Source organism: Anopheles gambiae, chromosome 2 (genome assembly GCF_943734735.2).
Source record: "Anopheles gambiae chromosome 2, idAnoGambNW_F1_1, whole genome shotgun sequence".
Classification (NCBI taxonomy): Eukaryota; Metazoa; Arthropoda; class Insecta; order Diptera; family Culicidae; genus Anopheles; species Anopheles gambiae.
The window spans coordinates 78,179,631-78,236,670 of record NC_064601.1 but is presented as its reverse complement, the minus strand read 5'-3'; the positions used below and the strand labels follow the sequence as shown (position 1 = coordinate 78,236,670).

General features: G+C 38.2%; 2 protein-coding genes across 2 annotated transcripts; one reads left to right on the top strand and one right to left on the bottom strand.

The window, feature by feature from the left end:
• Window positions 1-38,299: 38,299 nt before the first annotated feature.
• Window positions 38,300-39,343, bottom strand: LOC1274749 (carbonic anhydrase 2). Its single transcript, XM_313941.5, has 2 exons — window positions 39,069-39,343; window positions 38,300-38,987 (listed from the first exon to the last, which is right to left on the bottom strand). Exons 1-2 carry the CDS (start codon window positions 39,219-39,221, stop codon window positions 38,367-38,369), a joined length of 774 nt encoding a protein of 257 aa, XP_313941.4. The 5' UTR covers window positions 39,222-39,343; the 3' UTR covers window positions 38,300-38,366.
• Window positions 39,344-54,567: 15,224 nt separating this feature from the next.
• LOC133390987 (uncharacterized) lies at window positions 54,568-56,709 on the top strand. The gene is made up of 3 exons (XM_061640498.1): window positions 54,568-54,571; window positions 55,115-56,063; window positions 56,244-56,709. Exons 1-2 carry the CDS (start codon window positions 54,568-54,570, stop codon window positions 55,978-55,980), a joined length of 870 nt encoding a protein of 289 aa, XP_061496482.1. The 3' UTR covers window positions 55,981-56,063; window positions 56,244-56,709.
• Window positions 56,710-57,040: the final 331 nt, after the last annotated feature.

The window sequence follows — 57,040 nt, the reverse complement described above, 5'->3', positions numbered from 1 at the left end:
CACGAAAAATGTGTGTAAGTTTTCTCTAATTACTCGAAGGGTAAAGCAATGAAAATTACAACGAAAGATAGATGTGCATACCTTGGCGTGGCATGCATTTTGGATTGTATGCAAACATCGATTGCATCCTTTCAGTGCTAAATGAATCAAACGTCAGACCAAGCAATCGTGACGTCCATCCTAAACAATGGCTTTGAACGAGACATGCCAGTACGTGGCATAGCGAAGCTTATTCTTCCGGCACGATTCTTTGAGTGGAAAGATGATCCTACTGGTCAATTAGGTTGCAGAATGTTTGGATGATCAGTGAAACAAGGCGAATGTGAATGTTTATATATTGTAATTATTGCTCTTTTCACAAGCGTTTCTAATTTACTGGAAAATAGCATAAGTCAATATTGTGTCAAATGTATAAAAATTCGATAAATGCACAATATTTTATCGCTGAGTTATTAAAACTATGCACGCGAAACCTACACTATTTTTTTCCAACGATGGTACAAAGAACCGCAGTAAAGATTAGCTATGCTCCATTGCACGAGTGCATCCATTTCATTCTTCATAAAATATGTTCAAACGGGAGATAAATTTGACTGGAATTTGTAGCCCTTTTATCGCCAGCATGGTATGGTGAATTTTGCGGAAAAAAGCACCCAATCGCATGGTTTCGAGAAATACGCTAGTCTAAACAATTTTTCAGCTCATTGCAAAAACACACGCCGGCAGTGAACGCATTTGCAGCACACAGTCCGATAGGAACCAGACGGCCTATTTCCTCACGAATTTCAACTAAATGTGGCACGGCTACGGATCAATGCTTTTCGAACGGAGCGGGGCTGTAGTTTTGCCGACCTGGACCAAAAGAATTCTCCCCTTCACGCACCGTTTCTAAACGGCATAAACTTCTGGCGGGTTGCTACTCCATCCTATGCCCACAACACTGGGATGCATTCTGAATGCCAGGATAGGTAGGAATTTCGGAAATTGGAATTAAAATTCGAACTAATCTCGTCTGGTCGGCCAACGCGAACGACCGAGCGCCGTAACGTGCAAATGGAAATTCAATTTACCAACGAGTCACAAATTGGATCGATAGACACTCTGTCCAACCGGTCTGTACGGAATCGAGTAGATTAGCTGGACGACGAAAACTTGCCACAATTTCTGATTGCTTTTTCACAGACGATTTTATTTGGGAAAGAACACATTAGCTAAAAGTATTAATTGATCGCAACTCTCAGCATTAGTTAAGTGCATTGATTAAGTCTGCATGAGTAGCTGTGTATTGTAGGCTATTTACCTGGATTTCAATTCAACTTTGTACAATTTTTCTTTACATCTGTATGATTTGGGTTTTGGTTTTTGTTTTTTTTTTTGTGCGTAATCTATGGCCAGAAATCATTAGTCCTTGATTCACCAAAGTTAATTAAAAAAAAACAAGAAATACATTGTGTTACATGAACCATCTTTATTAGTTTATCATCTTTTGTTATACACCATAACAATTCTGTACAAGGAATATTTTAGCCATATATTTATACTTTATGCTTTGTTTTCTTTGTTATTAGTTTTTGCAAAAATTAAATAACAAAATCAATTATCTACCTATCCATCGTACTATCTATCATTATTTATCGTACGCTAGAAGCATTTCTCCAAAATAACCCAGTTGATAAAATGAAATGAATCATGTTCAAGTATTTATCTTATTTATTTTATTTAGCAAAATAAAATCTTTGCAGAAAATATATGAAATTAATCATTTTAATTCGTTGCTTGTTGCCAATTTATTGTTAATGTAGTTATTGTTATTGTTTCACCAACACATGATCTATCATCTATCACCAACACATGAATCGATTTCTTTTCAACGCAACGGATTGCCCGATTCCAGCTTGAGTTACGAAGAAAAAGAGTAATAATTTGGTGAGCAATTTCGCTTGAGGTTACTTAAGTTACATCACTTGTAAAGACCCTTTTGTGGTAATGGGTGGTTTACCGTTCCCTTTCAATTCTTTTTTTCAAATATTTTTTTAGATAAATTGCTATAACTACAGTAAATATACTGAATGCAACCAACCAACAAGTCAAGCTGACAGGTTTCGTAGAGATAGGTTAATCACATGTGTATTTGAAATATTATAATTTTGTTACAAACTCACAAAACGTTATTATAAGTTTAAGAGAAGTGAACATCGAGATTAATTCAAAGGTATTTTTCTGTTTCACTTCAAATCTTAACTTCCGTCAAATCCGAGTTCCATACAGCTAGTGTTAATGAAGAAACTGTATTCAGCAATTAAAACCAATAACAATAAGATCCCAATTTAATATGAGCAATCAGCTCATCCATCAAGGGAAAAACAGTAAATATTTACTGCTCAGTGCTTAATGTCAGCGTCATGAAACTCATACCAATATTTGCACAACATTCCATCCAAATATAAACATATCTTGCCACCCAAACTGTCTTCCAGCAACCACATGCTATGGAAACAGGCAAATGACTCCAAAGAACTTGGTAAGACCCTGCCTCACCGTAGTTTCTGGGCCTCAATTAACGCATCTAAAATTGCTGTTCCATGTTTCAAGCTGCAAACAATTTTCGACGCATGTGCATTTCAACCAAATATGGCGTTAATAGTTGCATAGCCTAGAACCAGCCTTTCACAGCACTATGGAAATGTGCATACAACCGACCATTCCGTCCCATACACCATCGTAACAAACCCTACAACATTTATTAGCTGCTTAAAATTTCCCCACTGCGAAGCATTGGGTAAAATGGATCGTCAGAGGAAATATCTTGGACCTTCTTGGTACATCCTGCAAAGTGTGTTGTTCACTTTGTTCAGTAACATCGTTACCGAGGACCAAAACACGGCCAAAGCGAACCGAGCTAGGACGACAGAAGACAGGACGGAGCGAGAAATACATCTTACCGGCGGTGAAGGAACAAACAATAAAGTATTTGCATATAATATTCAAATGAATGTTGGCAAACTCGAACCTTTTGCCATGGATGATGTTGCTGGTGTAGGTACCAGGGGCCTATGGTTTCCAGTACGCCGGTACATGCCTGCCGATGGGTAAATGAAATTCGAATGCATAGGTGAGTACGTGCACTAGAACACGTTCACGTCTTGCCGGTGGTATGTTGATGAAAATGCATTCTGCATTCGACCACGTGCGAACCGCAGTTGAATCTATGCTACACGGACGTTTTAATTTAGCACAACATTCACCTTTTCTTCTCTGCTCGGAAACATGTTTTACCTTGCCGCACACTGCTTGGTGAACTCCGGGAACGATGGCGCGCACCGTACGCCAAAGTAGGACATTTCATATTCCTCGATTTCATTTCCATTCCATCATGTCTTAGGGCAAATTAAAAGAAAGGATTTCTTTTCCAGCTAATTGAACGATTCAGCATGAATAGAAAATAAGTTCTTGAGAAGCTGTATTTTTATCATTGCAACGTATGTTTTCGTATCGCCGTACGACAAACATGACTATATAATCAATTTATTTATTAATTTTGATCATTGTTTATTTAAATTTAAAAGTTAAAAAATAAATACAATACCTACAAGCGATCATAATTGACCTTCAATAACGCATATACTTAACTCCAAGACATTACACAATTTTACAAAATAAATTATTTTCACTTGTGCATGTAAACTGTTCAACTTCTACAACTTCCCTTCCTCCCCAAGCCTTTTAGAAAGTTTTGAAAAACGAATCCAAGCACGACCAGCTAACCAAATACGGAATTTATTGCTGTTTCTGAAAATATGACAGTTTTTTCATCGATGCAACCAACCGATTTAATCCGATAAACCGTCGATATCCATTTGCATTCGTTCGCTTCGCTTCGGCTGTTTTTCGAGCCTACGGCGGGCCCGGTCTAATCTTGTCATCGATGACGATTCACCATGAGCCGGATTTGAGCCGGACTAAAAATTGTGTTAGCTGCAAACGAAGTTCGGACCTCCCCTCACTCTTTTAGAGCTTGTTGTCGTTCCGTACTGATGCGTAAGAAAAGGCACAAGAAATTCAATTTCCGAAAACAATCCTAAGCTGCTCGGTTTTGCGAATAAGCAATAATGGCAAGACACGGCATGGTGACAGCACACGCTCTCGGCCCACCCAGTAAAACAATCCACCCACCGACCGATCCCAAAGCTTACAAGCTTAGAAGCAATGTCATAACGAGAAAACGGAGAACATTCTTACCACCATTGTTCTCCTGTTTCTTTTTTTCCCGTTTCTTCTCCACTTTGGCTGACTAACGACGGCCACACTCTTAACTCTTGGCACTGTTCACCGCTTGTTATGGTGCCAACGGGCTGCAAAAGATCCAACAGTTTCCCAAAACAGAAGAAACAGCACAGATCATTGCGAAACGGGCGGCGCAATGAAGCGGAAAAACGAAGAACATGTTAATTAGATTACCTTCTCTTGATTTGACACATGATGTTTTACATTCTTAGTAACACGCGTACGGGAAATGTTCCGGGTGAGAGGGGTACCCCGGTAGTGCGCTGGAGAGTTTTAATTTATTCCATTCAGGCCTGATCGAAAAGTGTAAGTGCACCGGTGCGCACCGTAATACCACTCTCTGGAGATTGTTAAAAATACATTTGACGCCGAGCAAGCGAACGAACCAAAGCGCTAGGATCAAGTGCGGGTTGTTTAGATATTCTGTTCAAAATTAGGCAACACGTGGCAAATTTGTGGGATTAGTGGTGGGTGAATAGGAGAATATTCTGCCTGATACGGGGATACAAATTTGTTGCGAAAATGTGGAATCCATTCATGAGTATTACTCCTTACTGTATCAGATTCGTGGTGTGATATGCTTTTTATTCTAGCGATTGCTTAAAAATTCTCTGTTATTGTATGTTTTTTACATGGTGTTGTGGCTTCTCACGTTTTTTTTAAAAAAAGAGACAAAAGTTCTGTTGTGTATAATTTGATAATTTGATAGTTTTCAGTTAATTTCGATTCAATCAACTCATCTCAATTGTACAACTTAAATATACAACTTAAACTGTCTTTTTTGCCCTGTCAACAAGTTTAAAACAGTTGATTGCGATTTATTGGAATTTATGTATGCCTATGAGCTCTCTAAGACTGAACAAATGGCTAGGGCAGCCAGTCCTGCTTCTAAGGAAAAAATACAAATGGGAATGTTTGTATTTTTGTACCAAATACCCTTTCATCTCAGACAGATAGTTGCATAAACTAAAAATTATAGAGTAATAATAAAGAAACTACTATGTGTTTAAGTCAAAATGTTGCAAATAATGATTTTTTATTTTTTTATTTATTATTCAGCAGTAATGGTCCGAAAAGGCCGTATTGCTTAAGAGTAGAGAATTGTTATATGTTATTTTATAATCGTTTTTTTTTTAAGAATTGACAATTGGCCTAAAACGACGGGTACTTCCCAAAGTAAAAAATATGACATGAAAGATGCTATTAATTAAAAAAATAACTTGAAAATCAAGTTATTCGTACGTCACACGTAGCGTAAATTCAAGTAAATAACATTTGCATTGTATGGACAAGTGTATACCGTACGTCGAAAAATTATAGGTAAAAGTCTCAATTCCTGTTTACGCAAAAGTTCACGCTTCGTTTAACATCCGTTTAAAGCATGAAGGCAATATCAATAATATTTAATGATAAGTCTGTCTTACGGCTAATAGGTACACCCAATGTTATAATGTGGCAATAAAACACAAGATGATCACACACATGATATTCAGCTGAAGATGAAACACATGATGTTCAGCTTGAAACGATATAGCCATACTGATTTTGGCTAATTCTTGACGCTTCATGGCGCTAAATTGTAACAGAATATCTAAACGCTCGGTTTTGGGGAAGGAACTTTCATCTACCGATTAATAAAACTGACCCATTCCTAATTTTTCGTCTTCTTTGACACAACAACCGTTGTCGGTAAAGGCTTGCCTGTACCCACTAGTGAGAAGTGAGCTTGACTTTCAGTGACTTATTGTTACCATAGCAGGATAGTCAGTCCTACGTATGGGGACGCGGTCTATTCGGGACTTGAACCCATGACGGGCATGTTGTTACCGTCGTACGAGTTGACGACTGTACCACCAGACCGGCCCAAAATGTTTGTGATACACGACAGAAAACTAAATAGATATGCTAATAGAATAGAACTATGCTAATTCCCATAACTGGTAAAGTATCCATACGAATCAATTTACTTTACATTTACTATGAAACGTGTATAGTCAATTGAATGAGCTTCAACATGATTCACAGGTTAACGTGCTTCTGCCAACTCTCTGGGAAAATTTGAATATCCCATCCGTATGGCATGGTATGGTATGGCATGGTATGGTAAACCATCCGTATGGCACCGTAAGAACAACTCAATTGGAAACTCTCACCAGCGCTTCTCCAGCAGATACATCAACCAATAGTTTACATTACTACCTTTCCGGGCGATTCACGCCAGCTGCAACAAAATTACTGATGGAGTAATCGTCGTGCAATGAACTGCATCACCGGAGGCTGATTGACTTTTAACACAATGCAAGAGCATACACAACAAACCCAAACCTTCTTGAAGAAGTTAAGGATCCAATATGGGGAACGGCACTGACAGAAGCTCTCGCTTGTAGTCGTACGATACTCGATGCTGGCGCTGGCTTAGCAAGAGTAAAACAAGTAACTGTATTAAAGAGTAAATTTACCATACTATGGTTCAATCTGTTCTATAGGCAATGTATCATCTTTGATGTTTTTCACGTGGAAGAAGGTATGCAAACTTTCCAAAGGAAAATGCAACAATTTAGTTGATAGAGTAGCTTCTATTGTACGAATCTACAAGACAGTTGATGGCGAGGTTATAACCAAATATAAAATAAAGAAAAGAAGACAATTAACTGTAAATAACGGTTAGCGGACTACCATATGTAAGAAAATTAACGAATGTAATGATTTATGTAATGATATTTATGATTTACATATCAGCACCGCTATGTATAAAAACTAAATTTGATACATGGATCACACGGATGGAGTAATTTAACAATAATAAACATGTATAAAAATGTAATTCATATAGATAAAATAGAATAATAAATAAAGAATTAATTAAAATATATTTTGTCAATCCTACTTTTCGGTAAAGCGTGTTATTGGTAAATGTGTTCCTCAAACTATAAAATTTATTTTGAAGCAATGCGCATAAAGACTGCATTCGGAGTTCTTTTGGCAATGCCAAAGGCTTGTTCAACTCAAAGCGTTTTAAAGTTTAGCTATATTATTGGCCATACATCTAACGCCACATGCTAGCGTACTCGCTTGCTTGCTTACTTAGGTCAGTTACACTGTTTTCACTTTTTGGCTAGTACTCCTTGTTCGCCCATCCCCGATGATCTTCATTATCCTTCGTCCTCGTCAATGTCTCACACACAAAACGGTAAACAGCGTACGTCTGGGCACATTGACATGTTCAACCTTGAGCTGGCACCCTCTGTGTATGTGTGTCTGTACCTTTTTATGGGCGGTCGGATTTGGATTTGGGTTCGAAGGCTCCCGACACGCTCATTTGTTTGCACGAGCTGTCAACATCTCCACAGCCAAAGCACTTGCTTTTTCTTCATCGTCTTTGTGATCAAAATCCAAGCCATACATAAAATATGTATAAACAGCTCAAGTATTTTCATCCCTCCCCTCGCCACACGTTGCTTATCTGCCCACAGAGCCCTGTCTGCTTCATTTGCAACCATACGGCACATGACAGACGGGAACGTGAGCTATCAAAAGTCTCAGAACTTCACCGGTGGATCTTCAATGCCTATCGAAAGTAGAACAGTTTATTGGAGTTTTTTTTTTTTTGTTTTTCATTCAGTTAAGGAGAGCATTTTAGATAACAGTGATGCGGTATTTTCTAATTCAAAGATGTTGCTATGTTACAGGTTATGTTGGAAAGATCAACAAGGCTAAAGCTCGCATACTTGTGGAATCTTTGGGTGGCTTCTTCATTGGGCCAACATTATGGAAAATCAATTATTAATAATGTGTCAATCGTGTTTTTTCAGTAATAGAGATTTGCACATAATAACTACTGATATTTTAAACTACTCCCTGTTTCTAGAAACGATTGCGAAGAAACTTATGTTACAGATAAACTAATTTGTACTACATGTATAATCAAACTTGACAATCGAATTCCGCGTAGTTTCTTGTTTCATATCAAACCTCCATTGTTTTTCAATTAAATGGTGTTTTAATGTAATTATACAAGTAAAAATATGCATAGTTGTTGTTGGGTATAGCTGAGCGACTATACAACATGTAATTACTACTAAAAACTGTAAAACGCCGTGTAGATAAGGCTTCATAAACTAATAATGTCATCAGTCTTATTTTTTTTTATTCAGGAGTAAATCATCAGTCTTATAAAAAAGCACGATCCTTTCAGAAAACAGGAAAAAAAAACAAATGACGGGCGGCTATTCTGATATCTTTTATGCAACAAATAGTGTTTTATAAAAAAGACTCACCGTGTTTCTCAAGTCACATCGTAAAACATCAGTTTATATAGGACTTATTAGAAGGATACGTTTATGGTTTTTAGATTGGCTAATCTAAACAAATCTTAACCAACCTTTTTCAGAAAATCTTCCAATAGCTATGAATGTTAATAATTTCGTTGATATTTTTATGAAGCATAATTTACTTTCAATTAGAAGACTTACAATCTTACATCATTATTGACGACAACGGGGAGACAATTCATTTCAACCATTCACTTTAAATCAACAATTCAATTAGCATCTATAAAACAAAGAGGTGAAAGAGAGGACCAAATAAAACATACAAAAAGAACAAAAGCTATAAAACATTACCCACAATCGAAATATAATCTAGCTTCAATCCACCTGATTCAGTTCAAAATCTAGACTATCTCGATGACTAGAGTCTTTGATATGTTCTCACGGTTCTGTGATTCAACAATTAACAGCTGGATAAAGACCTTTTACAATTCACCATAACATTTTTGGGCTGATTTTCGGTTTTGAGGGTTATCAGGGCATTTTTACATAGCTAATCTAATAATCAATATGTCTCCATGCTATTTTATAAACATTTTTTTTAAACATGTTTACAATATTTGTGTCGAGAAAGTCAATGAGGCCATTAGTTCTAAGAAATCTATTAAAGCCGGCTTAACAATAATCAAAAACAGTATTATCAGATACATAGATAAGATATATTATATTAATGTTATAAAGAAACACAATCATTAACAAGATTTGCAAACATGTTCAAAACTCAAAATCTGCATGCATTTTTAGCCCATTTACCAATACACTTTTAATCAATCCAATTTTATCGACAAATCAATTCGGATGCAATACATGTAGGTATAAGCGATTAACAACGATGTCCTCTCCAGCATTTGTGAAGCATTCTCGTGCTAAACAAATAATTGTCATAATTATCTTTCTGAAATAAATTCGATATAAAATATGCTATTGTAAACAGGTGCATACTGAGTATGCGGTAACGTCGCAAGAGTTCTTGCCCATTCAATTATCTCGTACGTGCAATATCAATGTGCTACGTGCCGGAATCTGAAACATGGTGCATTTGCATGTCGCACTGTTTTGCATTACATCAATACACCGTTACATTCGATGTGTGCGATTCCGTATATTTCACACACTGGAAAAATAAAAGAAGAGACAAATAGATTACGTGATCAATGCATCCATAAAAATGTGACATTTCAATAACTGCAACCTGGCACATCTCATTCGTTAAACTAATCAGCAATTACCATGCATCATTCATCTTTCTGTCATTGACTGAATGATGTGTATCGTAAAATATTTTTCATCGTTTATTTTCAGCAACAGGTCCAACAAGAATTATTTTATATTGTACAGTAAGTTTGATAATGGATGCAGTCGTCATGGAGTAATTTTGAACTCACGCTGGCCAGGGTGGCCTTCAAACATCGTTAAGGAAGATCATCGTTTTGAAAAACTGAGGTGAATACTGTTTCGAAGCGGATTTATCGACAGTTGATCGTCCAGACGATCATAGAAACCCTTAAGAGGTATCCGTTACTGAAAACATTGGAGTTTAGAGACTTTACCTTGGGTAGGGGGACATAACTAAACTCTTTGAATGGGAAGTCGATCGATGTACGAAGGGCATAGTCCTATCGGAGTAGATTTTACTTATACTCAAAACAAATTATGGGTTTCGTATATTTGGTTCCGAGTTATATGTTTAATAGTTATTGTTTTCACTTATTTAGTTCTGTTTGTCTCTTGTTGACAAGAACGATAGTTCTTGTCACCAAATTCCTGTATTGGATTTTAATGACTGTATGTACACTATATGGTTATGATGCATTAACTGTTTCAATCTACGCTATGCTTTTGGTGTGTTTGAGAAAAAATGGTTTCCCATTTACATTGCATATTTCGGGTTACTCTTAGTTATAGTATGTATAACCACATTGTATTGAATTAAATTTAAAAAAAATCAAAAATCTCGTTTTAACTCTTCACAACATAGCTCACGGTATCAGTGTTGAAGATTGAGCTACTTTTTAGCATGCATGCATAACCAGGAACGTAATGAAAATATGTTTCACTCGGCTCTATCAATCTATGTCGAAGGTCTAGGTTATAAATTTTGCTCATCCACACGCTAACGAAACTATCTGGTCATAAATTTTAGCTAGTTGTCCTCGTACCAATGGCTGTCGCAAGTGTGTTGAAGCGTGTGAATTAGTTTATCGCCGAACACTTTATGATTTTGACATTGACCCATGGACACTGGGGCTATCAAAAATGTAATATTCTTGTTGTGTGCTTCATAGTCGGCTGAAACACATTTACGGTAGAACGCACTGTAAATGCTTCCATTTTAACGATGTCCTTTAATTTAGTGCGCTGATAATAATACTTCATTTTTTAAAGCATTTAAAAAATCTTATTATTGAATTAGCTAGCTTACTTAATGCAAATTATGTGCAATTGCTTCTACTTCTCAAGTCAAGTATTTGTAATGACACATATTTAATTATAAAAAAGGACTCTACAAATTGAAGATTAAGTTTAGTTTTTTGTATTGCTCCCCAAAATTATTGTATGAAATATAATTAAAAAACCTAAATTCAACCAAGCGTAAGTTTTTTTCAATGTATTTTTTTTCCAAACCTTGCTTTTAGTTACGTTCTTAAATGTTTCTTTTCATTCTTGTTCATGCCAAAAAATATCATTAATCCTATTTTATATACGTATATTAGAAACGTACCAGCGAAGAAACAATCGATTTCCAGCGAACCGTGATATGTCGTCTTACAAATCAATTAGAGTGTAAGTCAACCGTGAAACGACACATTTCATCCCCCCCAAAAAAAAAACCTTGCACTATTGAACCCATCGACCCTTTTCGTGCGTCACATTGCAGTGTCAACACCCATGTCATGTGTTGATTAAAACCAGGGTGCGACCGTAGGTTTAACATAGTTGTTGAAAGCGACACGTGCATAATTTCACACGCCATCACGGGGGTCACGTGTAACGAGGATCTCATGATGGGAAGGATATTAAATGTGAAAACAATAATTTGCTTTTTAAAAAGCTTACATTGCAAGCGTTAACAAAGACCATATTGAGCCTTTCATTTTTACGTGATCTTTATATGACTGTAAAAAAGTTTTCGAAGCTTTCGTCATTCAAAGCAGGACATTTATTTTAGAAATAGTTAATGTAATATACAGCTTTTAAAACATAACCACGCAACAAATAGATTTTCCATTGCGTTGGTCACCAACTTTAAGACTTTTCTACTTTCATTTCCGATGCAAAGTTTGGCTTTAATGAAACCAAAGCTTAGACGGCTTCCGTTCCACGTAAAAAGCAAAGCTCAATTCTAAGAAATAAATTCATGTCAGCTGATGCCACTCAGGGAGCATCAAACGCAACAGCACTAAAGACAAATGTGCTCCAATCCTCAAGCGCTGAAGTTCGAGAACTGTGCGCTTTCTGCTGCCTGGCTGGGAAACAAAATGGTGGAGAGAAAAAATCTTCTTTCAAACCACTTGTGTAACAGCCCCGGATGAGACTCATTTACAACCAGCGTTCACAAATTTTCACCTTTCTCCTGCACTCGCCCCGCATTTGGATGAGCTGGAACTGTAGCCGATTTCACTACAGTTGTTTAACTCCAACCGTCTTACGGTACACCAGCGTAGTGCAGGGTCGTCTTTCGTAACAACGTAGTTATGAGGGCAGCAGTCGGACTGGTGAAACACGTGCGAAAGAGTGTGCATACATTTGCCTGGCGTACTGTGAGTTATTGAAAGGTAGCGCCAAAGATAAATTATTCAGCACAACTAGTGGCACTTTCACTGACGCAGCTTGATTCGGGCGCCCATCTGCCGGTGGCACTTTGTTCTCGAGTAACAAATCCTCACAGGATTTTTCAACCAAACCCAAACACTGCCAAGATGGATGTAAGACCCGCCGAATCCCATACCGACCCCGCCCGTTATGCACTTGAGCGAAACAATTTATTTCAATTTCCAACACGTCACCAGGCCGGGCCGGGTGTCCTGGTTTGTAGATATCGTTGGTGTAAATAAACCAACTCCAAGTAAAGGGAGAATGATGTCACGGGGCATTTTTTGAAATGTTTGCTTTTATTTGATGACATTTGAATATTAAGGCTAAATTTATTCGCAACTGTTTTGTTTGTCCTTATCGTTGTTGCAATGCATGTATTGTTCAATAATTCATGGTGTCCAGTTTTAATCCTTCTCACATACAAATGCACACAACCTTCACAAAATGATTAGGATCCCTGAAAAGACTCAGCTCAAAGCTGAAGAAACATCAATTTTATCTGGAACATACACCTTACCGAATGCCCTCGCAGCGGGACGAAAACAATTTCGATGGCTGCAAAGTCAGCGTGCAGATAGAGAAACAAAAGTCATTTGTCCCTTGGCTATGCTTGTCCAGGACTTTGATTAATATTTATGATGTGCTAGCATTTCAATTTGTCAATGGTTCATTTTATGCCCGCAAATTGTGACCGATGCTCTCGGGCGTCTAGGACGCCTCCGACTTCACGACGGGCCGGGGTCGTAATCGGATCATAAATTCCAGCCAATACACCCAAAATAATGCCCACCGGCACAGTTTGCATGTTTTCGCCGGTGCTAAAGTCTTTCCGGCGCCGAAAAGGCATGTCCGTTTATCTTTAGAACGCATGTAATAATAGGACTGAAAAGCGGATCATTTTAGAGAAAAACGAAACCTTACCCACCCATCCTCGGTGTGGGTCTATTATTTTCCCAAACAGCCACTTCTGTACCGATGGTCATCGCTATGGCGGTGGTAACAGAAACGCGAGAAGGATGAATCGAATAAAATTAGAACTTTTGCATCTAACAGTGTGTCTTGGTATACGGATCGATTACGCGTTTACTATCTGGATGGTGAATGTGCGACTATCAATATATTCTGGTCACAATCGCCTCGAACGTTAATGTTTGATTGAAATTCAATTTGAATTGATTGTGTCAAAAGTGCTGATTAACCACGTAACAGTTTAATTAAAATGTTTGCAATCGAACTTTTTATTTCACATTTACAGCTCGAAAACTTATCGTGGGGTTTTGAAAACGTTATTTTGTGTAAAATACGTTAATAAAAAAACCGATTGTATTACATTCAATCAAATCAGAAAAACATACTTTAAGTACCTAGAAGTAGCCCAGTTAATCAACTTCTTAATGTATGCCAGTACATGGCAGATTATTACCCAGAATGAGCTAATTTATAACAAAAGAAGCGCTCATATGGCGTTCTCCAAAATTAATTAACTCTATTGAATGTACAACAGCATCGCCAACCATCATCGCATGCACGGATTTTACCGACATGTTCTTGATTCTCGTATCAATGATCCACTTGCTAACGTTACACTTCATCGTCAGGCAAGCACTTAGCCTCGGCCCTGTCTGTATGAGATGGCTGCAATGGATTGTAGTGGCCGTGGTAATGATGATGGCGGTAGTGTGGCAACCTCCACCGTGCAATGATGGTATGTCTAAAATTCTTCTTGCCCCTGCCCATATTACAGACCCACTAAGCTGAGCTTAGCAGAAAATTGTACTTAACTTCTGCTAATGTTACGTCGAACATCATCAATGACCATCTTAGTGGTCGTAACGGTGCAGTTAACCGTACATAACATCGCCCTGCCGTTGAAAGGATTATCTAGCCCATTCATGATTATAGCGGATAACGATCAAGGGATACTTGTAAGGGCCTTTCATCAGTGTGTCTTTGTGCCTTACTCAGAGTACCACATACGTTAATCAATGCAAAATTACAACGCTTGTTTAAAGAATTTCTTTTGGTTGTATAGCATGTTTAAAACTAGCGAGATAAAGGACCGGTTAGTCTAATGGTAGACGCACCAACTCCCGTGAAGTCCGAACATCTTCTGCATCCAAAACGGAGCCCCCCAACGTATGAAGAACCTACTCTAGTGAGTACTATGGTGCTATTTATCTTAGTAATTCAGCATAAACCAAGCACAATATCACAGTTTGCTCGTTTCCTTTGTTTAACTGCACGTTTAGACATGCCTTTAATCGTGCCTTGAAGCTAAAACTTATCTAAATGAGAATGTAATTGATGAGAATTCCATTTATAAAAAATCAGTTTTATTGCAAATATGTTCACATCCATCTGATACATTTCGCTTTCATATGTCATACTAAATCTTTCAAAGATGCTTAATGTCGAAAGCTTTCTTATTTATGTATATATTTATGTATATGTTTATTAATTTGTATTATTTTGTTATTGATTTATCTATTGATTGATTTCTCTTTTCATTTATTTATTCATTTATATTTTTATTTTTCATTTATTTATTCATTGATTTGTTTATTTCTTTATTGATTTATTAATTTTTTTTTAGTTATTTATTCATTTATTTTTAATCAATTTTTAACTTATTTATTTATTTATTTTATTTTTAAAAAAACATTACATAAATTAATTTATGTATCTATTTTTTATTTACATACTTATTTACATGTACATTCTTGCCCGCAGAGTACTCAAAAAGAAATAGATACATAATATACAATAATAGCTTAAATGCCAAACTACTGCTTCTATAAATTAGCATAGTCTAAATTATAACCACTAGTCATTGTAGATATTGGTACATTTCTATGTATTGAAATTTTCATCTGTCGGTCTGTATTTTGACATAATAAATCTTGGGTCGAAAAATACAGCGCATTGCATGCATTATTACAGGCCTTTAAACAGAGCAAATAAACTCAAACAGGTTTCAAACAGGAGAGCTACAGTGAAACGTCGGTTGTCTAAGCACCTTCTGTCCAGCTATGTGTTCATCTTTATTTTTCAGATATGATAATTCAATACGAAGATGATATGATCGAGAGCCTTCGAGAAGGCTGTCGAGAAGGCTTTTCAAGGTAGATCATTTAATCCAAATTGCTTGAAGCTGACACGGATGGGTTTTTTTCTTATGAAGATTTCTATTGCTGGCAGGTATTTTAGAACGTTCGGTAGATCTAAATATCTGATTAAGTTTTTTGAAACAATCTCACTAGAAGCTTTTTTAGTTAAATGTTCAATTAAGCTCTTTCAGCTACATATTTCATCCCTGCAGTAAATCAAACTTCCAATAAATGAGAACTTGCACCGAACGCAACCGTCTGCATACCCTGGAATGCACATGGAAGTTTATATTTCCCGTCGCGCATATAAGCCCCATTCTTTCACCCAACCTAAGCGTTGAAAATGCTTTACGGTTCTATTCACCGTACAACTATCCAAGTTTTTACCAATCTCTAGCTAAACTGTCTGTCTACTGGTGTGCCAGTTGGAAAACTTCTCCGGCGTCCCGTAGACTGCGCTGCGCTTCAACATCATCCAGCAGGCGGCGCTTTTCAAAAATAGCGCACGGTTGTTGAACGTAATCGGTGATAACGATGCAGTAAAATAAAAATTGTAACTTTTTCGACCATCTTGACGGGGAGCAAGGATCTTACGATTATCCTTGGCTTGGCCCGGTTCGGCGAGAATCCACCGACCTCGAAACGATAAACATGTCGTAAAGAAAGCAGAACCCAAAACCCTGGAGCGGAAGCAGCCAAGGACCCTGCTACTACGAATTGAAAATCACTTCTCTTTATTCACTCGCCATGATCGTCCCCAGCACTAAAGCTAAACTATCCGTCGGTAGGATGGGCAGAAAAAAGGTATAAACGAAAAGCAGGTACGATAATAAACTGAGCAATTTATTGTGCACCGCACACTTCGGCCACTTCGGTCGGACAGTGTGTACGAAGAAAGCATCTGTTTTAGCGATTTAAAGGCTTGAGACTTTGGGCCTGTGCTCATCGTAGAACGTAGATACGGAAATAGAACGAACGTAAAATGAAAGAATTTACCAACAACATGGTGTAAAATAGAAACCATTTTTAAGCCACACGATGGAATGTTTGCAGGTAATAAAGAGCTTTTGGTCTATCTAGTCTACGCGGTATCATACACTCAAATTTCCTAGAATGGAATTCAAATGTGTGTGAAATCATGTTAAATATCTCGAGCACGAACGAATATTTATGTTTAATGCCAGATACAATACATTCATATTTATTTCAATTCAGTGTCAGGTTTAAGTCATGTAACAAACTTATTTATGAATTTAAAATGTTTATTGATGTGTCACAGCTAATTTTATTCAACATACCACCCTAAACCAAAGCCATAGTGTTCTATCAGCTTTAATCCTTTTTCGACACGCAACCCACTCTACTAGCAAAGTTTTGCGCTACTATCATTCTACGAATCACAATATATAATTGCTTGCGCCTCGCCGAGATATTATTAATAGATAATATAGCAATTTCCGGACGACTAAGTTAAAGCTACACTTTAGACTCTGTTCCCGTGATTGTCAATCTTTCGTAATGGCATGATCGACATGTTCCTGTTGCAGAGAGATTGTGCGTTGAAGCGTGTAGACTAGGTCATGTTGTCATTTTTTACATTTTTATATTCCCCTTTAGTCCCTGACATGTTTTCGGATGTTTTCGGAGCTTCGTTTGCAACACATTAGTTTGGTGAACTTAGTACACTATACTTGGTCATCGGTACAATATACATAAAAGTTTAAATTCAATATTATTTTTTTATACGTTTGCGACAGCAACTTTAATCCTCCCCGCTTTGCTCGTGGCATTCCAAAGTCGTCTATGTGAGAAGCCTTTTTTAATTTTATGATAATTGATATATTTTTGTGAGTGGTCCAATTTTATCGACCAGTACTAAAAATTTTACAATGATCTAACTCAGTAACTTTTTTAACAGCATTTCTTCTCACATCTCTAAGGGAGCCGTATTGGACAGGAAGCATAGCGCCTGTCACATCTTACAAAGCAACATTGGAGACTTACTTTAAAAGTGGCTTCTGGCTTGTAAACCAGAAAATATCACTTCAGCGAAAGCGCATTGCTCGTAAAAAAGTCAACCAAAACAAAAATGTATGACCAAAGTGCCATCCTCCATACGAGTGTACATTTGTAATCGTAAAAATCACTTCCTTCGTGCCCAACGACGACGACAGGCCCGCCCTGCAGTGCTTTCAGCTTTACCACCTGGCAGTCGCAGAATTACTTACTTTGTTGAGGGATGAGCAAGTTTATGCGAGCGTGTGTCTGCGGTTGAGGAGCCTCCCGACAGTAGGAGTAATTTTCCGCTCAACTAAACATGCCACCCGGCCGGTACGGTATTTCCTTGCGGGTTGCGTTCCAGCGGTTTGAATGTGATTCCCGCAGCTGTCGCATCCAGTCAAATCCTAAAACGCAAAGACACCACCATCGGCCTGCCAACGAGCGACGCGCAAAGCGAATAAACAATGGGCGGAAGGTTGGAGGAGGCCGTTGTTAATTATTGACATGGTTGCATCGTAAACATATTTGCACTTCAACGTTTCACTCAACACGATGACAGCATTGCTCCGTTGCTACCACGGCTCATTGGCAAATGATTATTGAACATAGCCGTTTTATTTCACTGTATGCGTGCGTGCTGTAGCCACATCAACACAAAAGATCCGATCGCAATGTACAGCAAATATTGCAGCGACTGCAATGCTGCACAAACATCTGCAATAATCAGTGGTACTGATTGCAGCCATTTCCGCACCATGTTAGCAAACAAACTGGCGACATTTGACTTACAAGACGCTGGATAATGAATGTTAATGACGATGGTTTCCAGATTGCACACATTAGCCGTGCTGAGAGATAGCTAGATTTGTTAAATATTGATGTAGTAGTTTTATAAATTCAGTTAAAGCTGCTTAATATTTTAAAGCAAAAAATATTTTTTAAATGTAATACTAATTTATCTCGAAAATATTCATAAATACTAAAACTTGTACAAATAAAAATCTGGTATGCTAGATGATCTACCAATTATTTTAACTTCTAATACAGTGGTTATTTCTAAATAAAGTACCAGAAAGAAACATGCTACAGGTCTACGATTTCCACTCATACAGCATCGACAAAGTTCAACAGTGCAACAGAGAAGAACTGAGTCGAACAAATCGGTGACGTAAGTTTACAATAGCGTCTCATACCTTCTCTACTACCATAATCCAATGCTTAGCAATTCATAGCGCGATGAATCTGCCACGAGATTTAAGCCGATTTCGATGGCCTGCCATTCGAGCGATGTGCGAGTCCAAACACGTTCAGTGCGGAGTTTTACATCGAATGCTAGATCAACTCCGCTCGAGTGCAGTGGAAAAGGTGTGAAGCAAACTATAATGGATGGTAAAATTCTCTCGCATCGCTTATGTTCAGCAGGGAATCATCACACCGATGATACGGTACGATAGAACGTGATATGATTTTAAATTCTTTATTACTTTCACGCTGCTCAACCCGACAACGAAAATAACATCATCGATGTTCGATTCGTGCAGACATTTTACTCTGCTAATCAAGGTTGAAATCATTCGATCATATGATTTCCTGCTTCACAACGTGGCATGTTCTTTTTTTTTTTAAGTTGATACACAAATTAACAGAAGGTATGGGTTGAGCTTGTCGCAAACAGCAGAAAACGAAAAATGCAGCCTTAAAATTTATTTGAGGTAGCATTTTTATAAACAGACGCCAGGTCCAGGATTTTTTTTACCTCCTGAATATGCCTTGAAAGAGAATTTCATATAAGCGTTTAATTAAATGTAGCTAGTAGTGCCTTTGATGTATCCACATCTTGAAGGGTTAACAACTCAGCTCCTCAGCACCCAAACGTGACAACATCCATTCGGATGCAAATGAGTCCTGACCTAGTTGCTTCATCGACCTTTAACCAAGCGTGTGTATGCGGCAACGAACGCTTTAATACGGCAGAACGTTGACCGCCTCTAGTGCAGCTTCTGCTCACTGCTCTTCCAACCGACTTGGGGTGCCCGTTCGGTCGTCGGTACTCTTCGCTCGACCTTTTCATAGGTTTAATCTCTGCCGGGCATCACTAATAATCCTTGGTCACACTAGACAGCACCAGACTAATTACTCGGCTATTTTTTAGCTCCCCATTTCGTGGACGGTTTTGCACTACTGCGAACTACGGCCACCATTTCTCGACACACGCCGTCTAATGTGGATGGTTGTCGGTCGAGCCGAGGGAAGGATCGCTGCAATCTTCTCCAGGCAAAAAAGCAATAGAACGAAACGAACAGCGAAAGATGAGGAAGATTAAATATGGACTGCATTCGATGAAAGTCCCACGCCGGAGAGTATCCCGTGACGAAGTTCGTGCTAAGAAGTGCTTACGAACGACCCAGTTTAAACAATACTCAAGCTCACTTTTATCCGGTGAGTTATTTCAGCTCGAAGAGTTTTGCTATCGCTTTGGCACGACGTAAGCTTTCCTTCCCTCATTAACCGGCACGATCGAGCGCCATCAAAGTTATTTTTTTACCTCGCTCGCTCCTTGCTCAAGAGCTTACTTTATTAGCTTAAATGATTTTTTCCTTCACACTCTTCCCTGTGAACCGGTTTAGTTTGGCGCCACCGGAAAACATGAGATGGATGTGAGTAATTGATTCAATTACGGATAATTAGACCCGTACCAATTTTTTTTTACCCTGAAGCTTTTAACATTCTATATTACAAGCAGCTATTCCGCTTACTTTGCTTGGTATAGAAATTAATTCATAAGAAATGGATTAAACATTTCGTCCCATTCTATGTTGAAGAAAAGGATCCACTTTTTGTAGAACCCTCGTGGAATTCAGAATAATCGAAACAAATTAAAGAAAATTGCCACGAACTTTTTTTCAGCATAAAGACAGAGGAGTTCGATTGAGCATCAAAAATTTATAAAATTGATTGATATGATACTTCATTACTATTGGCAAAGTACTGCACTCCATTATATAGGAAAATAATATTATTAATCAAGAAGCATATCAAATCGGACTTAATATATTTTATGTGAATACTGTTTTCTCAACATGTTCAAAGAAACTCTTCTCAAACAGCTAGAATTGCTGTTCTCAAATAGCTAGAAACTGCTGAATTGCTCATCGTAAGCTATCGGTACAATATTCTCATTAATCTTCAATGCTTTCAATTACTTATTCTCAACAAACATTCGAAAAGGCAATCAAAATTCTTTTAAAAAAGTACTTAACAGGTCCAAGAACCAAGAACAAAATCTCCCTACGAGTTGTGTTTTATATCAAACCTCTGGCCCACCAATAACAACCATGTTTCAGACGGACTGTCGCTCATCATTCGGTTCTCGGTACGGTTCTTGATACGGTTCGGATAATACGGTACGGAGACAGTTTGGCGCCGGCTTTTGTTTTTATTTATGCTATAGGCTTATCGTGATAATAGCTTTGACTTTCATCTCGCTTCTATGGCGGTGGTCGGATGTCTTGTGTTCGCTGTCGATTATATCTTACAGTAAGCTATAAAACAGTCGAAAGTATGGGACAAAGCGCCAGGAGACGGAAAGAAAACAATGGCCTCTCTTGTAATTAACGAATGTTACATATTTACATAGTGTTTTTTATTGTTGTATAACTACAATTATTGGAGTAACAACGAACTACTACACAAATCTCAATCAGACAGAAATTTACACAAACGACATAGAAAATAACAAACGAAGCTTTAATTAGGACGTTTAACTTTAAGCACTGTTATTTTGTAACACTTTATTTTGTAAGGTGATAAAATTTGGTTTGAGAAATATATTGTTTCAAGATATTTTTAAATCCTTTTCAAAACTATGCTAGCTTTCATTAACGACATAATTTGATCTTTTTGGATTCAACAAATGCTATCAGTTGTTTGAGAAATTTTTCAGTTTCAGTTTCAGAAATTCTTCACGTGCATCATTAATTGTATACGAATGAAGCAACTACAAAGCATAATGTATCTCAGCATCACCTGCTGCAGCGCCGGGAAATCAATTCACTCCCATTACTCTCAATAGCTGCTCGGACAGCACATTGCGGTGAAATGACTGCGCCGGTTATGGGAAAACCGACACGTGGTTTTGAGTGTTTCCTCTTTGAATGCCAGTGCTAGCCACTCTCTAGGAAAAGCACTTCAAACCTACGAACGCGCTCGAGAAATCCTAGCTCGGTGTCCGGTGTTCTAGCGAATGAACTTGAACAACCGTCGTCCTTGATCAACGTTGACCCTCCATTGGCATATAAAGATAAAGGCACAGGCAGCTAGCTCTTCGAGAGGTTAACAACGCAATGAAGCAAATAAATTTCAATGCCTGTCACGTTGCCATGACTCATTTTCTTATTTCATCATTTCCCACAAGGTTCAACCATTGCCACTATGTTTTCATCCCACAGGCTCTCGTAGGCGAACCACAATAGACAGACAGCGCCGAAGAACTTTTCTCGTTCAAACGTACATCAAACTAAGAAGTGTATGTCGTGAGTGTGTAAGCACTAAATCCGCTTTGTTGGTTTGAGTATTGAAAGAACATCATCACAGCTTCCAGCTCTGCATTGGTACGGAGAGGATACGAAAGAATAGTTAAAGTAGTTTTGAAGACAATTGAGTATTTTTCTGAACAACACAAAATAAAGCATCTATGCTGATAAGACCAAGGTATAAAATTATGTGCATTACTACAAGCAAATAAAAATAGTAAAATTAAAACCAAATCATCAGCATCATTATCATGAGAAATTCTTACCACAGACGCAATTAACATGCAACAGTACGATTGAAGCCATAACAATGATTTATTCAAATAGTCCATGACTCGCATATCACAGACATAATTATTCAATATTAATTGTCATTGTGCTTCAAGCCACATTATAATACACATCAATTGTATAGGTGAATACAACATCCAAGACGACATGATAGTTTTTTTACCCAAAACAATCTTAAAACATTTTGAGTCCCGTCAACAGGTTTTCTTCCTCCGAACATGCACTGTGTTTCATGATGGTCTGAATTTAAATGGGAAAAGTTTCAATGCGATAAGTTTGCCGGTATTCTACGCAAGGTCAACGTGACACAGCTTTTCTTTTTTCAGTGACAGCATTCCATTAGCGCCATTAATGATCATAAATTAGGGACATCGATTTAACCTGTCCTGACGGATCGTTAGCGAAATTTGGTCTAAGTTTACCTGAACAGTTAGTTACAGATTTTGGTTTAAATTAGAAAAATAGGCCATAAATTTTCATGAAATGGATACAGTTATTAAATTCTCTCTAAGGCGTCAACTCTAAGGCGTGTTCTATTCTTGGGTCATCTTATTGTCGAGTTGATACATTTGTAGAGATGATGGAAGGAAAGAATCACTTTAGAGCACATTTTCTTGACCAAAATCGATTTACATCAAAATACAGCAAACCTGTTGACTCATTATGGATGAACAGGTTTACAAAACAAATGATAATAATAATAAAGATTACCAATATTAAGTTCGAGTAGAGTAGATGGACATAGACTAAAATGTCTTTATACAGATGGCATGCCCATGTTGCAGTGCCAACAAAAACCCTTCCCAAGATTATTTTACTAATCTGCCAGTTGCAATTGTATAACAGAGAATCAGCTTTTAGTAAATCATTGCGATGTCTATTGAGTGTCAAATCTTGTTTAGACCTTTTTTCACAAATTTACAATTTTAATGAATGTCACATGATTTATCGATGGCTAAACTAAACGAGGCAGAACATAAACTCCCCCTTCGCACTTCCTGTTTTAAATACATTCATCCACTTTCACCAGCTGAAACCGTTGCAAAACGTTGAAAAACGGTTCGACCACATGGAAGAGACTCCTAGTCCTGCGGCTTAAAAATATGCGAGTCATGGACTTAAATCTTGTATGGAGTAATCTTTCCCAATATTAGAGTTGATTTTATCCTGCTATTAATGCACCAATTTGTCAAATCCGTCATTTTTTTTAATAGAAATTTCTATTAAAATGATAATCACCTTATTGTCCACGCTGCTTGTTTTCATCTACCACAAAAATTATTTCTATCAACTTACATCAATTACAAACAAACATGAACATCATACAACATTCATACCTTAAAATGAATGTCATTCAATGGCATCACTCGCTTGAATGTGATTTATGTTTATTGATATTGTTATCACTTTTTATATCACAAAAAATCTATAAACATAGTGGCATATCAATAAAGTTATTAAGCTTCATAAATCTATTATTATGCTAACAGAGGTTCAACATGGTTTGGTAGTTTTGTCTAGGTGCTTGTTGAACGCTGGTCGACTGCTGATCCTTCCGAGAAGCGTAAAAATAGTTACTACCACAGCTCCTATAAAACATGAAGCTCTGTTTTGGGAGCAACATTGCAAGTAATCCCTAGCAACAAAACCGATATCATAGCTCATCTAAGTTCGATTTTATTTCTACACCTTACCTCCGCTATCATCTACCCCAGTTTATGACTACATACCATTTAGAATCGCCCTTCCATTTGAAGAATCATACTTGTTTTTATCCTTTTATGGCGTAACCATCATGTACCCAAAAACTTGAACTTTGCTGAAACAACAGAACCTTCCTGAATGGTTTCTTCTTATTTCTAACCAAACATGGATCTTGTGTTTACAACTGTTGAATATTTTCCTTTTAGTGAGCACAGAGACGCAGAAGCCTTTCAAGCAAAAGGCTCCATTCCTGTTATTTTAAATAACATACAACAAATGAAGTTAGTCATGATCCTGTTGTTACACTTAAGCTAAAAACAATATTCTTTGTATGTTTTGGGTTCTTTATATTATATTGTTTAAAAATTCATGGTTGTTCATAGCTCTATCTCGGTTTTTAGCTCTTGCTACTACAAAAGTTCTTTAACCATCACGCCTAAACCAACGTTTTCACGTTCTTTCTGAAACATCCATTTCCTCTTTGCTCCTTTTTCCGAATCAACCCCCATGCACAGAGCTCAGCATATTTATGATCGCTTTTATTGCTGCGCTTCTTTGGCTGCAAGTAACCCCTACTAAAAACCATTACCAAAATCTACGATCAAGGGCTACACAAATCTTTTACAGCACTAACACATTTTGTTTTATCCCTTCCATAATCAGCCTTGCGCGTTGCGTTCGCTAAAACTACCATTTTGGTTCTTTTTGCTAACCGCTAGCACATCTCTAGAGACATTCGTAAATAAAATGATTTTAAAAAAACTTTATTAACACTATAGTACCAAAAGGAGGGAGAATCCGTTGAATTGTGCTCGGGTAAGCATTTTCGTTTTGCTGTATTATGAACAGTCGTTCTAACTTTTTTTTGCTCTCCTATTCATTTGACTGAAAAGTTTAAACTTGTCTAAAAATTGGCCAAGCCAATCTGCATTTCTTCAGTTCCATTCGCATAAATGAATAGAAATGGACAACTGAAAGTAAAAAAATAGGCAGTTTTTGAAATCTTTTACTCAATTTGCAATACTACTGCAATGAATTCTCTTGTGATATGATGTACAACATTGACCGAAGTGATTTCAGATGCAGCGCGCGCTAGAAGTATAAAACTATTTCCGATGGTAGAAATAAAGGAAGTTTTCGCATTTTTCAACTCTTTTGGAGTATTATTTGATCTTCTTCTTCTTCTTCTATTTGGCGTAACGTCCTACGCGGACATGCCGGCCTATACAGGCTTTCGTCAATCCTTGCTACGGGGGGATGGTCCATTCTAGGCTTTAACCCATGACGGGAATGTTATTGAGTCGTTCGAGTTGACGACTGTACCACGGGACCCCCCTATTAATGTATCTATACATTGTATTATCGAACTTTTTTGCACTGGAAGTCACATTGAAGCCATGTAATTGTCTTTAAAACATTTTAAATATATGGTAGTTTTTATTCTTGTTTTAATTAATGTCACTTTTTCGGCACCTTATAGCGATTTTTTTTTTCAACCATTATAAGGTATTTTTTGCCATCGGTCAAATACAGTTTCAAAAAACGGCCGATCCTCCGTCATGGTTAATCTGTCATCTGATTAAGCACAATGAGTATTCAGGATCCAATAACGCCCTCTCACCTTCTCCATTCATACTGCTTACTCCGGTTAATTGGTGGTTTGGTGGAAATGCGATTGACAAACCATTTTGGACACGGACCTTTTTTTTTGTTTGCTACCAACAACTTAATTGTGTCTACTGCTTGCTACATTCCTTACTTCAATTTCATTCTACAAACGGAGTGCCGTCCGTCAGCCCAAATGTCGTTGTGGCGGAAGAGCAAAAACACCAGACCAGCAGAAAAGAATAACATCGCACCTTTTCGATGGAGCGCTACCTAACAATTACGTCAAACGGTCAAGCAGCCGGTAGCGAAAGAATGGAACGATTTGTTATGCAAATTGAAGCATGTTTGCATTCAATAGAATAAAAGTCTTGAATTGATTGAATTCTCTAAATGTGGCAAGGAAACCGGAACAAAGAAAGGAGAAAAAAAAACATACCAACTCATCTCAATCTTAAAAAGATTCTTGCCATTTCAAGCATTTAAAATCATTATCGAAAGGCAATCAAACTGGCCCTTCTCAAAGCAGCTTGATTTATTGAATGATTCTCAACACTAGGGAAATGGGTTTCAAAGGCAAGTGCCTACAAAGTTAAGCATGCAATCAATTGAGGATAGCGAAATATATAATTATATAAAGCTCAATAAGAATTTTTTTTTTTGCTTCCTGTTGAACTATACCCACTCCAGAAGAATGTTTATTTTCCGTCCAAGTGTTTCCTTATCAATAGCCCTGACAGAGCACACCCACGAGTGGCTCACTATCTAATCTATCAATTTGCAGACACTTGGAAATTCTCAAAACTAAAAGCTTTTCCCGTTTTACGCAGTTACGCCTGAGAGCTCTGCCAGTATTATTATAGTTCTACCTGGCCAGTATTGAAACGATTAAAGTGGATTTGAAGTGAAATCTCTAATCAATGAAAATAGGTTGTCATTGAGAGTTATGAGAATTAGACGAAATGTGTATGACATACCCAGGATAACGAGAAAAGGAAAATAGAGAAGGGGTTATTCAAAGCGAGAGTAAGCTAGGGTATCTGAAGTGGAAACAACAGAAAATGATTGAAGGATTAAAGTATTGACATGACTGAACCGGCTCTTTGTCTCGAGTGGTATAGTAACGAGCCAGCCATCTGTATCGTTTCCGTCAAATTGAAACAGCATCCGAAAAGTTGATCAAAATCTTTTGAAATAACGTCGTCGAAGTAAGACAATCAGCGAATGTTTTCACAATCCACAATTCACAATGTTTGACACAACCCTATTTTAATAAACAACACAAATGAAAGATTCTATGTTTGTCTGTATCAACAGGCTCCCATCACGCACTAACCATAAGGTTGATTTTATTGTTTTGGATTTTGGCTAAATGGAATTGGAATTTTGGTTCGTTCTCATAATTTATTGGTATTTTCCGATTGGATATCAATACAATTGGACCAAAAACTTCTGGAAAAAAATTATGGGAACCAACCAATAAATCGTAGGCCTTTACAGGGTGGCTACATTGCCCGTACTCGCTAGTGTAATTGTGAATTTTTACTAGCGCTTCTGGCGGCAGCTGCTACACATCCAGAACATGTGTATCTACCTTTTACAAAACTACAAACTTTTTCATTCCTAATTTGAATTATTAATAGTATTTACATTGTTGCTTGATTTGCTCAATACTTTATGTTTGGTACAATTCGTGTATTGGTACTATAAAGAACCTCACAATGTTGTAAATTTTTGTACCACATTTATCCACTGATTACCACCGATTCCATTTTTAATTCGATCCCTACAAAATTTCATTTTTTTTAATCTTCCGTACCATTGACATACCTATACCATATATGATAATAATTTCAATTGAACATGTGGGACCAATACGTTGAACCATATGCGTCGAATGATTAGATTGTAAATTTGACTCTATTATGGGTTGTACTTGATTGATACGAAACTGTAAAAATTGCATTCCGGTAACTACTGCAATAATGATGTGACCTAAGCGGAGGAGCTGGTGTACGTCGAGACTAGCGTTGACCGTTCCGGTTCAAATCAAGTAAAATGTTCCGTTCTTTTTTATGGCCGTTCCGTTCAGATCCTTTATTCCGCACACAGTATGTGTTGCCTGCACTCTCTTACAAGAATATGTAGTATCGTCCTTCGTCGCGTTTATACAAATTGCGGCAAGCGAAACCAAAAATGGCGCAGCATTTATTATAATGGTGGAATTTTTAATATCTGTTATACTTATGTAATCTATTTAGCTTGTTTTAATTAAAGAAATGGTTATAATAACATTTAAAGTCATACTCATATTGAAGAACAGTTTGGAAGATATGTAATATAAAATGATAATATGAAGAATGAATGATAAAATTTAGTTTTTGTGCCACACTATATCAAGGATCGATGTGTGAAAAAAAATTTGTTTAAAATAATTAGTGTAACTAAAATAATTTGTCAGTCTCGTGATACAGTCGTCAACTTATACGTTTCAACCAAATGCCCATCATGGGTTCAAGCCTCGAATGATCTGTGCCCTCATGCGTAGGACTGATTATCCTGCTACGGATAACCAATATGTCACTGAAAGCCAAATCTCTTCCGTTCGGTTCCTTTGTTTTGACGAAATTCCCAAAACTAGTCCGTGTCCATAGTAAAATTTAAAATTTCCATCATTTAATTATCGGCCACCGGCCATACGCCCTAACATCCCAAAACTTTGCAGATATCACTTGGTAACTCATGTTATCATCCTTGTTATGGTTAATAACTCCCAAATTATCGCATTACCAACATGGGGGCCCTTTCCGTTTTAAGTTCGTAGGCTGAAATTTCAGCGTGTCAGCTGTTTGCATTGTATAGCAGTTTTCGAGCAGCTGTCTAAGTCGGTATAATATACAGGTGGGCTTATCCCCAAGTGTATGAATTTAGAAGGCAGATTTGTATCGCTTCTGTTTCTGAATTCAGATTTTAAGAGTATTTTGTGTGTTCGTCAAGTTACCAGAAAGCCTGTTTGAGCAAAAGTTTTCCCTGACATAATCAAGACTGAAAGTCGCATGCTTGTTTTGTGTGGATTCGTATGGAGTGTTGGCATGATTTCAGTCTCCAACTGTCAAACTCCATATGATCGTACTAGAATCGTGAAGGGCCCGTGGTTAGAATTCCTATCAGGAGTGCTGCAAAATATTACTCACCGCTGCTAACATACACAAAACAAATGTTTTAGAAATGAATGTAATAAATATCAAAACAAATCATTAAAACCAATCATTAACAACCGATACAGGTAAGTTATGGAAGGCGATAACTGTGAAAAATGGCTGTACCGGGAGGCTTTGTTTTGCCCAAATGAAGATTCTCATTGTACCTCTCCAATTTGGGAATTCTCTCACAACAGGTTTAGGCCAACTATTGTTGTTGCACCAGATAAGAAGAAATGAAACTTTGAGATATTGGACAATTCTGATGGTTTTTTACTCTCCAGATTGCATTTTTCTATTATTTTTCATTTAAAGATCAATATTATAACATAATTTATAAAAGAACAATGCTAAATTTGCTGCATTGAGTTGGATTTTGTATTTAATATTATCATTATTCCATGTTTCTGTTATAAAAATACCCTTTAAAATGACGAAAAACCGTTTTTGAATAATGAAAAAAGAAAGTTTCATTTTAAAAGCTTTTTACAAAATTAAAAATGATTCGTTTTAACATGCATTTTGTCTTGTAATATCCTTGCTATTCCGGTTCCTCAAAGAACACCGCAGCATATGCTACATGCTATATAAATTGAGACGAATTCCAGAAAACCTTGCTGCATTTATTATTTCGTTTCCTGCTGGTTCCGCAACTCGTTTTCTTTCTAGCTGCAAACGCTGACAAACTATTCAATGGGATTCTCCTACTAAGAGCGAAAAACCCCTCTATACTGAAGATGTGATGCAGAAGCGCTTTGAAAACGAATCAGTATTTATTGCAACCTTTCATTTTTAATAAGTCTTTGAAGCATGCATTTTTATTGCAAACACCATCAGCTTATTCGGAAATAATATTTACAGTTGATCAATATTTTACCCTCCTTTCGTTTTCCGTCCTGTACAAAGCTCTGCAAACACAGCCACACAAAAACGCCGTCTTACAAAGTAAGGGAATCGAAAGTGCAGCGTTCAGCGAGCATTGGAGAGTGGTGTAGACAAAATCCATACTGGTCCATACTTCATAAATCATCGAGAATGCAAGCAGTAGTACAAATTTCAAATGCTTACAAAAAAACACACACAACTCTTTCAAATGAAAATACTCATACGCAAAGAAGAGACTGACGGTAAAAATGTAGACGACGTATTCAGCAATATGGCTGGTATCAACTGCAAGTATTGATGAAACATGTCTATAAACCAGTAACAAAAGCACCAATCGTGACAAAAATACAATATTGAGGGTTAACATGACTGCTGCTTGCTTTTTTGCTTTTTTTTAACGGTCCTATTAATCTACCGACAAATATGTAAATATCTTACAAGAAAAATTTAATTCAATCAACTTGTTTGACTCATGCCAGTTGAATATGTATTCTTTACGCACAAAAAATAAAAATCAAATCTCTAGACTATTGTAATGAGCTTAACTTAAAATGTATTTTAAAAATGCCACCATTACTTTAAGGACTAATCACCTTGAACATTACGAGCATCAGTATGTGTAGTGTCATGTCCCAACGATGTTTTCCTAAACCCCGTGCTTAATGGCAAACAGTGACTTAAGATTGCTTTTATACTATACTATATAAATATTACATTACATGTCAATATTTTTATATAATCATCGAAATATACATTGGATTCCAGCTACGTTCGAGGGTTTTGCTGTCCTTCGAGTGCATGCAACTTCAGTTCAAGACAATGCCGCTTACGTAGGATTTTCGCCATCATAGATAAAGCAGTGCAAACATTTATGTATCTAGCATGTACACAGAAAATTTTTGTTAGTCGACTTCAGTAAAGTTTTACTGAATTTTTATGAGCTGAAGATTCAGTAATCCTTTCAGTAAAAATAATGTTTACCGAATCATTAAGTAATGTTGCTGATGTTACTGCTGAATTACTGATGATTCAGTAGTTGGTACCGATTAAAAAGTTACAAAATATTTCTTTTAAATAGAGTTTTTTATTGATTCGCAGAGATTGCTAGTACTAGCTAGTACAATGGAGCGCCGATTATCCGGGCTCTTCGGGACTCGCACGGATACTCGAATAACACGGATAATGAGTCAATATATTTATTTAATCACAAATTCCTGATTTGTATTTTAATTTATATTATGTTTTGGTAAAACCTAGCCAGTTTTTATTTCCTTCATGTTTTTTCCGTTGAGAATATTTGAAACGTGCCATGATTTATAACGTTTTTTGCTATGAAAATGTGATCTGTAAACCTTTTTTTTTTTCAAATATCCTCTTCAGCACGCAATGTCATTTTTGTATTGAACTGTCAATTTTAAACAGCATGGATAAACGAGGTACCCGTATAAACGGCGCTCCACTGTAGTAGTTTAGTTTTATCCATGTTTTATGTTATTTGATACAGTTTTTATACTATATTTTGCCGCAACAAGTTATGATGGTTCTGTAAGCGCTCACAGACACCACGAAATGTCAGCAAGCACAGTGAATTGTAGCGAAGATTTTAAACATTAACACGACCGCCAATTCTTTCAAATTAATCCCGCAAGCCGAAATCTCACCTAAACTTTTGTCGGGATACCTGTAAGTGCCTACCAAATCAACTTTTGCTCATCAAGAGCAAAAGAACACCGCAATGTTTTGTTTTGATGTTCTGACTGACAGGTCGATTTGACAAAATGAATTGCTGCATTTTCAATAATTTGTTTACTGATATTGACACTGATTTTACTGATTTTCAGTAAAATATTTATTACTAAAATGCATTCTGTAAATTGTTGTACTGAAAATCAGTAAAAACATGACATTTATGATGAAAACCAGTAAAATATTCTATTGCTGAACCAGTTCAATAAAATAAAAACTTTCCTGTGTATGTTTCCATTCCTCCCTCACAGCATCTTCATGACCTGGGAGGAGAGAAGTGGTATGCTGGACAGTGCAGTCTGGAAGCAGTCTATGACTAATTTTTTCCTTATTTACTATTATTAGCATTTGTGTTCAGCACCTTCATAAGCCTTTGCTGCCTGTTTAATCAGAGCCTATGATATTTTATCCTATTATTCCCTTTAGACAGCCTTCATAAAGATCTATTCAAGAAAATTAAACATTACCTTTCTTAATAACAATGCACAAGCCAAATCGCAACACTTCTATCTTTCAAACAACCATCATGATTCTTTGTATACTTCTATCCTTCAAACGCAAAAGCGATTCAAAGTTGAAGAATTAGGATGAACGTGTTCTACTATTTTTTATTACAAATCAAAAATTTGGGCTTTACAGAGTTAATAGGAGAATATCGATTCTTGGAGCGATCATCTCTTTTTTGATACCTCTGGTGTTGTCTGAAGTTGCTCTTAAATAGAGTCTTAAGTTGGCAAAGCCGTTTCCGCAACGTTATGCAACGAAAGCATTTTTCTTTAAGCACTGATTTTTGCTAAAAATGTATGTGGTAACTTGATGTGCTTATACTGGCTATAATAGCAATTATTATTTTTAATAACTATTTTTAATGTTTAGCTTCAATTGTTTGGTGGATGAATAATCGTTTTTTCGAATCTTATCATTTAAGTCACTTTTAGTCTATTAAAATTACATTAAAATATAATTTTGAAATTTCTTGAATATGTATTGGTGTAATTTTGAGATCACTCTTAAATCGAAGGGAACAGTCCGATTGCTTTACACTCCGTTCCGAATCGAGCCAAACTATTGAAACTTATATATGAAGTAAGTAATGCCAATCCTTTCTCTTTAAAGCCTAAATCTAAAAAAAAATAAAATAAAAGTACTCGATTCATTAATGTATTGTGTATTTTTTCCAGAATTTATAACATGCAAATCATCAAAGCTTATCTACAATAAGATTTTTATTAAGTTTCATAAGAATTAACAGATCCATTTTCGCTTCGATGCTTTTTATTCATAGGTTTATTGCAACGGATCATAAAAAAGGTTAACAGCAACTGCTTCAAATCAGTTCGACACCATATCTTTTCAATAACCAGCGTACCATCGAATTGAGAGTTATTGAACTCACCAAACTGTCCCACTTTAGTGGCCTGGAATTGTGAAGATATCACGCACCTCTGCTAAAAGAAGAGTATCCATTCGTTCTAGTCGCTATCGATACAGGAAGAAATTGAACCATACCTAACGCCTTCGCACTGTGCGTAAATCCTTGGAGCACGTCGAAAACGCGTAACGTTGCGAATATCTGGCTGCCTGCCACCGTTGCCTGTTGGCATTCGATCGTGATGTTTTGATTCCATCGTCGTCAACGAGCAATGGGTGCAGATGGATTTTAAAAGACTACGACGTTTGCACTCACATTCACGGAGCACGTTAAACGAGAAAAGCAGAAGCATAATGAGTCCATCAATTCGTCTATCACCAGCTGAAATCGTTCACCGTAAACGACTTATACGGTACGATCGCTTGGCGCGACAGTACCGTCGGCATCATCATCGGCCGATATCGAAACAGCCCTTGATGGCAATGTGCTGCCGTATTGGCAACAGCGAACCATGCCTGATGTGCGTCGTTATCTGCGCAAACGACACGCGAGCTACAAACGCAAACGTTCATTCCGATAGCATCTTAATTATCTATCAGCCTGTCGTTAGCCGGTCGAGGAAGCTTCTGCCACTTCTACCAACCTGCCATGCCGGGACAGGGATTGAAAGTTTCATGTTCCTTCGGCAACTACAGCAACAGCTACAGCGGCTGCCAAGGTACGGCTTACCGAAAGGATAAAGTCTTCCTTTGCAGGTGGCTGCATACGAAGCTGCTCCTGTTCTACGGCGTACGAAAGGCCAGAAACTTTTACCAAAAATAAACTACGGTACATCGCTCAGACGCTGCTGTACTGCTGTAGCAGAGCGTGGCGTAATCATAGTATCGCTTTCTAATTGGCCACAACGATTTTGTTTAAGTGCCGTACGGTAAACCACTAATTGTGCCAATTTTCCATTAAATCTTCCCACCCTTACTGGCCTGGCGCATGGGAGGAGCGATATCATGTGGCGCAGGAAATAGGCTATCGGGCAACACGAGTATTAAAAACTGAAATTGAATTGTAATTTGCACGGGATAACAATCACGGTGACAAAGGCTCGTTATAGCATTGATTTTACTTCGAAAAAGTATTACCCAGATGACGATGTTTTTCCCTCGGAATTGTCTTATTGCACTCTGTTTTCCTTCAAATTCTTTAAAAGCTTATTAAACATCTGCTTTAATTTAAACTGCAACTTTATTTTTATTCGTTTAGATTGAACTATAGCTAGCTCAAGAAACTAAAGTAACTAACATGACTGGCATTCCCAGTGCCCAAGGTACAAAACAATTCAATGGTACGAATACATTTTAATTCAAGCGTACAAAGATTTACTCACCAGCAAAAACTTATTGCCAGTTAGCTACTAGTTGCAGTCGTAAATTTTGCTCTCCTAATCCCGCGCTCAGATGAAGCATGATATTTGTCTGTATAAATGAAATGATTACTTCATGTTGTCCATAAATTGTAGCGTTGTTTATTTGTGCTGTTTTCATCTATGGCATCACGTGGACTGCCTCCCATCCCCGCATGCTACCGGAACTGCATCCACAGCCCACACCTTCGTTGGGTGATCTACCTTTTGTAACTCGTGGTTAGGATTTTGAATAAATTATATTCCTTCCTTTGCGCACACAAAAGCATATGCAGACCGGGGCGAGCGGCACCGCACACGGACATTTTCTGGTGCAGTATGTTTTGTGCATCGGTTCCACGGCTCTGTGGTCGGTTGCAATCATTGCCGGCCTTACCTGTGCTCTGTGTGGCGCACGATAAAGTTTCTTCGTTTCATAATCTGCCCGTGATGTATATTACCGCAAAATTCGCAAGAGGAAAACCAGAATTAAACAGAAATGTTTGCTGCCTGCACAAGCACTCAGCGCAAGTGGGCAAGGAACAACTTTGACATGCGAGAGGAACTAGAGTTTTTTCTACTACTCGGTAGAAACCAATGCTGCACATTGATGTTGCAGTTGTAAACTAAGGCTGGTAAACTTTTCCATGTACACGAGCACTCAGATGTGGAGAGAATGTTGCTGCTAATCAATAAAAATCATACATTAGGGAAGGAGAAATGGTATATCTGTGATTATGGAGAGTTAATGTTAAAGAGGTAGTGTGTTCGACTAGTTCAGCCGTTTGTGAAATTTTGTTCAATAAAATAAAGCACTCGATTTTATTACCCATAAACTAATAGAACCTTTATTAAACTAATTTGTACGTTATTTTAAAGGAAGTTAATAATGGATTTGGTCATATTTTAATAATATTTCATGTTTCAAAACTACCGTAAAATATTCTAACTAAAATACAATTAAAAAAGGCTTTAATAGTGCTCTTTAAAAAAACGGCGTGCACAATAATAACAATTCAATACCTGTAAGATAAGTGTTTTGCAAATCTAATTTTTTTATTGTACTTTCTGGAGATAGTGCTATCTACGATTACAGGCAAGTGTTGTAATTAAATACGAAACATTTCATAAACACATCATACCGTACCTTAAACCAATCTTGCCTGCCTAGGCGACGGCAAACACTCACGGCGATATAAAAGTTTCCCATTTGCTTTAGCGCTGCCCTCGGCATGGCCACGGAGGGCCACCCGATCAAATAACGTCTTGAAAGCGAAAGCAACCAAGCTCACTTCACGAGTTTAATTAAAGGTCTTCACTGTTCTTGCGCTATCCCAGCTTGGCCTGAAGCACACGACTCAACCTCATTTCCGGCCGCTCCCGGGGCGCTTCACGGTAGCGTTATTTTGTGCAACATGAAAACACACTTTACAATTCCTTATCACTCTGCCACGACTACAGCGTTTTTGCCCGATCTTGCCCTATTGTGTGCACCGACGGATTCTTTCCGGGCACATCCGTATAGCGTCGAAGCTATCCTTCACCTTTCCCTAGGTCTATGATTTGTTCAAGCCCGCTTCCGGTTCCGGTGTCCGAAAGCGAGTGTTCATTTTGTAAGGCGAGATTAAAAGGGGCAAAAAATAGCAAAACGATGTTTCCATTGAAACGCTGGCTCTACGTACCGGCAACTGGCAACCTTTTGATTTCCATTAGTTTACCTGATCTGTGTGCACCATATTACCTTTAGGTGAACGCTTTTGTTCCATTTTTGCTTAAATCAATTGTTTCATTGGATTTCTTATGTAGTTTTATATTTACTTTAAAAGTTAGCAATATCTTCTTTTTTTCTTCGATTTCATTAACATTTGTGTAAAAAAAATGAAGCAACAAATCTCTCCACAACTTTATTGAACTAAGTGAGCTCCGTGGGATTATAGCTTTACATAAGGTACATTATAATAATTATAAATCTACCTACAGCCGGGTATTCTGTAGGGAAGCATTACAGACTCGGACCCGCACTAAGTTATGCTCGCGCGAGGTAATGTTTTTCCGATCCTCTCCCAAATCGTCTTAAAAGTTTCTGTTGGTTCTTTGATAAGACCACATGTCGCCCGCGAGCTTTGGCTGAAAACTGTACAAAATCTCAATCCCCAAATGGACCGTACTCCGTGTAATTCCTATTCACAGTATTTCTTGTGCATTCGTATTCTGTTCGTGCGCGAGCATTTCTGTGCACGATGTAAGTTTCTGCAAAGTTTTCTAATCGGCTTTAATCTGCGGTGTCAAAAAGTTTGACTTGGCCTAGCCAAACCTGCAGGTGGACTGATAGCAACCATTCAGGCGAAAAGTTCAGTGCAGAGGAGAGACAAAAAAATCAACTAACTGGCGCTGCCTGTAGAAAGTCTAGGCAATTTCAATTTATGTTTCTCGCGATAGTGGAACGTGCTTCCCATTGAGTTCAAATAGGTAAAACATTACAAACCGATTCGTTTAAGTATGAAGTGGGTTTAATATATAGTTTAACGAAAGCTGCCTGCATTGCACGAAGTTCGCATCTTTCGAATTTAAATTTTAAATAACTGATTAACAAATATTCAATGATTTGTTTGTTTAGCGCTTAAAACAACAACATTAAAATTAAATTTTTCTTCTATTATCAAAATGCTGTTAAAAATTAGATCTACATATTTGGGATGAACTGAAATTCACCATCCTCATTGCCCAGCCTTTTCGATAACTCAAACAAGATGACAATGGTTTCGAACGATCAAACGCCATTTATGTCACAGTTTGACGACCATCATTGTTCGTCGTTATCCGGGCCGCAGCTGCCATCCAACAGGGCAACAACATGCACCTAGGATGAGCTGAACGTTCAAACACTATGCAAAAGCATGCATCAAACCGTGCCGCAGCAAGTATCGGATGTCCATCGGCATATCATCCATCCGCACCAGGCCGGCATGGAACCCCGGCAAGCGAGCCATGGTCGATTGAGCACCAACATGCTCAATTACACCACTGCCACAGAGCTTTCATCCGACGTCCGACAAAACGTCACCGGTACATCACTGCGGGAGACCCCACGGCTTCTCACGATGACAAGGAAATGGACCGTACTTGATCTGCCGGATAGCATCAGGTTTGGAAATATAAACTGTCCCCGCTCACAATCCACCGGGGACGGTAAATAATGGGCTTTTCTGTATAAACACTAATAAGGATCGGGCTCGTGCTGGTGGGATCGGTCTTACTGCTGGTCTGGTAGGCTGCCTTTGCTCAACCGGGCTACATGCTCCCTGTGATAGTGATACCTGTTTGCATAAAGCAATCATACAAGATTGGCATCAATATGTATGAGGCCGTGCTTGCCTAGCTGCTGCCGATGCTGCATTTCTCCTAGGGAAATCTTCAAACAACATGCAAATAATTTAGAATAAAATTGCCCGAAATGCAGCACCTACGTAAATGCCGCATAAGTGGGGAGAGCAAGCAAATGAAGCTACCATTTAACATCAAGATGTTCGATTTAATTGGTATTTTAAGGAGTAATGCTGTACGCCATTAGCTTCTGTCTGTAGGGTAATGAAAAGGCTCTATCATTGATTCATTTGATCATCAGTGTTGATTCATCAAACAGTGTTGATTTTATAAAAAATATAAAAATCAAACATTGCATCAAACTTTTGATAAAAAACATTTATTTTTGGAACCAACATTTTATATAATACCTTAAAATTGCAATCAATGTTATGTTACTTTTAAATTGTACACACACAGGGTTACAGTAGCTATGATACTTTTGGCAAATTTCTAAAAACTTCCAGATGTGAAATGAATTCTTTGACGCTATAGTGAAGAGAACTGCTGAAAATCCTTTATTTAACTAAAATAAGACAGAACAAATGTATTCTTCAAATATATTCCTACATCAATTAGAAGATTTTTTTACGTATCATCGTTTAAACCTTATCCTATATTTACCATCATTTCTCAAATGATCGGCCCAACAGTATCAAACAACCATGATTAACAGTTATAAATCATCTTTATTTTCACACAATTTTTAACAACACACAAATTTCTCACAGCAAAATTACAGCTTCGAAAGCACAACGGGATGATTGTTTCTCACAAAAACTACCTCCGGCACTTGCTGGGGCACCTGCACTGACCGGAAGTTGTTCACAATCTTTTTGCTACTATCCTTGGGGCAAGCTTGCAGCTGCCGGAATGCCTCCAGCTGCTTACTGGACACGTAAATCGGCGTTTTATATACCAGCCAAGTTACGCTTTCAAAGTACGGCGGCGTAGTAAGCGAGCCCTTGTACGTGTAGTAGTGACGGTTAAGCTCCTGCATTCCCATCCACGCGAGACAATCCGCATCGATTTCTGTTTGCGCGTCCGGGCTGCGAATGTACTGCAGGCCGGCGACGATCTTATCAAACGCTGGGCAGTCATCGTTACCGTACGCCTGCACAAAGAATCCCAGCACGGCCAAACCGTCCGGCTTGTCAACCGCTTCCGCGAAGCTGCCATATTTAGCGTTGTAGTGCACGGCGTGTGCCTCCATCGAATAGGTACTACCCTCTAACGTATGCTCACATCCGGACCCATCGCCTATGCCCCAGTGAAAGTGTAGCTGTTCGAAAATGTACTTGTTGCCAAGGACGCCTCCTATGATGAACGGCCGGAATGGACGATCGCTGAAGGTAATCTAGAGGCACAGTGGAAAGATGAATGTGGTGGTGAAACAAAATTAATAGGTAATGCCACCTCAACCTCAACCTCTGCTTACCATCGCCGACGAGCCAGTGTTGACCATTTTTGCCTTTCCCAAGCCATCCCAATGTCCGAAGTAGTCCAACGGTTGAATTCCATCTCGGATTACAGTAGAGCGCTGATTCAGTGCAATCGGACTCTGCACGTTCTTTGTTGTTTTTGATGCCATTTCTTCAATGCTCTATCGATCAATTCTGTAAAAAAAACACGCAGGCCAACTGGGGTTATAGATTCTTCTCGTACCAACGTTCAAAACACATCTGTAGCTTGGCTGTCAAAAATTTAGCAACACTAATTTCTAAGATGGGTGTCCGCCACAAACCTATCTCTATCAGTGAATCCAAAGCCGCCTGCACCTTATCGCAGCTTATCTTAAGGGAAGCAAGGTATCTTTAATTAACGGCACGTCCACTGTGAAGCGCAAATTCTTTAAACGGTCAGCTGCGGCACTAGCTTACTTTGGGACTTCAATCGGCCTCCGGTGACATCTTATCAGTCATAACCGGTATATCGGTAGGCTTAGAGCAACAAATGTGAGGGAACGGTTTTACTGTGACAGTGGCACAACATCGAATGCATGGATTAGTCGCAACACGTTTTGACATACGATTCAGATACACGTTTTTTTCTTCTTATCGGTTTGAATGTGAATTAGCAACCTGTAAATAAGTGCACTGCCCACGGAGTTTCAAGTCCATAGTTTGGCAAGCGTATCTGATCGCGTGTTTGACCGTAATGCGGAAGAACATCAATCTGTTTTCCACTTTTACGATGATACGTTTAGTTTTGTGTTTGTCTGCATACATCTGATCAATGTATATGTATGTTATTTCTCTAAAAATAATAAAATCTTAGCAATATTTTTCCCTACCTCTTCTTGAACCAGGCATGCAAAATGTATGCGAACATGCGATCGAAAACGATACATAAATCTATGTAATTAAATTATTTATACAACATAAATTTGGAAGGTTTATCAAAATAAATAACAAAAATGAAAAATAAAAATGAATTTATGCTAGGGTAAGCTTACCAATTATGGCTATATTATGTCATCAAGATACAGATTTTACTCCTGAAAAAATAATAGTAATATTTTAATAAAAAATATGTTGAAAAAATAAAATTATAGTAATATTTTAAAAGTCTGTATGTCTTCTTGCAGCCTAAATTGTGTACAACATGAGGGTATTTTTATTTTGACTAATTGTTTATCAAAATAGAAAAAAATACAATTGAAAATTCCATTTCAAGGTACCAATTATGGCTATAGTGTTCCTAGTAATTCGCCATAGCTATACCAATACTGGCTGTAGGCCAAAACTCGTAGATATTAACACCAAAAAATATTTTGTGACATTTTTTATCTCAAATCAAGTAATAATAAGTTCACTGCATCAATTTAAGTATGTAAACACCATTCAATACGTAAAATTAATAGTTTCAAATATCCGTTTTCTATCACTGGTTGTACTGATACGCTCTAGCTCAATTAATCGCACAATTGATGGGGCTAATCCTTCTAAAATTTACTTTCTTACACTTTTCTGAAAACACCATGCTTGGACACACTTCATATCACCTGGAAGCTATTCCGAAGCCAGCTACCGTTACAGCGCGATACGCACAGGAGCACAAATCAGGGTGATCTGTTTGAATTTGTTTGAATGAAAAATCGTAGCCATTGTCCAATTATCGATCAAAGAAGAACAAGAGCGCATTTGGCAATAGGGCGACACAAGCGGGTTCAGATTTAGATTTTTTCATATGAAAGTCATTCAAAATTGCATTATTTAGATGAAATTCATTCGATGTTATAACACTTTATAGATGAATGATGCTTAAAACATCAGATTTCGAAAATAACAACGAAAAATCCGATTCGTTCACTTGTAAACGACGCACTACGGCCAAAAGGACAGTTGTACACCGATGTTCAGTTCCTCCAATTATGGACATACGGAAATAGGTACATTTTCGATGAAATCATGGTAAATTGTCTATTGAATTTGCTTTAACCAGCTTACAAGGTTTTCAAGTCAGTTTCGAATTGTTTAATTGTTTAATGATTTTCAACACGACTCAAGCTGGTTTGAGTTTGACAGTTCTGTGTTACGTGTTGAAAATCATGCGTTGAAACTGATTTCATTTTGAATCAAATAAACCATCTGACAACTGTTGAAAATATATTGGATGCGATGAATAACAATGTTTACATTCGAAACTGACTTGGAAACCCCTGTAAATGTTAAAAGATTTGAAAAATACATTCTGAACTTCGATTTCCTGCCAACTATTAAATATGTGCTTTTTAGTTGGTAAGTTTTTCTATACAAAAAAAATATGAAATTTGTCTCGGCAGGCCATGAGATTTTTGTGAAATTTTCAAAAACCGGTTTTCCCATACAAACGCATACTTTTTAATTGAACTGTCAGCCAACTATCGAGCGTTCAACTAAAAATCATGCCAACTAAAAAGCGTTCAACTATTGAATTCTGACTGTAGTTCAGGCATTTGCTGTGATATGAAATAATTAAAATTGTTAACACAAAAAAAAAACTTCATAAAAAACAACCAGGTCTCTGTAATTACAAATGGTGTTTATTTCATTAAATTGCAACATTGTTGCTTATTTCTTGAAAAGAACTCTTTATGTGTTCCCGTTATTGCAATTACTAGTTTATGTAAGAAATCTCACCTTAAATACAAAATGTGTTACTGTAGCCTTTAAACAGCAAAAAAAAAGACTTCGAGCTTCTGTATTTAAGAATAACTAGTGAGAGCAACCTTTTAATGAACAACTATCATTTTGTTTCTGCTCAACACTTGACATTGCACTAAACAATGTACTTCAAAAAGCTAGTCAAAAGACTTATCATGAGCGTGTAATCGAGAAAGTTTAACACAATTAAACTTCATTAAATCACGCATAGCAGCCACTTACCAGCCGGAGTGGCCTTCCTAAGTCAGATCTCTACTTAAACATCGTAATAAATTCTTTCCTCTAACTTACATGCATTTTTACACTTCATTCGAAAGCACACTCCAGCTACCAGCGGGTGGAGGGAACATTCTTTGAACCAAAACAATAGATCACACAGCGGTTGTGTAGCTTGCTGCCGCAGTGCACTACTCAGGTCAGCTGCTCGTGATGGGGCTCGGGGGCATATTCCTACCGAAAGCTTTCGTCTGCTGCAGCTGGCAGGAGATGCGCATAGTTTGTCCTGCTCGTGATTGTCGCATGCTCCGTGCATAATTAACGATAAAGATAATGTTGTTAAAAAGTTATAATTGCACTTCTCACTGTGTTCTTTCCTTTGCTGTTGCACATCAGACGGAGTGCAGAGGCTTTGCTTTCTAGAGCTCATCTGGCTTCTGTGCGAAACCAACACCAACCGGTGCCGCTGGTGAAAGGAATCTTTTGAAATTGTTGCGAGTACAACGCGTGCATGTTGCAGGTGAAGTGCTGTAGAAGATGCCTCACTCCGCTTGTTACGCTCTCGAGAACGAGAAAGCGGATAGAGCAGATAGACAAATCGCAGGAAATTGTACGGAACGTGGAGATGAGTATACAATTGCAGGACTAGGTCTTTTGCTCTCATCTGCAGCGCAGGAAAGCAATGCAGTGGCGATCGAATTTATCTCCACGGAAGCATTCAACATGCATTTTAAAGCTATTTTGTCAGTCTTTGTGTTTCGAGCAACTGTACCACCGGTAATTGAACCTTCGTGTTGGTGTGTGATTTGTTCAAGGCAAAGAGATAAGTCCGTGCAGTGCTGTCTACCTTACAAGCAGATAACTCAGACTAAAATTAATCAATATTAAAGGAAAATGAAGTAAATCTATTGACAATAAAGTCTTTTTTCTAGATTCTTATAGATTCTAGATGGACGCGTTGCAACAAATGATAGGGCGCAGGCTATCAGCTAACAAAAAAAAGTAAAACAAAATCCGGCCAACCCTTCCAAAACATGACATGTTGTTCAATTTAGTTTTAATGCTGTCTTTTATACTTGCATTTTAACCTTCCATTACATGAACTAAAGCAATTAAACAAGATAACAAATAGTTCAAATTGTATGTTTGTAGATTCTTTTCGACTTTTTAAAGAATTAAATTTGTTTAAATTTAAAACAAATACATTCCATTTTAATGAAAAAAAACGCTACTTCGTTCATCTATGCAAGCAGTATATCTCAATTGTCTTTATATTAAAACCATTCCATCATATAAACAAGAATTGATTGACATACTTTCCATCGCACAGATTCGGCTCTTAGGATAGGTGCTACATCTTCCAAAATACAATCAAAGCTTTTTCAGTTATAATCGCCTTACTTTCGTGTCAATTCATTTATTTCTACCATTGTAGCTAAAGCCTGTCAATTTCATTCCCCTATTGGTAGCCATTCTTTATGGAAGAAGCCACCCTGTTCTAATTTTCTCATTTAACCACACAATGTGGTTACAGAAGCATGAAACGCTTTACACGGGATTAAAAGTGCTTACGAGCTTCTTTTTTGTTTTGTTTTGCTCCATCGTTATATCTCCTACGTATCTGCCGTGTGCAGGGTACTCTCCTCTTGAGATTGAAAAAAGGACCGAAAATCCAGTCTGAGTACAGCAAACGCTGGAAACGTTAATATTGACACAGGATTATCTCGCCATTCAGCATCACCATTATTTGACACTGAATTCCTGCGGTGCGCGGCTCGGGACGAGAGACACATGAAGTGACTATCACTGTGGGCCTGGATCAACTTAATTTCTTAATCATTTGATGGCAGCTGCCTCGGCTCACCACTCCGTGATTAGCTGTGTTTGCATTTTCATACAATTACGCAAACACTGATACACCTGATGCCACACGAAAGGGGTTATCATAAGGGTAAAGGACCGAACAGAGTGAGATAGATGTAGAGAATGGGAGAGAAAGAAAGAAAAAGAAAGAGAGAGACAGAGAGAGGTTGACCAGGAAGTTGGGACACCATGCTATCCACCCACTACTGTCCGCATCCGGTAAAAGATCTCTTTTGATTGCATAATCCTGTCTCTGTGACCAGTGTCCCGGTGTCGGTCCCCCGTTCTATGAAGCTATAGTTATTTGAACAAGCTAACCAAATATGCCACACATACCAAAACCAAAGTGCTCATCCAGAGCATGACTATTTGTGCAGTGGGTGAACATACCCAAAAAAAAAAAAAAACACGCACACACACAGAAATAACGAGAACATTTCTAATCTTTTCTGTAGGCGACGATTATGCAAACAGCAGCTCCGTGGATGAGCCTGGTTATGCGATTATGAATTAGTTAAGGGGTCATAACACGCGGTGACACACGCGTGACCATCGAAACCGAGTCTCGCGTAAAGCTATAATTTTTCGGGAATGTACCCTCGACTCATTAACATATCACCGTACTGCCCACACAATTGGACAACGATTAGTGCAAAATGGGTTCCGGTGTTCCTTCCTGCGCTGCTGTGAAGCGAAAAGTGATCTCATAATGTCTGGGTTCAAATTTAAAACATTTAATTCAGAAATAGCTATCCAGTAAAGCGATGATTGTGCTTATAATTTTAAGGACTACTACATATGGTTTTTGAGCTATTTTACAGATCAGTGTAAATAAAATTAAACAGTAGAACATATTAGAAATAATGAAAAACTACTACTAGACTACTAGAACTACTACAAATTACAAATACTAAATAAAACTCAGTTTTTAACTAAATTATCGTTGACCTTTAATTAATCTGTAATAGTAATATTGTGTACGTTTAAATTGCTTCAAATTCTTCGAATGAACAGTCAGTTGGAACTTTCAAGCTGACCTGGTCGTTTCACCCGCTATCGGATGTAAAACACCGCACCCTTCGGTAAACTGCCAAACCGTCGGAGTGCGGTGGAGGCTGTAAATTTTAAACAAATTGCTTCAAGACAATTGTAATCTGCTGACCAACACTGGCTGCAATGCCTGTTATGAAGAGCACGTTTTGCTGCTAGCATGGCCACATAAACACACATACACAAACACTCTCTCACACAAAATAAATCATTTGCAACCCAATCAAATTATCCGCGGGTGGTGCACGAGGACGTGTAACCAACCAGAGCCATGGTTTACTATTTATCTAACACTTGCTGCAACATCGGCTGCCTGTTTGCCTCTTTACACTCTTGCGCAAAGCACACATTGTTAGCTCGTTCAATAATGCTGCATAACAACTCGACCATAATGAACATTAAAAAATAACGTGTTGATTATGACTTGTGAAAGGCCGCAGCTACTACCATGGCCGAAATTAAATTGCCACAATAAACTATACCAATGTGGTACGATGCTTCATGGTAACTAATTCACTAAACATGCGTTGGTGCTTGCACGTGCAGAACGATCGATACTGATGCATAAGCAAATAGCTGAAGATTTATCTCGAATTATGCCCCATTTTGTTTACTTTTCTTTCGCAATATGTTTGCTCACTGTAATTATAAATATTTCTGAGCACTATATTATAATTACTAGAGTACAAGATCACTTTTTTGTTGTTTTCTTCTACTCACTTACCTCTACTACAAGATGCACAACGATTTATGCTACGACAAACCGCGACAAACAGTGTGTATCTTACTGAGGGGTTTCTTTCCTCCTATGCACAAAGCGTTCGAGAAACCTCTAGTGTTCGAACTGATTAGATCATTCCGTAGCTCCCATCTTCAAAATCTATCTTGGCGGCAAATCTTATCGTGCAGTAACGCGGCTTCCTATAGAAAACACTTTACGAATTATTATCCCGAGCTGTGACATTATTCAGCTGGGATTACTGTGTACAAGAGTGTGCCTGTTTGATTTTTTGTTTGTCACCAAAGAGAAACGAATTATTTCCCCTTTTTGCTTCCTTATCTCGTGCTCAGTGCGCACACGTTCTAAGATTAGACCTAGCATCATATTTTAATCTATCATCCAATCCCTCGAGCAATGCAGCGTTGCTTTTAAAAATATGAAATCGTCACGAGATGTAAAAACACTCTCGGTGTTTCAGAACCACTCAACACAGACGGCGTGTTTTTGTCTGTAATTCGTAGAAGTGATTTTATCACGATCACAATACGGTATTTGAGGTTCTGTTGTGCGTGTCAATGCAATTGATTTTTTTTTCTTACTTCGTCTGCGAATCAATTTGGATTTCCACGTATTGCTATCCACGCCTGACTGATTGTGAGTGAATGGCTGGGGTTAATAAGTTGGCTGATGATTCTCAATGTTAAAGAACAGACTTTAAGTTGATAAGTGATACGAATGTTTACTGAAACATTTTTAAACTTAGATATGCAAAACAAGTAATTGCAACCATTAAGGAATGTTACGTCTACACATAAAATTGTAGCCGTTCTATCCGAATGAAAATTGAATATGTTTTTGAAAAAAATAAAAATTTCAATACTATTATTTCCTAGAAACATATACCAAACATTTCATGTTAAAGTACGTGTACTAAACAGCGACCATATCGTGAGTTTGTTCAAGTGTAGTATGTTCGATTTTAGATACGCTCGCCATGTAATGTGATGATCGTACATACGTCACAACTGAACGTCGAGTACCGTAGCGGTAGGTCAGTTTTTACTGATATGAGCGGAGGTGGAACGAACTGTTCGAAGCGGACTGATTGAACCCGGCATTTGATCGTCCAGACGATGATGGAAACCCGGAAGGGGTTTCCCTTACTGAAAACGTTGGAGTTTAGAAGCCTTACCTTGGGTAGGGGGACATAACTAAAATCTTGAAATAAGTAGGAAGGCAAAGTTTTAGGAAGCGTAATGACCTATCTTGGCAGTCCAAATGAATCTGAGTTGCCATGGTCGGAGTTGATTTTATTTGTACTCAAAATAAGTTATGGATTTCTTCGTACATTTGGCTATGGAATGTGTTTTTGTCTTAATTAAGTGTTATTGTTATTGGTAACAATTCTGAAATTGAATTGGTGCTCGGTTCACCTAGTTTGCCTGCAGTAGCGCCTGATTTGTATATTATAATAAGTGTAATAATTATTATTAATTATTAATAATTATATAATAAGTATTATAATGCTATAGTGTGGTTTATAATAAGTTCTGTAAAGCAGATATGCTACACAAGTTTACGTTTTAAGCTCTAGGTATACCTATCCGAACAAGAGTTGAATAATTAATAGCAGATACTTACTCAAGAGTCAGATACCTTACTTAACAAGGCGATAAAGGGTGATAAATAATGGGTTTGTGTAACCGTTTATTGAGTTCATTTAACGGATTTGAACACCTTAGGTGCAATCATTTTGCATATTCATATTATTTACTTCTACAGCACAGTTAAAATAAATGTGATAAACTTTTTGAAAGATTTCAGACAGAAGATTCTTAGCCTTATCTTTAATAGTTTAACAACATCCTCAAATCGCAGATACAATGAATACCAGAATGCGTTCAAGATATTTCAACGTCGGAGATTTTCTGAATAATTTTACTTTAAATTCAATTTCATCGACGAGGGTCCAACTACGTTCTTCTTTAAATTCAATGTCATTTTAATGTTTATTCACGTTCCCCTAAGTAGCGTAACATTTCTTTGTGGAATATGCTTTTATAACATGTACTTGTACAGCCCTGCACAGGCCAATGGATTCACTTTGTTTGTGCAGCTCGAAAAGAAACAACAGTTGCCGTAAAATAAAAGCTCAGCAGTCTTACAATGTACAGATTATTCCACTTGCATAGTTTCCACGCGTGGAAGGTATTTTTGGGACAATCTGATTTAATTATCCCACACACCGACGACGGGGCGATCGATCAGAGTGGGTTGTTGTTTAACATCGTTATCCTATCTGCTGCGTGCGCTTCATCCGGAAAATTATACTTCATTTTTCTTCACTTTTCTCAAGGCATGTCAACGCAACGCGAACGATAGGGTACGCTCATGAATAACCCATGCGTGCCGGACTTTCGCACACTTCTGTCGACCACAAAATACCCTTGTCGTCCATCGTCACCGACGAACCGATAAAAGGTCAGCGGTTCCACCGCCCCGTTTCTCCTCCACCTTACTCCAGCGCAAATGCTCGAAGCTGCACGCAGCACACATTGTAGTCCATTTTGCACAACACCACCGCACCATCATTTTTATTGATTCTGCTGCCGTTAATGAACTGAATTTATGTGTCCAAAAACGTTGGTGATTACAACTGTAATATATTTCCGCTCAATTTTATCTCTGTCTCTCTCATCGTTGTTAAAAAGCACACAACAGATTCGAGGTTGTTTGGTTGGAAATGGCAAACAGGCAGAAGCAAAAAAAACACAAAAAAACAATCATCGACAGTCAACGACGAAAAGGGAACGAGAAGCGAGCTGTTGAAAATGTTACAATTCACATGTTCGTTGAGTAATTATTTCGAAGATAACACCGCACGGAGCGTTTCTCGTTAATTAGATTACAATATACGGTTTCAATGCGTAGCACTGAATTTCAGTAGAATTAAAATGTATAAATTACACACATCATGAGAACCGGCGAGCTTGTAACAAAATGAAAGCAACTTGATAATACATAATCAATGACGGATAATGTGCTTTGAAAGGTGAAACATTTCACACACAAACGATACGCTACGATGAAGGTGTATTATAGCTAAACCGATGCTTACAAAAATTTCTGTGCTGAAATGAGCAGGACAAGCATTTTCAGCGAATCAATTGCAAAGTTAATTAATCTGGTTTGATTTAATTGTTTAACAAAATTTTAATATTTTGTTCGATGATGCGATGATTACTGCAAAAATCAAATAAAATTGAGTATTTTAACTATCCGGAAAGATGATCCTTTCCCATCGATGTTTCTTGATCAAACATGACAAAGATATTTTGAACAACAAATACAATTTAATAATACAATCTTATCAAGTCGATTTTAACAATTAGAGAACTATCCCGAATTTCCAACCTTTGCGCTTACAAATGACGCACGGAGCGATTTTCTTACAATTATTCGGAGCGTACTCAGTCACTCAGTAGCCTCCACAATATGAAGCCGTAATAAACCTGGCATCAGCTTCTATCTATCTATCTAGTAAGATTTAGAATGCAGAAATAACTAGAACTGCGTTGTAGGATTAAATAAAATAGTATTTTGTTTGTTGTTGTGTAGCTTGAATTTAACAAAAATGCACGTAAAGATATAAAAACGAATCGAATTTTTACTTCTAGTGTATATAAAGCGCTTACCACTACTATGCATGAGTTGCAATAATAAATTGTAAATAGTGAATGAATGAGTTGTGCAGAATACTATTTCACATCTTCGTATATTTGTTTCAAAATTTGTTTTTAAAGCATTTTTACATGACTTATTACAAAAAACAAACAAATTTATTGTCGTGCCATAACCATAAAAACGCTTCGAAAAACAGTTTTTTTTGTGTTAACTGACGCATTTAAAAATTGTTCAAAAATAACAAAAATTCAAAATTAATAAATAACATATTCTAGAGAGAGATATTACATAAAAATAACATAAAATATTATAGTATTTTAGAGAAAAATATGTTAAGCGATTTTGAAAAAGTGTTTTTATAACTTTTGTTTAAAGAGTTTTATGAATTATATTTTTTTACGCATCAAAAGTTTTCTTTTTTGGCATGTAATAATTGTTTGGAAATCAAAATAAGTAAAAATGTATATTTTTTAATATTTTTTATATTAATATTTTTTATTGATCCTCCCATAGCAGGATAGTCAGTCCTACGTATGGCGGCACGGTCCATTTGGGGCTTGATTTTTTAGGGGAATTTAAATATTTGCTACTGTTACATACATAGTTAAGGAATCTAATTCTAGTCTGATATTTTTTCCCTCCCACCACCTACTTCACCATCGATGTTCTCTTAGACCGCTACAAAGTCGCCCGTAGCCGTCTGCTTCTAAAGTTTGGTCGTGAATTCGTAAGGTAGCTTATGAGCCTAAATAAGGGATTGCTGAATTAGTAATGTGGTATTTACATGTATTACATAAGTATTTGTAATGCCGGTAAGAATATGTGGAATGGGTATTGTGGTAGGCCCATTGCAATTGAATGTGGTATTCATCTGCGCTTTCTCTAAAACATTTACGCAATGACGTTAAAAGCGCGCAAACGACGATGCATTACGCCAAAACTAGGATATTGAATGACACGGTTACGATAGTGCTTGCGACAAACGGCGATCAGTTCCTGTAAACTCTGTATTACCATTTTCACTCACTCCACTCAGTGTTTAATCGTTACGACTTTGTAAGAACATCTAGCGACAAGTAGACTAGTGACATCGTATTAAAAACATAATGGATTAATAGTAATTAACAACATGCCCTACGTGGGTTAAAAACCCATAAGCCGTATAAATTTAAAATATTACCCATTTCATAACTACACCTTTTTAGAAGAACTCACAGATGATTCCTCTTGATTGGGAGTAATTTTCGAAACTACCGATTATGGTAACCCCTTTTCATAGAAACAACTTACATGGGCAACTATACTCTTGTGGGATGAATTGTGATTGCATCACAAATTTCATTGTTTAATTTTTAACTTCAAGTTTTATCCATCTATTCCCTCGCTATATTCTCACAGCTTGAGTTTCTGCAGTACCTATATAGGGTAAATGTACCAATAGTGGTGCAATTTGTAGAGGTACCGATGTGTTTTAATGGATTTAAAGTGTCAGGAAGGACAATTTCTGAATATTTTAACACATAGCAATTGGAATATGTTTTATCTTCGCAATCGCAACCATTTTTACCATGAAACACATCACATTTACAAAAAAATACATATTTTTGTGATTGCTTCGTTGTACCTATAATGGTGGTATGGTTCCTATAGTCGTCGTATTGTGTTCCTATAGTGGTGGTAAACAAGGATGCCTCAAAAAAGTGTATAATATCAATATAACCTAGTTTTGAAGATGTTTTCGTGTGAATAGCAACGATTACTGCCATAATATTGGTTTCTTGCGTAATTTGATCATAAAAAATGTATAAATTTGATTGATGAAACTATTCACTAAAGTACTGCATCACACCTGTCATCAACCAACACCCGGAAGAGTGTGATTGATTTGAAGTTCATTTTTCATTCAGGCAGATAAGCGAATTTTGGCCTGTTTTTGGTAAATTACCTACATAAAACTCATTTCTGTTGCTTATTTCAGGGAAAACAGTACGACATGTCAAAAATTTCCTCGAAAAAATCTAAAATGACCTGTATTTATTGATTTTATAACTATAACCACTATAGGAACATGCCTGTTTTGTGTACCTATAATGGCACTATGGTAAAAAACACTTAAAAATGCATAAATATGGTCAAAATGCCAATAATTTTAGTAAAACAATAACATTCCATAACAGTCATGTTGAAAAACTAGTAATTGCGTGGGTATGTGATCATTTAGAACGTTAACAGAAATATGAGTTTCGTTATGAAATCCTAAGGATTTTGGAAAAATGATGACACATTTCACAAAATAATGGATTTTTCGGTCACTAAGTAACGGAATGGCCCCATTTAACTTTTAAACCCTTTGTAAAAGGCTAAAGAACATTTCACACTAACTTAAATAACTTAAATACTTTTAATTTGCCCTATGAACCGCATTTTAGAGCAATAGCACCACTATTGGTACTAGCACCACTATAGGTACATTTACCCTACTGTCCAAACCTGTTCCAATCCTTACTAACTGTTAAAGCGCAATCCAGCAAAACTATTACCAGCGTACAGATGAAAACTGGCAAAACAACTCACACGGAAAGAGCGAATATGTACACACAGAAAATACATTTCACAAACGTTACACTAGCACAAGCGCTTATTCAGCTTCAAAAAAGTAAATTTTAATTCCGTGCCCGCCCCACCCACGGTCACCCGCGCGCACGCTCTTCATGACGGTGGTCGGTCTTCGGTTTCACTCTCCCTTTGTTGGGGATAGTTTACCGGTCGAATGGTTTAATCATTGCATATTTAATTCACTTCGTTTGTGTGGAAGGAAGTCATCCCTTCCGGATGGCAAATCCCCGAATCCATCCCTTTCCCCGGTGGCATTTGCAGGCAGGCACAAACTTCTTTGCCCCGGTAATCTGGCGAGCCCCGGAGCGGAGCGATGAGGATGAGGCCAACCAAACAAAAAAAAAATGGCCGCAGCTTCAACTCATTGCTTACGGCCACGGCCAAGTGGTCTGTTACTCCAAAACTCTTACAACAAAAACTTTTGCAAACCCATTCGGGCATGATTGGAAACTGCTGAAACCACTGCCAAGATGCAATAAGATGTTAAGTTTCTTTCCAAATAGTTTCGAAATAGATGCGGTACCGTCTTTTGGCTCCGCAGCTCTTTGCTCTAAGAAATCAATTTAAAGTTTCCATCAATGGACAGTGGCGTTCGTTCTCTTTTTCGCAATCTCTCTCTCTCTCTCTCTATCTTTCTATATATCTCTCTACCGTTGTATCTGTCTCTCTCTCTCATTTTTTCTGCATGTCGTTAAGCTCGTTGCTTTAATTTTGTTAAGGCGCATTGTGCAATTAGTCATCGTTTGATGAAAAGTTTGGATACCTTCGTAAGATCAAAGTAAAGATTGCTGGTGAATTATGAAATTTAAACACAATTCAATCAATCATCCTAATTAAGCTTAGTTTACCAAATGATGACGAAGGCACCAACAAACCTGAACCATTATCATACAAATGTACACGGTACTTCAAATCGTTCGCCCTTCCACTTCTACCCTCCCAAACACATCACTGCCAGCAAACATGAAAGGAAAACATAATACGCTTCATGTTATTTTATTGCTCCATCCTATCGACAGTTTACGGATTTGTTAGCACTACCCGGTGCCAGTGCACACAGGCTGCCAAAAACGTAGCAATATTGAAGCTGCCACCTGTCTACGGTGTACCGTACCGCACATATTCGCTGTACCGAGCGTTTTTCGCGAAAGCAAACATTGCCGCCCCGTGGAGTTGAGTCCCAAACCTCATATGCTGTATGGCCGACGCATGTCATCCCATCTCCAGCTCGATGCTGGACAGGTCTGGACTGGCTGGGAGGTGCGGCTGCTTTCTGCACTGCTTCGTCGTTCGACGACCAATCACCGCGGCAAATGTTTGCTCGTGCAGCAGATGCTCCAGACACTACCACCTGTGACGGAGTCAATTTGTCAAGCCAATACACCGTACAGAGAAAGTTGTCGTGGTGGTGGATAAAGTTTTCCGTAAGGTGATTTGAGCTATTCTTGATCCTTTTTGCGGCTCTACATTCCGGCTAAGTAGCGTGCTTTTGCTCCAACTTCGGTGCGTGCATAGCTAATAAACGCGTTCCCTGTAATAGTTAACTGTTCGATGTAGTTAGCCAATCTAGTCGCACTAACATTAAGCTTTTTATACTGCTTTCCTCTTTTGCTCTGCTCATTTTTGATCGATCGATTTCGGGGTTTTGTAGCTCAATGTGCTAAGGGAAAGAAAAATCAACTCACCATGTAATGGTCGTGTATTTCTTGTGAAGCACAATTTTACACTACCTGCCTTTACATCCCTCAGTGTTTCAATGTGATGTGACCGTACGGAGATAAAATCTTTGATTGTATCGAAAGATCCGGCTCACAATACCCGTTGCCTTTGCCACTGACGAAATAAGAATTTTATAGAGTCGGTACAATTTCTCCGATCCATTCTATTCTAAAGGTAAAGACTTATCGGGATGAAAGAAATAGGCTCTTTTCAACACACAACTGAAAAACCTACTCAGGATACGTTTCTTTTTTAGCTCTAAGCTCACACGATCGTTTTGGCAATGTGAAGAAGATAAAAAAAAAGAAATACACCCGACAAATCTAGCCCCACGAACCGTAACGCCTGTGGGGGTGGTCCGGTACGGTGAAGTTTTTACACGTATACATAAATAAGTTGCCAATACCGATGACCACATTATTCCTTCGCTCGAAAGGATATGTCACCGCAGAGCACAGCATCGTTGATCTACGATGAAAAGAAAAGTTCACCGTTTCCTGACTTTGCAAACATCCTTTTCTGCAGGTCATCGGGAGTGTTTCATGGCTCGAAGGCACACACAGATCTAAGGTTTGCGATAAGCTTGTGACGGAGTCTTTACGGACACACACACACACATGCATCTACATACCTACTGACTCCGGTTGATAGCATACCAGCGCAATGATCCCCGTCGTCAATCCTCGAATATCAGCTGCTTTATCAGGGCCGATGGGAAAGGTGCGCTTTTTTATGTGCTGGTTACTTCACGACATGTCATAAAAAAGGAAATCGAATGGCGCACAAAAACCGGACCAACCGGTGCACGTGTAGCAAAAGGTCACAAAACATAATCTCAGATTTCCGTACGGAGGGGGTTTCTTCGCCCGCCCTTTGTCCAGATTGTCGGTCCTTGCGGGGTGCCAGCGGGCGGTGTGCTAACCATGAGTTTGGGTTTACCTTTTGCCTAGTCACGGTCATCCCAAAATTGGGATGCGGAAGCTCGTTTTATCAGTCGCACGGTTCCAGTATTGATGGGCGTCCACTGTAATTAGCGTCCGAGCATAACAATCTTTTGCAGCAGCTCCACTATTGCTTACAAATGTACCTTTCCATCGAATGGCGCTGGCAAAGATGCTTGGACATTTGATGTGGAAGAGTCATGGGAAACCTTTTCCTCCAACTCCTTTTGACAGTTTGACAACATGTATTTAACGATTCTTTTCATTCGATTCTGCAACATTATTTGATGCAACAACATTCTGCAACATAATAAAAAGCGATCTAGGATATGTGCAGATTAATATTTTTAAGCACAGCGTTGCAAAACATTTTTGAAATTAAATTAAGAACAGACAATACCCAAACAAAAACAAACAAAAAATTTCTTCCCGAAACCAGCAGTTTGTCTGTGGCTTCAACCATAACCGTGTGTCTTTTCTGTCTGCTGTCTGCTCCGTCTCACATAGCAACCGGTGAAACTTTAAGCAGCAAAAAAAAACACCAATCAAAGCAACCACCGTCCCCCGTCAAAATACCACGCGTCCTGCACCGGCTCCTGGCGTCGCGCTGCGCGAAAAACTTTCAACAACATCATGAAAAATTCGCAGAACGCCGGTCGCTCCCTTCCGATTCCAACAAACCGCGAGCTAACCGTCAGCCTCATCGGCTCGATAATCCGCTTTGCGATCGATGTGCCACAGGTCCTTGGGCGACGTGAGAATCTAGCGCCCGATAAGCTGTTCTTCCTGCTGCTTCCGATCGTCCGGAACCTCGGCAAGCTAATCGACCGCATCCGACACAGCTCATCTGTCGCGGGCAGAAATGCATCAGACGGTTCCGGTCGCTTTGAAATGTCCGGAGGCCCCGAACTGCCACACACAACGTTAACACGTCCGGCAGCCATGCACCCCAACAATGGTGCTGCACCGGTCTCAACAATACCAGCCACCGCGCCTACCAACGCAATGCTGTGGCAGCATTGCCCACCAAACCCTCAAAGGCAACGTCAGCAGCAACAGCAGCTGCAACAGCACGACCACCATCATTGCACCAGCACGTCAATGCTAATGAGCGACGAAGATGACGAAGAATCCTCCTCCGTTGCCTTTGAGATGCATCGTGATTCCATCCTGCCCGGCCCTTGCCGGCAGGTCCTGCGCCAGAAGGATGGTAATTACGCGATTCGCGAAACCACCGATACGCGCGGCGCCGATGGCACGTTTCAGCGTATTACCAAAACCATCAGCGGTCCGGACGTGATGATACTGACGAACATTACGAGCCAGCTGGCGGAGCTGCCGACGCTAATGCCAAAGGCGACCGCGGTCGACGCTGGGGCACGGACTGAAAAATAGGTGTGAATCCTGTCGGACGGTGTGAACAGGTTGCCGTGCACTACCCCTATCAGCCATGAATCTACCTTTAAAATTAAGCAAAGGTATAGTGTCTGCACAACTTAATCTCGCCATCGTGCGTCTCGAGTGAGCGTGAGCTTTTATGCATTACAAACCGTACGAATCATGGTGTACGGTGTTGTCATAGCTGGAAAATATAGCTGCTAACTTTACTTCCACAGCGAAGGGAACAATTTTAATCTCTTCTAATGTATCCTTTCCAGGAAAATCAATTTACAGCCGCAGGCGCTCAAGATAACTCACCACTCGTTCACCTGTCCCTTCCCCGGACACCCGTTCTTGGAAGCTTTTCCAAGAGGAAGTAAGCTTGCCAAATCAAATCGATTTCAAACGCCAGAACACAAACATTACGTGCAACGAGCGGACCGTTATTACATTAAGCATGTGCCGAAGATTAATGGCGTTGTTTGCGGCTGGTAAGGAATGCGCAGTCCACAAGGCGAACCTTCAAATCCTACGCGTAGCAGTATCTTACCTTCACTCAAACCGGCCGAATCAGCTACCATCAGCACGGCGAGCCGGACCGCTTCACTTTCAGGTTCCCGATTTTTCCGTTTCCCGGATTCGAGTTTGCCGGTTCCGCTTGGGTTAACGTTCGAACGGAAACTAATAAATTAGCTCTTCCGTAACAGTTGTTAGCCAGCTGACCATGTCTGGCATCTTTCTGGCCATTCGGGTTTCTTTTTCTTTTTGTTACTTCTAAATTGTAAGACGCTCTCCCTCGCAACACTGTTTGTGGTTTACTGATGGGATTTTGTTTGTAGTGTGTAACTCGTTAGGACAATGAAATTGTTCGTTTTCGGGAAAATTAAAGTCACGGTGCGTTTCGCCCCACATTTATGTGCTTTATTTCTCGCCCGCTCGCGAAATTAATTTAATTTAATGTGGTCTTTCGACAATCCGAAGAAAACAATGAGCAACAATAATGTTTATATTCTGGGAGTGCTTGAGATTAACTTTACGACTTTCTTTTGTCCTTTTTTTGTTGGTTTTTTGTTGA

What these genes read in the sequence shown, in the direction of transcription:
- LOC1274749 (XM_313941.5), bottom strand. Translation starts at nt 39,221, where the DNA reads ATGGCATCAAAAACAACAAAGAACGTGCAGAGTCCGATTGCACTGAAT. An exon ending in ACACTGGCTCGTCGGCGATG is followed by an intron (nt 38,988 to 39,068) that starts GTAAGCAGAGGT and finishes CTGTGCCTCTAG; the next exon opens with ATTACCTTCAGCGATCGTCC.